At 42.0% G+C, this 72,089-nt stretch overlaps 1 protein-coding gene across 2 annotated transcripts; it reads right to left on the bottom strand.

The window, feature by feature from the left end:
- Positions 1–22,715: 22,715 nt before the first annotated feature.
- On the bottom strand, positions 22,716–61,108 carry LOC134353122 (tumor necrosis factor ligand superfamily member 13B-like). Of its 2 annotated transcripts, none has more exons than XM_063061053.1 (7): positions 60,812–61,108; positions 58,520–58,652; positions 52,128–52,184; positions 48,743–48,858; positions 45,875–46,025; positions 37,448–37,583; positions 22,716–23,090 (listed from the first exon to the last, which is right to left on the bottom strand). In XM_063061053.1, the coding sequence occupies exons 1-6, from the start codon at positions 61,055–61,057 to the stop codon at positions 37,468–37,470; spliced, it is 819 nt and encodes a 272-aa protein (XP_062917123.1). In that variant the 5' UTR covers positions 61,058–61,108; the 3' UTR covers positions 22,716–23,090; positions 37,448–37,467. The 2 variants fall into 2 exon arrangements, with proteins under 2 accessions (XP_062917123.1, XP_062917124.1); XM_063061054.1 differs by having other exon boundaries at positions 48,743–48,855.
- Between the last annotated feature and the right edge of the window lie 10,981 nt (positions 61,109–72,089).

Raw genomic sequence — 72,089 nt, 5'->3', positions numbered from 1 at the left:
ACAACCTCCTCCAGGTGACCCAGCCGGGGCTGATCGGACCCCAGCTTGTGTCCAGATGGCTAGCTTCTTATGACTCCATGGCTCCCCTCTTTTGAGCCACAGCCATCTTGAGGCCCTCTCTGCTGCATCGGTGGTACTGCGGATGGCTCTCCTCTTCCTCTCTCCCTCGATGCCCAAAATGCTGAAGGCTCTAACTAAAGAACGGGCTACGAATCCCCTACAACCAACCTCCACTGGGAGACACCTTGCTCTCCATCCAGCCTGCTGACAGTTGCTGACCAGTCCTGCGTATTTGGAGAGCTTCCTTTCAAAGGCCTCTTCCAAGCTATCTTCCCATGGGACTGTCAGCTCCAACAGCTCCACTTGCTTAGTCAACTCAGACACTGGGACAATGTCTGGTCGCAGGGTGGTGGCTGCGATATGGTTGGGGAACTTCACCTGCCCTTCGAGGTCCACCAATAGCTGCCAGTCCCTTGCAGAGGTCAGAATGCCTGCAGGTGTTCTTTTGGCAGGTATTGGCTGCTCCCCAGCTCTGACAAAGGCAATGGTCTGCTTGGAGGGTCGGGACCGAAACATACTGCTAGAAAGAATTATTACACATCCCAAGCAGGGAAGAACAATATAACTACTTTACACCACTGAGCTAGACTAAATTGGGCATATAGACTGGAGAATACTACAGCCTTTTAATGTATATTGCATACAGGGACAAACAACGAATAAATATCATCCATTGCAATGGGACTTGCTGAAAACTGTAAATGTTGTTGGGAGATGGCAGTCAGTGCAATGAAAGCTGTTATTCTGAAAACAAGAAAGGAGGTCATCCTGCAGGAAGAAGAAATAGCATCTGTTCTCAGCACTGCCTACTTTAATCAGGATTTGCTCAATGACCAACTTTATTCACCATATACCTTTACAAGTATTAGGAATTTGCAGTGGTATGTTGGTCAGCATGTGACATGCAACGGAAGACAACATTCAACAATTATATAGATAATAATATAAAAATAAAGTTAGAGATTAATGTACAAATATTGGAATAAAATCTGCATCAATACAAACTTACCAGTGTGCATTTACAATGTAAACAGCCTTATAAAATGTGTGTTTGGAGTGCAATGCAGTGGCAGGGGTAATAGAAGGGTTGGGGTAGCTAATTGGAATGGTTGATCAGATCAACTGTCTGGGGGAAGAAACTTTTAAGATGGCATGAAGTTTTTGTTTCAATAGCCCTTTTTACCTCGCACTTTCCAGAAGGGAGCTTTTGGAATGGGAAGTTTGTAAGGCGTGTAGTGTCAGTGGGAGCAGAGGGTAGTAGCTACTGGTCAATATTTCAAACTTCCAGTGTCTGTTCCATTTATTTTTATTTTCATTCACTGTTGGTTTCATGACAACTTTTCTTCCAAGAATGCCAACCTTGAATAAAGTCTCTTCTTCTGCCCGGTGGGATTTCCACCTGTACCTTTAGCTTGTGGTTTTTCATTCTCACCTCATATTTGATAAGGTGTTGCTTATGATATGCCCCATAGCAACTTCTCTTTCCATAGCAAACGCCTCCTACTCCAACACACTCAACAGGGCTTTCTACTCAAATTTCATCCATTGCCATTCAGTTCCACCTGTGTTTACAGGTATGTTCCGACTATTCAGATTCTCTCAAGTCATTCCTCTCATTGCATCCTGAGATCTATGCTTACTGGCATATATTGGCACACATATACCCTTGATCTCTTCTCTGCAATAACACTGGCTCAATCTGTCTCAAAAATATTGTGGTCCACAATTCCACTTTATTCTCTGTGCATTCACCACTGAGAGAAATGATGAAAATCCAGTGCACAGCTACGAAAGTAATTGAAAAAGCCAATGCAGTCTCTCGGAGGTGGGAATGGACTGCAAAAGTGAGGAAATAAATGTTAATTAGATCTCATCTGCAATGTAATGCTCAGTTCTTGTCACTACTCATTAGAAAAGATCTGTTGGCCTTGGAAGGCAAACTCACCAGATTGACATTAAGTTTTAAAAGGTTAAATTACATAAACTCATTCTTTGCTAAAAACTCTATATTATTGCAAACATTCCTCTATTCCAGCGGCCTAGACCTACCACAGAAACACAGGAGATTCTGGAGATGCCGGAAATCCAGAGCAACACACACCAAATGCTTGAGGAACTCAGCAAGTCAAGAAACATCTATGGGAAGGAATAAAGAGTTGATGTTTTGGGCCGAAACCCTTCATCAGCCCTGATCTTACTACCCTTATCTTTCATCTTAACTGGGACACGTTGGTCCTGAACTCTTATTGACTCCTTTTTAAATTATTCTCATTTATCAGCTAACACTCTAACCATAAACTCCTGCACCCAATCTCTGAATCAAGCCCACTCTTACACTATTGAAATCAGCCTTTCTCCAATTCATGACATCAAGTTGAGGTCCAACCTTATCCATTTCTATAACTACTGTGAAACTTACAAAATTATGGTCCCTGTGCCCAGTCTCAGTCATATTAAATGCAAAGGAATTTGATAGCTTATTCCTGTTCATGGATTTCTTGGGATCGTTGGGGATATAGACAGGGCAAATGCAAGCAGGCTTTTTCCAAGGAGGTTGTGTGGGATGGCAACCAGAGGTCATGCACTAAGGGTGAACAATGAACAGTTTAAGGGGAACATGAGGGGAAACTTCTTCACTCAGAGGGTCATCAGAGTGGAAACGAGCTGCCAGTACAAATGGCACAGGTGAGCTTGATTTCAATGTTTGGATAGGTACATGGATGGTAGGGGTATGGCAGGCTATGGTCCCGCTGGAGGTCGATGGGCGTAGGCAGTTTAAATGGTTTGGCATGGACTAGATGGGCTGAAGGGCCTGTTTTTGTGCTATACTTTTAAACGAGTCTGATTCTCCATTTTGCACGTAAGGTATTGGACATGTGTCAGAATAACTTTCAATAACAATTAATGCACCAACATCAGTGATACCACCGATTTGGCAACAGGCAGTTATTATTCATAAGTAAAATATAGCTCTGAATATGTCACCATGTCAAAAGAAATTACTGCAAAACAAAAGTGGATGCAAAATATAACAATGAGGAAGACAGAGAAAATAGAAGAACTCCCAAGGGAAGAGCAAAATGCAAAATATGGAGAATATGAACAGTCTGTACGATTGACATTTTAAAACATTAATCACTCACTGATCACTATGAGCTATTCAGCATTGAACTTTTGACATTATAAGCTTTATAACTGGGGCAGATAAACTTCCAATGATGATATAATTTGTGAAGTGATTTCAGTGACTGATGCTCCACGTTGATTCAATCAGAACACTTTGTACCTTACTGCTGTGCACTTTTCAGAAATCTGTTTCATAGAGACAGGCTCTCAGTCCCTTAACAGTTTAAAAAATATATATTCCATGAACATGCCATGTCTGATCAAGATCATGTTCAGAATACAATGCTCCCAAACTAACCTAGACAATAAAGAAGAACGATAGAGCTTCCATTGTTTCAGCAAGAGCTGACGGCGCAGCGCACTCCAAGTGCTGGAGGAACTCAGTAGGTCAGGAGATAGGTGGGGAGTAGATGGATGGGCTGGGGGGAGGAGTTGAACTGAGAATCTGGGAGGTGATTGGTGGACGAGGCCAAGGGCTGAAGAAGAAGGAAACTGATTGGATTGGAGAGCAGAATGTGGGAGACAGGGGAGGAGGAGGAGCACCAGAGGGAGGTGAGGAGAAGAGAAGGGGTAAGAGGGGAGTCAGAGTGGGGAATAGAATAAGAGAGAATGGGGAAGGGGAGTACCTGGTTTCACCCATCAAGCAGCTAGTACTCCTTCCCACCCTGTCCCCACCTTCTTATTCTGGCTTCTTCCCTCTTCCTTTCCAGTCCAGATGAAGGGTCTCAGTCCAAACCATTGACTGTTTATTCCTCTCCATAGTTGTAGTCTGACCTGCTGAGTTTCTTGAGCATTTGTGTGTTTTTCTAGATTTCCAGCATCTGCAGAATCTCGTGTTTATGATCAAGACTTAAGTTTAATTTTCCCTTCCCATTTTTCTCCCATTACTTGAGAAGCATTCTATGAACAGTGTTATGCTTCAAAGCAATCCACAGAGTTGTCATGCATATGAATATTTTCTAGCAGAAGTTAATGGATGGTAACCATGAATATAAATGTAGTTAAATTTCCTCTGCCTTGGTACAGACGTTACAGATGGTATTTTTGAAATTAGTTTTTGGGATGTAGACATCTTTGGCAACATCAATATTTATTAGATACCACTAGTTGTCTTAGAGGAGCTCGTGATAAGCCACCACCTTGAAATGTGATGAAGGTACGCCCATGATGCCATTGGTAGGGGATTCCAGGATTTAGATTCACTGACAGGGAAGGAAAAGAAATATACTATCAGATGATGCATGATTTCAGGAGGGCCTGGAGGTTACGGTGATACAGGAGACGGCAGAAGCTGGAATCCTAAACTCTTTGAGGAACTCAGTGGGTCAGGCAGCACCTGTGGAGGGATGTGGGCAGATTGAGACCCTTCATCTGGACTGAAAGAGTAGAGAAGAGAACACCAGTATAAAGAGGTGAGGGGAGGGCTTGGGGCAAGATCTGGCATGCAATTGAAAGGCAGATGGAGTTAGGTCAGGAAGGGAAGGGTGGAAGTTGCAACAGAGGCTGGGATTTGATAGTAACAAAGAGCAGCAGATGGTCAGAAAGGCTAAAACCAAATAGGGGAGGTGGTTAGCACTGCTCTAGTAAGTTGGAAATATTGGTTCTGAATGAATGGATGTTGCAATGATAGGAAATGATGGGAAGAGTGTTCTTAAGGGTCAAGAGGAGATGAATAGACTGGCGGTGAATGTATGGGAGCCATGTCCTTTTGGAGGGGGTTCTTGGAGATCCTCCAGGTCTACAGGCACTTCTGGCTGGAGGTAATCAAGAGAGTCTCTGTGAGGTGTTACAATATGTAACATGTCACAGTCCAAGAAGGCAAGTCTCTATCTTTATTCTGCCTGTAGGAAGGGTTCTCACTTTGAGTGTGGAGCTTAGGTGACCTCTTGAATGCGGCACTGGGCAGAAAGCCATGACAGATGGTAGAGATTAGCAGCAAACCATAAACACAAGAGATGCTGCAGATGCTGGAATTGCAGAGTAACGCACACAAAATGCAGGAGGAACTCTGCAGGTCAGGCTGCATCTACGGAGGGGAATAAACAGTCTGACTTCCAAGAGGACCAAAACCTTCCCGTGGTTTGGAGGCTTGCATGCTTCAATGATCCAGACAGCCATGTTGGCTGGAGTCAGCAGTTATGCTTTGGCATGGTAGGGTCACCCATGCCAAAAAGTTCAAAAGGTAGAGGACAGACTGACAGTGGTCCACCAGTCCTCCAGGTTCGGAGGTTCAGCTCGGGGCTAACAAACCTGACTGGTAAAACAATATTAATATGGAAACAGCAGTGAAGAATCCTTCTACATCTGAGTGTGATAGTATTCCTGAGTCTCCATCCAGAACTTGCATGACTGGCAGTAGTGAAAACCAAGAGGAAGCTACTGACACGATGAAGGAAGCCCTGAACACCACAAGAGATGGCAGAACTTGATTGCTGCCCTAAACACCAGCATTACAACAAGCGGTAAGTAAGTTTCAGGCCGTGACCCTTCATCAGGATTACACAGCAGCCTGCAACAGCTCTGAGGCTGGGACGCTGAGAATAACTGTAATATTAATCTCTACGGGCACACATGTGAGGTTGCATTTGAAATCACATGTGGCCAGAAATCTCGCTGAGGATAAAATTGCAGTTTGATTGTTAGAAATTAAATGGCACAGATTAAGGGTGAAGGATTAGAATGATCTGCTTTTTTCTATGAGTAAGGATAAAAATTAAATATTAGCTTTATTTGTCACATGTACATCAAAACATACAGTGAAATGCATCATTTGCATCGATGATCAAGACAGAAGTAAGACTGTGCTGGGGACAGCCTGCAAGCGTTGCCAACATAACATGGCCACAGCTTACGAATCCTAACCCGTAATGTGGGAGGAAACCAGAGCGCCCTGAGGAAATCCACACAGTCACGGGGAGAGCATACAAACTACTTACAGACAGCAGCGGGATTTGAACCCGTTCTTACAGCTCATGCTGTAAAGTGTAAAGCTAACCACTATGCTACCTGCCACCACGTAAATAAAAACTTCAAAATTTTCAGACTAGCAAGTATGAAAGTAATTCCAGAGGCAGATTATATACATTATTGTAATCATTTGAGGGGGATTTAGATCAGTAAAAAGTGGGACTTGTCCCACTCAGAAGTTACGAGTTGAATTTCCCGAAGGGTGCTAACAAACCCATCACCTGCAGAGTACCATTCATTTGGGTAACTGTGCAGCCAATTTACAGACCCCAGTTGACCATTGAAACTGATACTGTTAATTTAGCAGTTAAATAAACTGGGATGGAATATTATATTACTAATCTGTTTGTATCCAATTCTCTCTCACAGGGCAATCTTGAGACCGTTTAAGAAGCACAAGGGGAGGCTCCAGAGGAATATTTTCACTACTTTCTCTACTAATCAAAGATATTTGATGGCTAGGACTCGAATATGTAATCAGTTCACAATCCTCTCCATTTTAGGCAGTCAAAGGGCCAGGGGTTCTCTCACGTTGGTATTGATATCATGCTCTTTCCAAGAGACTCTGTGATCATACTTGAATCATTTCCTTTGTTCACTTGCTAATTTCTTGACATGACAACATCAGCATATGCTGTTTACTTCAGGAATCTAATAATGGGTAGTTGAAAAACCTGTCCTATCCATCCAAGCCAATCGAGCCTCAGCGCTGGGCATTTTCACCTGGTGGGAACACTGATGTTGGTTTTCTTATGTGTGAAATTCGGACATGTACTGCTTTGGTAAAGACCTCTAAATTCAAGTGCATGATACGCAAACCAATGTCTCCCTATCTCTTCCTTAGGCAGTCTCTCAGGATAGGGGGTGATTTGCTTCTACATTCAGTTTTGTGGGTACTCAGTTGAGAGCAAGGTGGGATTGACATGGGGTAGGATGTGCTTGATAGATGAGATCTGGTTCACTCCCATCATCTGTGCCAATCTTATTTAGTATGTGCTCCCATCATTTGAACTCAGTTCACAAGCCTTCCCAAGTAATCCTTTCCATTTTAGGTAATCAAGGAGCCAGGGATTCTCATGTGTCAGTGTGGTGAGACTTCGTTTCAAGAGGCTTTGAAAACATTCTTGAATCATTTCCTTTGTTCACTTACTAATTTCTTGCTGTGACCAAACTCAGCATAGACTGTCTTTTTCAGGAATTGAATGACGGGCGGGAGAAAGATATGCCCTGTCCACCGAAGCCAGCTGAGCCTCAGTTCAGGAGACGTTCACCTGGAGAAGATATTGATGTTCGTTTTCTTATCCTACCAATAGATTCGGAAAACATCATGGAGACATCAACGTCCTCTGCATCACTTGGCTAGGTAAGAAGTTAACTATCCAATACTTTGAGATGATGTAGTTAGACCATACTTGGAAATTCCAGAGGGCAGAAATAAATGCTGCCTGGGAGACCAAGGGTTTATGCCAAGCTTAAAATCTTCATCTACAAAATCCCTTTTTCTCAGATAAGACCACAAAACCATAAAATGTAAGAGCAGATTTAGGCCATTTGGCCCATCAAATCTGTTCCACTATTCGAACATGGCTGATTTATTATACCTCTTAACTCCATTCTCCTGCCTTCACCCTGCAGCATTAGGTACTTTTACTAATCAAGAACCTGTCAACCTCCATTAATATACCCAATGACTTGGCCTCTACAGCCATCCAATGAATTCTACAGATTCACCGCCTTCTGGCTAAAGAAATTCCTCCTCATCTCTGTTCTAAAGGGATATCCTTGTATTCTGAGGCTATGCCCTCTGTTCTAGACTCCCCCACTATTGGAAACATACTCTATTTTATCTAGCGCTTTCAATATTTGATAGCCTTCAATAAAATCCCTCCCCCACCTTTTCTTCTAAAATCAAAGATGCCAAAGGCTGTACTGTTGCGTTGATTATTTTAATCATCAATGTCCATCTTCATTGAGAGGTGGCTCCTGTGACAAGAGAAGTGATTCGCTGTTCCAATGTCATTGTCTTGGACCTTTGCTATTAGACGATGTTTTAGACCAGTTGAACATATAGCAGGAGTCTCCAACCTTTTTCGCACTGCGGACCAGTTTCATATTGACAATATTCTTGCGGACCGGCAGACCGGCAGGGGTGGGGGGGGTGGGTGGTGGTTGTAGGGTTGCCAACGAACAAGAGTAGCAGTCAAATATGTTGGGTCGACCCCGAGAAACACTACAATGACCATGAAGCCTTGCACGGGCACCAGTCCGCGTGCGTGATTTGTGTGTGTACGCTGCCAATTTTTTTCTACAAATCGTTTTTGGCAATTCTGTTCTGGGGGTGGTAATCACGAACACGATATAGGTGATAAGTGGCTAATACACTCGGTTTCATTTCTAAAAGGGTTTATCTAACGAATTTAATATTAAACATGCAGCGCATATTTTCCTCACATGAATATAGCGATAAGTCAATTATCAGGGGAGCTTGAAGCAAGTGTTGAAAGAACTTCCAGTAGAAGTGGTAGAGGCAAGTTCGGTATTATCATTTAAAGAAAAATTGGATAGGTATGTGGACAGGAAAGGAATGGAGGGTTATGGGCTGAGTGCAGGTTGGTGGGACTAGGTGAGAGTAGCATTCGGCACGGACTAGAAGGACAAAGATCGCCTGTTTCCGTGCTGTCATCGTTATATGGTTATATAAGTCAATAGCATCATAACATTTTAAGTAACGTTTGGATATTAAACACACAGCATAGATTTTTCCTGTATGAACATATAAAATTTTTGCAACACACCAATATTGCTGAATCAGTGGGAGCCCTGGGCTTGTTTTCCTGAAACAAGCCGGTGCCATCGAGGGGTGATGGGAGACAGCGATACTCGAAGGAGTGTCTTACTAACTCTTCCTTCAGTTAGTCCTGACGAAGGGTCGCGGCCTGAAACGTCGACTGTACCTCTTCCTAGAGATGCTGCCTGTCCTGCTGCGTTCACCAGCAACTTTGATGTGTGATACTTGAAGGAGCTTCCTTATGTCCAGTCTATTCCGCAATTTAGTTTTCGTTGCATTCATTGCAGAGCTATGTTGGAAATAGAAACAATGTTTTCAGTGCTTTCGTGGCTATCTCAGGATATTTAGCCTTGACTTTGATCCAGAATGCTGGCAGAGATGTTATGTCAAACACGCTTTTCAGCCCGTCGTCATTTGCAAGCTCGAGGAGTTGATCTGCTTCCCGCGCTGACATGGATGATGCATGTGTAATAGCCTCGTGTGTGTTCAAACTCAAAAGTGGGTGTGACAGGGAATGAGGAAGAGTGCAGCTGACTCCTATCGCCAAATTATATCGTTTCCTCGCGGCCCGGTAGCAAATGCTTTGCGGCCCGGTACCGGTCCGCGGCCCGGTAGTTGGGGACTGCTGATCTATAGGCAGTACGATGTCCTTATTCAAGAATTGTTGTTTGGACACTTTTCTTTAAAAGGTAGTTCCTTAGGCTTTTAAAAATTTGCTGTTGAAGATCCCAATGTATGTTCTCGTATCAATATCTGTTATCTGTGATATACAGTACATGTGTTGGAGGATTTTTATTTTTTTGTTCTTTTGTTGGAAGAATGTTTCTGCAGAATCACAATTAGAGATTTGACCTCAGAAATAAAGTCATGTGCTGAAATCTTAAAAAAGAGATCTTTTTTGACTGATGGACATAGTTTGAGAACAATAGAATGGTGTGGTGACTGGTGACTGGTGTATACTGCATTGTATTGGCATATATGACATCATGATAGTGATGCTACTTAATAATGCAAGAGGTCCCAATTAAAAATATTTTGAAAAACAGAAAAAACTCAGCAGATCTGTTTTTATTTCAAAGCTAAAGCATTAAATCTATTTACTTTTGTGATGGACAGTCACCTTCCAGAGCCTGAGAAGTCTATTGCTAATCTCTTCTTCCTAGCACTGCTGCATGACATTTCCAAAGGGTTAGAATTGTTGGTGATAAAGTTAAAATTTTGACAAATATTCTTTGCTCAGCCTTATATTGTAAACACAAACCAGTTCCCAGTTCTTAATATAACTTGCAAGTAATAATCAGTTTGAGGTTGAAGGCGCAGCTTTGCAAACTAAAATGACTAAGAAACTTGTCTCCACCAGGCAACACAAAGCAATGGAGTTATGTCAATTAGCACATCAACTATGGCTACAGGTTAGGATGTTTGTGTACTCAGTGGGTCAGAACTCGCAGCATTAATTGTAGATGTTGGGATCTCTGTTGCCAGAAACTTTTAAGACAATCTGTGTGAGTTACTTTGTCCCTGGAAAGGTTTCTGGGGAAAAAAAAAATCACATGCAGATGATGTCATCGAGTAAAAGTAGTATAAACATCAGAATGATGGAGGATTGTTTGGAATGACAAGGAGAACTGCAACTCATTGATATGTTCATCCAGTTTGTAAGAATTTTACCAGTGTTTGGATATCCTTTGTAGTTTGTAAATCTTTTATAAATTATAAATCCTCTAAGAGTGTTAAATGCATGTTAAGAATTACTTGCCTAAATTTATGCCTGTATTGTTAAATCTGAAATAATTGTGCTTAAACTATTTTGTTAGCTGAAAGTATCTCTGCCTTAGTCGGGAGTGGGATCCCACCACTCAAGGAGTGGGCATTGGCAACTAAACCTTGCTGCAGAGATGAGGCTGGGAAGTAAGCCTTGAAGAGTAGGTGAATAGAGCATAACCTCCATATCGTGAGGGTACTAGTAGATATCTATTGTATACTGGACAGGGTTTAAAATCTTCTTTTTAAGCCAGGGAACCTAATGCTATCATATTTCTTTCCCCAGAAGCTGGTTGGCCTGCCGAACATTTCAAGCATTTTATATTTTACTTCAGTGTTGTATCATAGAATATCTCAGCACAGGGAGGTACGTGCTTTGTGGCCTTAAGTAAGGGGAAGAGTTTCAGATCTTAGAACAGGACACAGTGTGGGAAATGATGGTGTAATGAATTAACATTTCATTTCTAACCTCGAGATTACTCATTCTGTCTAGACTGGGAAGTTAAAAGCTAATTATCCCTTCTGGTTGTAAAAACTCTTTGTGGAATACTCTAAGTACAGACAACGTACAGAAGATGGCACCACCTATAAAAATTTAAGAAATAACACCAAGTCTATGAATGTTGACACAGCAAGGAATAGACTTCTGCGATGAGACTGAAGAAAGTAGAGGAAGTTTTAACTTGTATCAGCCTTTTAGTCAAATAATTTTTGATGCTGGTAATGATTTTTAAAATAGTCGAAATCTTCTTGAATTCATAGAGATATCCTCTATCAAAATGTTTGATGATAATATACCATGGAATAATTTTTTTCTGTTCATTCTTTGGTGGCCTTGACAATACACAGCAATTCTCATCCACTAACTAGTCATCTTTGCTTATACTGACTGGTAATGAGTTGCAGGAAATGATATTTATTTAAAACTTTGAGAATAATTTCACCTAAAAATGTTGTAGGAGCTCAGAAGGTCAGGCAGCATTCATTTATGTGGAAAGGAATAAACTCTTCATTTCATAGAAAATAGGTGCAGGAGTAGGCCATTCAGCCCTTCGAGCCTGCACCGCCATTTATTATGATCATGGCTGATCATCCAACTCAGAACCCTGCCCCAGCCTTCCCTCCATACCCCCTGACCCCCGTAGCCACAAGGGCCATATCTAACTCCCTCTTAAACACAGCCAATGAACTGGCCTCAACTGTTTCCTGTGGCAGAGAATTCCACAGATTCACCACTCACTGTGTGAAGAAGTTTTTCCTAATCTCGGTCCTAAAAGGCTTCCCCTCTATCCTCAAACTGTGGCCCCTCGTTCTGGATTTCCCCAACATCGGGAACAATCTTCCTGCATCTAGCCTGTCCAATCCCTTTAGGATTTTATACGTTTCAATCAGATCTCCCCTCAATCTTCTAAATTCCAACGAGTACAAGCCCAGTTCATCCAGTCTTTCTTCATATGAAAGTCCTGCCATCCCAGGAATCAATCTGGTGAACCTTCTTTGTACTCCCTCTATGGCAAGGATGTCTTTCCTCAGATTAGGGGACCAAAACTGCACACAATACTCCAGGTGTGGTCTCACCAAGGCCTTGTACAACTGCAGTAGTACCTCCCTGCTCCTGTACTCGAATCCTCTCGCTATAAATGCCAGCATACCATTCGCCTTTTTCACCGCCTGCTGTACCTGCATGCCCACTTTCAATGACTGGTGTATAATGACACCCAGGTCTCGTTGCACCTCCCCTTTTCCTAATCGGTCACCATTCAGATAATAATCTGTTTTCCTATTTTTGCCACCAAAGTGGATAACTTCACATTTATCCACATTAAATTGCATCTGCCATGAATTTGCCCACTCACCCAACCTATCCAAGTCACCCTGCATCCTCTTAGCATCCTCCTCACAGCTAACACTGCCACCCAGCTTCGTGTCATCCGCAAACTTGGAGATGCTGCATTTAATTCCCTCATCCAAGTCATTAATATATATTGTAAACAACTGGGGTCCCAGCACTGAGCCTTGCGGTACCCCACTAGTCACCGCCTGCCATTCTGAAAAGGTCCCGTTTATTCCCACTCTTTGCTTCCTGTCTGCTAACCAATTCTCCACCCACACCAATACCTTACCCCCAATACCGTGTGCTTTAAGTTTGCACACTAATCTCCTGTGTGGGACCTTGTCAAAAGCCTTTTGAAAATCCAAATATACCACATCCACTGGTTCTCCCCTATCCACTCTACTAGTTACATCCTCAAAAAATTCTATGAGATTCGTCAGACATGATTTTCCTTTCACAAATCCATGCTGACTTTGTCCGATGATTTCGGTGCTTTCCAAATGTGCTGTTATCACATCCTTGATAACTGACTCCAGCAGCTTCCCCACCACCGACGTCAGCCCAAAACATTAACTGTTTATTCTTTTCCATAGATGCTGCCTGACCTGCTGGGTTCCTCCAACATTTTGTGTGTGTTACCCTGGATTTCCAGCAGAATCTCTTGAGTTCAGAATATTTTCACCCCGTTTGGAGGTGGTATTCCTCCCTAAAATCTTTCCCTGAAGGTGTAACCTCTATTTATACCATAGGGTGCATGATGAACATGAATATCAATGGTTAATTTTGTTTTAAAATCTGCTTTATGGAAAAAGTGTACACACAACTTGGTCTCTACTAATGCATCTCCCTCAGACATAGGCTCATGACAGCTTGCAGTATGAAGCATCAGGGTTTTGAATCCATGTCCTATCAGCAATTTGATGTGGTAAATTAATTTGCCAACCTGTTCCACCATCTGTCAGTCTAATATTCAAATCCTTGGCTGGATCATATTGCCAGTCTAATATGGTCCCCCAATATTATGGCAATCATGCTGTAACCTAATGATATCAGTAACTTCTCATTTACTTTGTCTTCTTTTTCAGTGTTGCCAACAATTTGTTTTACAATATTCAGATTCAGTTTTATTTATCACATGTATGTCGAAACATACAGTGAAATGTGTCATTTGTGTTAGCAACCAGCACACCTAAGGTTGTGCCGGGGAAGTCCACAATTGTCACCATACACTCCAGCACCACCACAGCATGCACACAAAATTCTGCAGAGCAACATGGAACGCAGCAAAACAAAACAAAACAAGCAACAAAGCTTCCTCCCACCACCCATCCATGCACATACACGGTCCTCTAACACCAAAACAGGCTCTCCTGATTGGCCTCCAGCAGACTTGTGGCTTCACAGACTCTGGGCCCCAACTATAATGGATTTTCCCTTTCACCTATATTCATCCATTTGAATCAAAATGCCTTGGAACCTAAGCTTTTTGCTTGACTGCACTTTGTGGCCGTAGTCCTACAGTTCAAAGTTCCCCGTGTCCTGGATAAGCCAGGAAGTGTTTTCAGTTTTAATCCTTTAAACCTTGAGAAGGGGAGAATGCAGAAAAGAGATAGCCATGTGAAAGGAAACATCACACTTGGACAAATTCCCAATAAAGGTAAACAAGTGCATTGATGCAGATCTAGGGTTAACCCTGATATTTTATGTGAGCATTGATATTTTCCCTAGTCACTACAGGCAACTTAGTTTTAGAGTGATCCTTCCAAATTGAATTAACAGTGCACTTTTGATTGCATCTCCAATTACTTTGTGTGTTTTTGCAACTGTATGTGTGGTCCACATTCAGTGAAAACAGATAAATCACTCATGTCTGGTTTAGCTTTGCTCAAATCCTGTGTGTGTCCAAATAACAGCTGAATATTCATTCCTAGTTTAAACCACACGGTCCATGTACATTTCTGTGTCAGTTCCTGTAAACATCAGAAACATGTGAGAGTTCACTCATGTCTAGTATTTATATGGTTTGTAAATGCATTAGTTTCTATTCTTGTAGATGCAACATACGCTCCACTTATAAATAGCAAGTTAGTCAGTGCTGAGATCAGTAACTCCACCAAGCAAGTTCCTCAGGGCTGCTACGTTTGAAAACATGCTTTGAATTTGCTTTGAGGTTCTGTTCATCAGCCAATGTAATACTGTTTACATTGGACCCAATTTTTAAGCTATTATTTGATTAGTCTAAGTTATGTGTCTCCTCTAGAAACATTTTAGTGAAAAGAATTTTTTGCAATCAAGCTAAAACTTAGTAAATCTGTTAATTACTAATGACTTGATGTATTAATAAGCCCAGGCCAATACGCACACGAATCAACTGTTCAGTGTGTGATTAGAGTCACATCAAGTGTAAGGGTATTGCAGAGAATGCTTCTTCCAGTTTTATGACAGCTGTTATTGGTGCAGCGCAAACAAAAGACAATCTGCAGATGCTGGAAAGCCAAGCAACACACAAAATGCTGGAGTCACTGTAAGAAGGTGGGGGGAGGGAAGGAAGGGGTACAAGATGGTAGGTGATAGGTGAAACTGGGAGAGGGGGAGGAAGTGCTGGGAAGTTGATCTGTGAAAGAGGTAAAGGGCTGGAGAAGGGGGAATCTGATAGGAGAGGACAGAAGACCGTGGAAGAAAGGGAAGGGGGAAGAGCACCAGAGGGAGGCGATGGGCAGGTAAGGAGATAAAGTGAGAGAGGGAAATAGGAATGGGGAATGGTGAAGGCAATTACTGTAAGTTTGAGAAATCGATGTTCATGCCATCGGTTTGGAGGCTACCGAAACATAATATAGGGTGATGCTCCTCCGGTCTGAGTATGGCCTCATCGCAGTTGTAGAGGAGGCCATGGACTGACATGTCATATAGCAGAGAAAGCTTCTTCCAGTTAATATACACAGAATTAAAGATCTCGGTCTGAATTTTGGTAATGTCGATATTAAGATGGAGGAGGTGTTTGGTCTCTTGAAGAACGCAAAGGTGTGTGATTCCCCTGGGCCTGATAAAATCTCTTTCAGGATACATAGAGAGGGAAATCGCTGGGGTTTTGACTGAAAATTTTGTACCCATGAAAACATAAGGTATTGGAGCAGAATTAGGCCATTTGACCCATCCAATCCTCTCTGCCATTTCATCAGGGCTGGTTTATTATCCATCACACCCCATTCTGCTGTCTCCTCCTCATAACCTTTATCGCCCTTAATCTATTCAGCCACCGGCATGGTTCCAGAAGACTGGAGAATAATCAATATGATTCCTTTGTTTAAGAAAGACTTGGACAAACCAAGTAATTATAGGCTGGTGGAACTTGCTTCAGTGGTAAGGAAATTTTTAGAGGAGATTCTTAGGGACAGTACTTGCTCAGACAGAGAAATAACCTACAATATATAGAACCTTGTAAAATAAATCTTATGACTGCTGCATCACCTAGGAGGTATTGTAGGCAAAAGTGTTCATGATATCCTCTGAAAAGGGGAAGTAAAAAGGCATGTTGTAATAGATGTTGAAAAACTTGCGAGAGCTAGTATGTCCAGATTTGTGGAATATTCAGAGTTCTATCTTTTGCCAGTCTCACTATGAATTCTGTCTGACTTGGTTGTATATTATTCCTGCATCTACACAATAATATATAGACCAAGTAAGACTATAAGATATAGGAGCAGAATTATTTGGCCCATTGAGTCTGCTCCACCATTTCATCATGGCTGATCCATTTTTCCTCTCAGCCCCAATCTCCTGCCTTCAACCCACACCCCTTCATGCCCTGACCAATCAAGAATCTATCAACCTCTGCCTTAAATATACATAAAGGCCTGGTCTCCACAGCTGCCAGTGGCAAAGAATTCCACAGATTCATCACTCTCTGACTAAAGAAATTTCCTCATCTCCATTCTAAAAGGACGCCCCTCTATTTTGAGGCTGTGTCCTCTGGTCTTAGACACTTCCACCAAAGGAAACATCCTCTCCACATCCACTCTATCAAGGCCTTTCACCATTCGATAGGTAAATAGGAATTTATCTTAAAAAGTTGGAATTATTGGTCTTTTTCACAGTTCAAGAGATTTGTTACTTATTAAGGTAGAAGAGGTGAAAAGAAAAAAATACACTTTTTTTTTGGAAGGAGCAGTATCAGAGAAAATACTTTGTCACCTTCCTTCTCTACATGCATTACTGAAATGAGACTTCCCTTGCAAGACAAAGGTCAGGAAATAGGCTTTTGTAGAGTGGTGTAGCCTCAGTGAAATCTCTCAAAAGTATTAAAAATAACTTCCTATTGTAGTTTCACTGGCACTAAAGGACTTGGAGGTTTTACAAGAGGAAACTGTAGAGCTGGCCGATTTTCTCATCAGGAAGTGCAAAGGAAGTTATTAATGATACCTTTCTGTTCCTGCTGAAATTGACAAGATGCCTTGTGCATTGGATCAGTCTCCACTATAATTTTACACAAAAAGGATCTAAATATAATCCTGGCGGAGGTTAAGAATTCCGACGTATTTACCTTTTTCATCCAAAAATCCCACATGCATGCCAGAAATAGGCGAGTGGCTCATTATTAAATGCAAATCAGGCTTCTTTGATCTAATTAGATTCCCAATGTAATTTCAACCATCTCAGTCAGTCAGATGTCCACCTAGTGGTGAACCCAGTAATTGATTAAACTGACAGATACAACTTAAAGCTACTGTATATTTAAAGGGGCACTTGTCTGCAGGCAGTTAAGATTATAACAATTTGTGTGTGATTTTCTAAGCAGTTATGAATTTGCTGATGTTTCGATGCCTACTATGCATTCGCAAATGTTATTTTTGGCCTTTTACTTATGATGGAAGACGACCAAGTAGCAGGTAGACGGGTAGGAACTTGGATCCCCAAGGAAATTACAGTGTCACAATAACATTACAAGTGCACAGAAATACAAATATTAGAAGAGACATAAGAAAGAATAAAAAATAAGTTACCTCAAACAGTCTAACAGGAGGGGTCATCACTTTCCCGGCTGAAGGTTGACTCATTATAGAGCCTAATGGCTGAGGATAGGGATGACCTCATGTAGTGCTCTTTGGAGCAGTGCAGTTGTATTCGTCTATTACTAAAAGTGCTCCTTCGTTCAGTCAAGGTGACATGCAGAGGCTGAGAAACATTGTCCAGAACTGTCAGGTCTTTATGTCAGGTCCTTTGTTCTACCACAGTCTCCGGTGTGTCCAGTTTGATTCCTATAACAGAGCCAGCCTTTCTAATCAGTTTACTGAGCCTGTTGGCATCACCCATGCCTTTGCCCCAACACACCACTGCATAGAAGATTGTACTGGCATCAACAGATTGGTAGAACATTTGAAGGAGAGGACTGCATACTCCAAAGGGCCCCAGTCTCCTCAGGACGTAGGAGCGATTCTGGCCCTTCTTGTACACAGACTCTGTGTTGGTGCTTCACTCTAGTCTGTCATCCAGGTGAATCCCCAGGTACTTGCAGATCCTCACCATCAATGGTACCAGGGAGCAGTGCAGGCTTAGTCTTTCTAAAGTCCTTCACCATCTCATCTGTCTTACAGATGTTGAGCTGCAGATGATTCATCTTGCACCATTTGACCAAGTCCTCCACCAGGGACCTGTATTCATCCTCCCGTCTTCCCTTTATACACCCAACTATCGCTGAGTCATCAGGGAATATCTGCAGATTACTCAGTGTTGTATCTAAAGTCCGAGGTACACAGGGTAAACAGGAAGGGAGTCAATACAGTCTCCTGTGTGGCCCCAGTGCTGTTTATAGCCCTGTCGGACACACAGCTGTGAAGCCGCACAAACTGTGGTCTGTCAGTCAGGTAGTCGATTATCCAGGATACAATGGAAGTGCTAATCTGCATTGAACGGAGCTTTTCCCCCAGCAATGAGGGCAGTATGGTATTGAAAGTACCTGAGAAATCAAAAACATGATCCTCACAGTGCTGCCCTGCTTATCCAAATGGGAGTACGCTCTGTTCAGCAGGTAGGTTGCAGCAACTTGAGTTGTGAACTGCAGCTCACCGTCCTTAGAACTGTTCCATTCATTTACTTGTACTATTGCAATGGGAAACTCTGGTTTAGAGGACAGTCTGTTACTGATCTACACTCATTGCTCACATTATTAAGACCTCCTGTACCTAAAGTGGCCACTGAATGTACGTGGTTGCCTTCTGTTGCCGTAGCCCATCAACTTCAAAGTTCTACATGTTGTACATTCAGAGATACTCTTCTGCACATTACTGTTGTAATGCATGGCTGCTTGGGTTACTGTCTACTTCCTGTCAACTTGAAACAGCCTGGCCATTCTCCTCTGATCTCTCTCAGTAACAGGGTGCTTTCACCCACAGAACTACTGTTCCCTGGATGTTTTCTGATATTTGGACCATCTCTGTAAACTCTAAAGACCATTGTGAATGAAAATCCCTGGAGATCAGCAGTTTCTGAGATACTCAAACCACCCCATCTGACACCAACAATAATTCCATGGTCAAAGCGCTTAGATGACATTTTTTTTTCTACTCTGATGTTTGATCTGAGCAACAACTCAGCTTCTTGATCATGGCTACATGCTCTTATGCATTGAGTTACTGCCACATGATTGGCTGGTTAGATATTTGTGTTAAAGAGCAGGTGTTCAGATGTAGGTAATAAAGTAGACACTGAGTGTGTTTTTTTAATTTTCTAATGGAATCTGCTGTCTGATGACACATTTATGTACTTTGCCATTGCCTCTACTCCTATCTTCTTTGGCTCAGATTCCCTCCAAGATTTTAGCAGCTGTCATCCACCCCACCAAGTTTGCAGTACATAGATGCTTCAAGCTAAGATTGAAATTTACTTATCATGTATACATCGAAATGTACAGTGAACTGCATCATTTGCACTAACAACCAACACACCCAAGGTTGCGCTGGGGGCAGCCGGTAAGTGCTGTCACACATTCCAGTTGGAACATAGCATGCCCGCAACAATCGGACCTCATTCCTCCTACCCACACAAAATACAACTCCAGAACCCATTGGCAACTCACTGATCTAGCGGGGAGAGGTGGCATTGGTCTACCAACCCAACATCCAGTGTACAGGCTTAGATCCGGAGCAGAGGCTTAGACTCTGGCCCGACAGCTAATTCCTCTCACTACCCGGACAATAAACCCTATTCTGACCCCAACTCCCTTCTCCATCCCCTAAACCATCCCTGCAAAAAACAAAAGTACAGTATTGTGCAAAGGCTTAGGCAGATATGCTGAAGTCTTTTGCATAGAACTGTATTTGTGAACCTGGAGTGGAGAGCGAGTTTGTAAATCTGGTGGGAGCAAAGGATGTTTGGAATGGCGAGGGTGGAGTGCTGTGAGAGGGATGTGGAACAGGTGGAAGAAAAGGAGTGCCAGGTGTTGGGGGGGGGGGTCACACAGGTGTAGACTCACCCAGTCCTGAGATACCAGGGAAGGTAATCTGATTCCATACAATTAGTTTATTGATCATTACAGAATGTCTCTCTGGTGCTTCCCACTCCCTCCCCTCTCCCTCTTCCTTCCCATTCTCCCAAACATGATTTCCCCTCTCCCTGTCCCCTTCCCACTCCCAGTTCACAATAGAGACACATATTAGCATCAGGATTATCATCACTCAGATATGTCATGAAATGTTATTTTTGCAGCAATACGTTGCAATACATAAAATTACCATAGTACTGTGCAAAAGCCTTAGGCACCCTAGCTATATATATGTGTCCAAAACGTTTGCACAGTACTGTAAATCCGAGCCGTGACCTTGATGCAGACTGTAGCTCAGCAACATTTTGGAAACCATAACAACGATATTCTCTGTGTCCTTTCCATATCTATCCCATTTTCAGGTAGACAACTTGGCCACATGAATTGGACCAAAGGCATCGTTTCTATGCTGTATTGCTCTCTAAGTCACTGTATCCATTGCACTTTACTTATACAACTCTGCTGGACGGGCTTCAACCTGAAATATTACCTCTGCCTCCCCTTTTCCAGAAGCTGGCAAAGCTGAGTTGGTTCCAACGTGTTTTGTTTCCATTTCAGGTCGCCAATGTTCTCCTTGTTTATGCCTAACCATTGCAATGGCTTGCTTTAGACAAGTAATTGAAACGAGAGGGCATAGCCATTGGCATGCATGATAGCTTTTCTTCTGAATTCCTTTTTCTGAAAACTCCTCAGGAGCCACAATAGCAGGGTAGCGGTTAGTGTCATTCTTTACAGTGTCAGCTGTAAGATTGGGGTTCAGTCCCCAGTCTGTAAGGACTTTGTACGTTCTACCTGTGACTGCATGGGTTTCCTCCAGGTGCTCCTGTTTCCTCCCACATTCCAAAAAGACATATGACTTAGGCATGCTATGTTGGTGCCAGCAACATGGTGACACTTTCGGGCTCCTCTTTCTGTGTTAGTTGTTGATACAAATGATGTATTTTACTGTGTTTCAATGAACAAAAGTAATCTTTGTATTTAATCTTTAATTTTACTCGATAGTAATAGTTCCTAAAACTTTGAGTGGGGCTAGATAATTCGGTAGATTATTGGAAATATTGGATATCATGGAGCGAAATGTTTGTACTGGTCAGCTCAAAGTGACAGGACTTGAGGAATCTTCAAGCCTGTATTATCTCGGAGATCAAACCACAGAAATGGCTGGTGAAGGTAGGTCAAGAAATTAGTTTATCGAGCAATGCTCAGTGGGATCATTGCGTTTTGTCCTGTGTCAGAGTCACAAAGTTTTATTTATGGATGTAGAAGTACGAACTCCAGTGGGCCTCAGGCACTGCTGAACCAGCATTGCACACCTTCCTTCACACTTTGCAACACACGCAAAAGAAAATATCTGCATCCAGCTAGATGAAGAACAAGCAAGGGCTGGCTTAGAACATAGAATAGTACAGCACAGTACAGGCCCTTCGGCCCACAATATTGTGCCCACCCTCAAACCCTGCCTCCCATATAACCCCCTACCTTAAATTCCTCCATATACCTGTCTAGTAGTCTCTTAAATTTCACTTGTGTACCTGCCTCCATCACTGACTCAGGCAGTGCATTCCACACACCAACCACTCTGAGTAAAAAACCTTCCTCTAATATCCCCCTTGAACTTCCCACCCCTTACCTTAAAGCCAAGTCCTCTTGTATTGAGCAGTGGTGCCCTGGGGAAGAGGCGCTGGCTATCCACTCTATCTATTCCTCTTATTATCTTGTACACCTCTATCATGTCTCCTCTCATCCTCCTTCTCTCCAAAGAGTAAAGCCCTAGCTCCCTTAATCTCCGATCATAATCTATACTCTAAACCAGGCAGCATCCTGGTAAATCTCCTCTGTACCCTTTCCAGTGCTTCCACATCCTTCCTATAGTGAGGCAACCAGAACTGGACACAGTACTCCAAGTGTGGCCTAACCAGAGTTTTATAGAGCTGCATCATAACCTCGCGACTCTTAAACTCTATCCCTCGATTTATGAAAGCTAACACCCCATAAGCTTTCTTAACTACCCTGTCCACCTGTGAGGCAACTTTCAGGGGTCTTCCTGTAGACCTATTTTCCAAAAATCACAGTGGGAATGACAGATATGTTATGATTTTTATTTTGGGATGAAGGTGCATGGCCGTTCTAACATTTATCATCGGTCCTAATCGCTCTTGAGGAGGCAATATTGAGCCACATTTGTGAACAAATGCAGTTCAAGATGATTAGCATGCTCCTCAGAGTGCCCATTCAACTGATCTAACTCTGTCATAAAGATGGCATATAGCCTATTTACACACGTATTACTGGCTTTCCTGGCACAGCACCACTTACAATTTACAGTAACTATCATGACCTCCCATCACATTTGTCTTGGCCGATCACTAGTGATTTCTTTGGATTGCCTTCAAATTCCCATTCTCATTTTAAACCCCCCACAGTGCGACAGTGATTTGAAACCAGCGGTACCATTTGGATATTCTCTTTTCTAACCCTTAAACACTATGATTCCATCAGCCTGTGTAGGAAGTGTCATGCAAGGAATCATCCATAACCTATAAGATAGTTGCTATTTTTTGTTTGTGAGTTTCTGCAATTTTGTGAGTTATGCCTGGGTGGTTTCAAGTTACAGAAATTTACAAGAAATTGCTTGGCAGGTGATAAAGCAATTTTTATTGAATTCAAATTTTGCATTTAACCAACTTCAGTAATTGCACTAACCATATACTTCACCGACACTCTTTGCTCCTCTGCTAAAGCTGTTGTTCCATCTTCTTCATTTCCTTCATGTCATCATCAGTGTCTGCTTTGATGGTCAAGGAGATTCCATGAACTGGAACTAATTCATTCCATTTCAAAAGTCTCTAGGCCATATATTTTGGGGTACATCTTCCAGTTTCTGTATGAACCTTATTCCTTTCTTATATCCATTACTTTAGACGTACAGAAGTGAATGTTGTTATGCAGAACTTATGACTTGATGTCAGTGTAATCCTAGTGCAGAAGATCAAAGAATTGTAGATGCTGGAAATCTGAAATAAAAGCAGAAAGTTTTGAAAGCGTTCCGCAGGTCGGGCAGCATTGTGGAAAAAGAAACAGGTAACACCTCTGCTCTGGGACCCTTACCAAAACAGAGCAGTGTCTCCAAAGATCTAAACATTTCAAAGCAACACACACAAAATGTTGGAGGAACTCAGCAGGTCATGCAGCGTCTATGGAAATGAATAAACCGTTGACATTTCAGGCCAAGACCCTTCTTCAGGACTGGAGAGGAAGGGGGAAGATGTCAGAATAAAAAGATGGGGGAGTGGGAGGAGGATAGCCAGCAGAATTTCTCGTGTTTTAAATATTTCAATGTATCCAGCAATCAGAAGGGTTGGGGTGGATTTTGCATATTACCCTGTTACATTACAGAATAAATGCAAGTTATGTAAATAAATAGCCTGTTGTGTTACTGCCATCTGTTGGTAGCACCAGGAATTAAATATTAATCGTTAACGCTGAGCAAGAAGCTCAAAACTGCAGTGATGGTTAATTGGAGGGGCTGAACACTGTTCAGTTAAAAAGCAGAGTCTACGATACATTTATGACGTATATCACAGATCTGCCATTCTTGTAAGTGTGCTGGCACGTGTGCGTTGAACACAGTGCAAAAGAGACAAGGTTGTGATGCTAAATCAGTTTGCCACACTAACAGATGTCAGCACTACCATTTGGACTTGAATGCTTTATCCAGTTCAGTCGCTAACAAAACACACAGTGTCACAAGTCTAATTTAATGGACCACCCATGACCTACAGGTTAGTTACTGTTCCTGTTTTTCTTTTGAGGTTCTATTTTTTAAATTTTGATTAGAAGGCCATAAGACTATTCAGACTAAGATCATAAGATTATAAAAATTTAAGCTCATAAGATTAATTAGGCTACTCAGCCCATTGAGTTTGCTCTACCATTCCATCGTGACTGGTGGAGATGTTTTAAATTACAGAAATTGACAGAGAATGGTGTGACTGATGCTAGAACATCTTTGATGACTTCAGGCTTTGGCATAAACTATTTGATCCCATACATTGTTAAAATTTCCTTTGGAAGACGGCACAATTGGGAGAATTAGCGCAGGGGGGTGTAGAAGAAAAGAATGGTGAATCCGGGAGGAGAAGTGGTTCTACCAGAGGCAATCACTCCCTAGTCCTTGGACAAGAATTCTGCTTATGGGTCCTCAAAAAGCAATGATACGTGGGACAATTCTGCTTCAAAACCCTCGTCTCACTCAAACTCCCATCGCAGGCAAAGCTCTCCTCGGTACTGAGCACACTTACATGGAGCACTGCCACAAGACAGCAGCATCCGTCATCAAGGACCCCACTGGCCAGGCCGTGCTCTCTTCTCACGGCTACCATCAGGTAGGAGGTAAGTCCCATTCCACCAGGTTCAGGAGTTATCAGCCTACAACCAGCAGGTATCTGAACCAGCTTGGATAACTTCACTCACCTCACTGGGAACTGATTCTACCACCTATGGGCTCACTTTCAAGGATTCTATCACACGTGTTCCCAGTATTTTTGTATTTGCAATTTGTCTTCTTCTGTATATTGTTTGTTTCTCAGTCTTTGTTTATATATAGTTTTTCAAAATTTCTATTGCATTTTATCATTTTTCCTGTAGATGCCTCCAAGAAAATGAATCTCAAACTAGGTATATGGTAACATAAACATACCTTGATAATAAATTTGACTTTCACTTCCATTTGTTGTAATTTTAGGTGCGTGGTCACCGGGGGGCAGACAACGAGGGAGTTGCTTGGCCTCGGTCAGAGCAAGGACCAGGCCTCGCACTGCGGTGTCACCTGTCCGCAGCCGCCAGAGCGGTGCCAGGCGTTGGAGTCGGTCACTCCACTAGAGTGCCAGAGGCGGTGCAGTGCACCCTACATGCTGGAGTCAGTGTTTGCCTGGCAGAAAACAAGCTGCATTGTGTTCAGTTGCAGACTGCTGCAACGTCCGTAGGACTCGGGGACTTGGACTATTTTTTTTTTGTGTGACTGTATTTTACCGCTATCTTATAAATGTTTTGCAGCTTGGACCCGGAATAACACTGTTTTGTTTGGCTATATTCATGGGTAATTACGTGTGGTTGAATGACAATTAAACTTGAATCTGAACTTGAGAAGGCCAAGATCCCATAAAGAGCCGCTATCAAGGTGATTGCGGCAATGAAGTTTTATCTTTCTGGCTGTCTCTAGGCTGAAATTGCAGTTATTTGCAACACTGTACAGGTTAACATCTCATGTTGTAAGGGAGAGGTTACCAAAGCTCCCTATTCTGAAAAAGCTGTCCATAATTTATTGCTGTCAGGCAGAGAAAGCACCCTGGATGACGAAGATTCTAAGACATAGTTCACTGCACACACCTCATTTTGCTTGTCCTGCATATCAGCTCTGTCTTATTCCATAAACAAAGAGGATTTCCCTCAACATCTAGTGGCCGTGTTGTCAGTCCGTGTAGGTTATTGTAGCAGTGACAGTCTATTTTCCAATCTGTATTTCAACAAACTTCAGGCAACTGTGTGAAAAGCACTGGCCACCGATGTCTTTGGTACATAAGCAGGCGCACAAGAATAGAGACACTAGTGCCGTATGGAATATGACGACAGTCACTGTGTCTGCTCCTTGGGCTGTCCCTGTATTTCCCCACAGAGCAGGTGTCAGAGTAGCAGAGCATGTGTCAAGATTCCTGGTGGTCCACTGCCTGCTCGATAGGTTTATACAGCCCTCACCACTAACTATGTACTAAATAGGACCATAAGGTATAGGAGCAGAATTAGGCCATTTAGCCCATCGAGTCTGCTCTGCCATTTCCATAAGACCAAAGATATAGGAGCAGAACCATAGAACTATAGAACATTACAGCACAGAAACAGGCCTTTTGGCCCTTCTTGGCTGTGCTGAACCATTTTTCTGCCTCGTCCCACTGACCTGCACCTGGACCATATCCCTCCATACACCTCTCATCCATTCGCCTGTCCAAGTTTTTCTTAAATGTTAAAAGTGAGCCCGCATTTACCACTTCATATGGCAGCTCATTCCACACTCCCACCACTCTCTGTGTGAAGAAGCCCCCCCCCAATGTTCCCTTTAAACTTTTCCCCCTTCACCCTTAACCCATTCGGCCCATCGAGTCTGCTCTGCCATTCAATCATGGGCTGATCCAATTCTTCCAGTCATCCCCACTCCCCTGCCTTCTCCCCATACCCTTTGACACCCTGGCTAATCAAGAACCTATCTATCTCTGCCTTAAATACACCCAATAACTTGGCCTCCACAGCCGCTCGTGGCAACAAACTCCACAGATTTACCACCCTCTGACTAAAGTAATTTCTCCGCACCTCTGTTCTAAAAGGGATGTCCTTCAATCCTGAAATTTATTCCTGGAATCATTCTTGTGAATATTCTCTGAACCCTCTCCAATGTCAGTATATCCTCTCTAAAATAAGGAGCCTAAAACTGCACACAATACTCCAAGTGTGGTCTCACGAGTGCCCCCTTGTCCTAGAATCCCCTACCATGGGAAATAATTTTGCCATATCTAATCTGTTCTGGCCTTTTAACATTCGAAATATTTCTATGAGATCCCCCCTCGTTCTCCTGAACTCCAGGGAATACAGCCCAAGAGCTGCCAGACGTTCCTCATACAGTAACCCTTTTATTCCTGGAATCATTCTTGTGAATATTCTCTGAACCCTCTCCAATGTCAGTATATCCTCTCTAAAATAAGGAGCCTAAAACTGCACACAATACTCCAAGTGTGGTCTCACGAGTGCCCCATAGAGCCTCAGCATCACATCCCTGCTCTTATATTCTATACCTCTGGAAATGAATGCCATCATTGCATTCGCCTTCTTCACAACTGACTCAACCTGGAGGTTAACCTTTAGGGTTGTCACAAAGGTGGGGGCATTGGGGGCAAGGGTGGACCCAAATGCAAGACACATCTTGTGAGGTTACTTAGATTGAGTTTATTGTTCGATACCAGGAGAGCAAGGCAGGAGCAGGAAATAGCGAACTGGACAAGGACTCAGGACTATGACTAGGCTGGGACCAAGGGTCTGGGCTTGGACTCGGAATCGGCTCCCAGAACTAGAGGAGACATGAAGAGGCTAGGGTATGGACTCCGAGCTCGAGACTGGGCAAGGACCCAGTATCTGGGTCTTGTCTCGGGCTCGGACCCCAGAACCAGGCACGGACATGACATGGGCTAGGGAGAGGAGGAACATGGGAACACAGAGCCTCGGTCTCAGGAGAGCAGGTACATGGAACCATGGACACATACACAGAACACCGAGTCGGGACCCCTCCTTGGGTACAGGACATAGGGCCAGGACTCACACACAGAACAGAGAGCTGGGACCCCTTCTTGGGTACAGGACATAGGGCCAGGACTCGCACAAAGAACAGAGAGCCGGGACCCCTCCTCGGGTACAGGACATAGGGCTGGGACTCATGACCCTTTGCAGGGCAACGGCAAGTCGGCCTGACTTACCCCACGGAGGCGAGGACAAGACAAGACAGAACATGACCCCCCGTGGGGCAACGGCAAGACGGCCAGACTTACCCCACGGAGGCGAGGACAAGACAAGACAAGACCAACATGAATGAACACCAGATAGTACCTATCTAGCTCCGGCGATGGAACTAGACCGAAGTGCAGGTGGGGGCTGCAGACGAGGGCTAGAGGCGAGAGGGGCAGAGAAGGGATTCACACAAGGGGGTAGGACAGGAATCACAGACCACCAGGGCCAGGACTTGACTCAGAACTGGGAAGCCGCCAGGGCCAGGACTTAACTTGGAGCCTCCGGGTAGTGGCGAGCTCTGGACTCGGCCCGGGAACAGTAGACAGCGGTTCTTGATTCCCTCTGGCGGGTTACCTGACGGACCCACCTTGATGAGGAAACTTTGCAGGCTCACTTCGGCGAGGTAACTGGACAGGGTTGCTCCGGTGAGGAAAGGCGAATTACTGGCGCTCGCTTTGGGTGGAGACTAGGCTTGCTCCGGCCAGATGACATTGGCACGCCGTGACTTTGCAGACGGTCCTGTGCCGAACGGCTGAAAGCCGGAGACTATAAACTACCGGTTCAGCCAAGCATTAATTGCCTCTAATCACCAAAGTCGAGGGATACGGGAAAACAGGGAATCAATGGTCCGGATCATAACATAAACAAGGTAAATTTAAAGGGACCCCGATCCAGACCACGACAAGGGTATCTTGCACAAGGACTCCCAAGTCCCTTTGCATCTCTGCATTTCACCATGACTGATCCATTTTCCCTCTCAGGCCCAGTCTCCTGCCTTCTCCCTGTATCCCTTCATGCCCTGGTCAATCAAGAATCTATTAATCTCTACCTCAAATATACATAAATACTTGGCCTCCACATCTACCTGTGGCAACGAATTCCACAAATTCACCACTTTCTGGCTGAAGAAATTCCTCCTCAACTTCATTCTAAAAGGATGCCCCTCTATTCTGAGGCTGTGTCCTTTGGTCTTACACACTCCCATCATAGGAAACATCCTCTCTACATCCACTCTATCAAGGCCTTTCACCATTCGATAAGTTTCAATTAGGTTACCCCTCATTCTTCTGAATCCCAGTGAATACAGGCCCAAAGCCATCAAATGCTTTTTCATACGACAAGCTGTTCAATCCTGGAATCATTTTTGTGAGCCTCCTTTGAACTCTCTCCAGTTTCAGCACATCCTTTCTAAGATAAGGTGCCCAGACCTGCTCACAATACTCCAAGTGAGGCACCACCACTGCTTTATTACATTACATTACATCCTTGCTTTTATATTCCAGTCCTCTTGAAATGAAGACTAACATCACATTTGCCTTCCTCACCACAGACTCAACGTGTAAATTAATCTTTAGGGAATCCTTCAAAGGACTCCCAAGTCCCTTTGCAACTCAGATTTTTACATTTTCTCTCCATTTAGAAAACAGTCAACCTTTTCATTTCTTCTACCAAAGTGCATGACCATACACTACCCGACACTATATTATGTCTGCCGCTTCTTTGTCCATTTTCCTAATCTGTCTGAGTCCTTCTGTAGACTGTCTACTTCCTCAAAACTTCCTAGCCCTTCACCTATCTTCGTATCGTCTGCAAACTTTGCAAAAAAAGCCATCAATTCATCATCCAAACCATTAACATATAATGTAAAAAGTATCAGTCCCAACACAGACCCCTGTGGAACACCACTAGTCACCAGCAGCCAACCAGAAAGGTCTCCCTTTATTCCCACTCTTTGCTTACTGCCAATCAGCCACTGCTTTGTCCATGCTAGAATCTTTCCTGTAATACCATGGGCTTGTAGTTTGTTAAACAGCCTCATGTGTGGCACCTTGTCAAAGGCCTTCTGAAAATCCAAATACACAACATCCACCAATTCTCTTTTGTCTATCCTGATTGTTACTTCTTCAAAGAATTCCAACAGATTTGTCCCGTAAGATTTTCCCTTAAGGATTTTCCCATGCTGACTACAGCCTGTTTTATCATGTGCCTCCAAGTACCCTGAGACCTCATACTTAAGAATCTACTCCAACATCTTCCCAACCACTGAGGTCAGACTAACTGGCCTATAATTTCATGTTTCTGCTCCTCTCTCCCTTCTTGAAGAGTGGAGTGACACCTGCAATTTTCCAGTCTTCTGGGACCATTCAAGAATCTGGTGATTCTGAAATATCATTGCTAACGTCTCCACAATCTCTTCAGCCACCTCTTTCAGAACCATGTGGTGTACACCATCTGCTCCAGGTGACTTATCTACCTTCAGAGCTTAGGTGAATTGAATTGAAGGATATGGTTGTTGAAGGAAGCCAGAATAGGTGGGCGGGAAGAGTTGATTCAGCAGTGTATCTCAAGAACTAAAAAAGTAACTTAGTTGGGTCTACATGACTGACATCTTCCATTGATGCATTCCCCTGTGTATCTTGTCTCCAGTGTACCCACACAGGGCTCCTCCAATGGCTGCCATGTGATGCAGACTGGGAGATCGTTTCGCTGAACACCTACGCTCTGTCCGCCAGAGAAAGCAGGATCTCCCAGTGGCCACACATTTTAATTCCACGTCCCATTCCCATTCTAATACGTCTATTCACAGCCTCCTCTACTGTAAAGATGAAGCCACACTCAGGTTGGAGGAACAACACGTTATATTCCGTATGGGTAGCCTCCAACCTGATGGCATGAACATTGCCTTCTCAAACTTCCACTAATGCCCCACCTCCCCCTCGTACCCCATCCGTTATTTATTTATATACACACATTCTTTTTCTCACTCTCCTTTTTCTCCCTCTGTCCCTCTCACTATACCCCTTGCCCATCCTCTGGATTTTTTTCTTTCTCCGTAGGCCTCCTGTCCCATGATCCTCTCATATCCCTTTTGCCAATCACCTGTCCAGCTCTTGGCTCCATCCCTCCCCCTCCTGTCTTCTCCTATCATTTTGGATCTCCCCCTCCCCCTCCCTCTTTCGAATCTCTTACTAGCTTTTCTTTCAGTTAGTCCTGACGAAGGGTCTCGGCCCGAACCGTCGACTGTACCTCTTCCTAGAGATGCTGCCTGGCCTGCTGCGTTCACCAGCAACTTTTATGTGTGTTGCTTGCCATGTGCCTGATGACTTACTTTCTTTAGTAGTTTATTTTCCCTCTTAACCTCATTTTCCCGTCTTCAAAGATAATGGGGGCAGAAGGCTGGAGAATGGGATTGAGCGGGAAAATAAATCACCCATCATCAAATGGCTGAGTAGACTCAATGGGCCAAATGGCTTAATTCTGCTCCGATGTCTTATGGCCAAATGCGAAAGGTCGCAGGTAGCTTTGGAGAATGACCACAAGCAGTCAGGGGCTGGAGGGCCAGGCTGCAAACTAGAGTAGTTCACCATAGTCTGTCACTGTATATGTTTTGTCATCAGCCATGAGAGCAGCAATCTGTGCTCGCGTAACAGCAATCTGACTTTGTCCTGGCAATACACAACGGCTGCATGTAGTACGGTACTGGAAGCTGCAATGTTACCCATCAGAGTCTAGGGCATGCATGGTATTGTAGTGGTCACCGTACCATCGACCCGAGTTCAATTCCCACTGCTGTCTGTAAGGAGTTTGTACGTTCTCCCCGTGACCGCATGGGTTTCCTCCGGGTGCTCTGGTTTCCCCCCCACAGTCCAAATACGTACCGATTGGTAGGTTAATTGGTCACTGTAAACTGTCCCGTGATTAGGCTAGGGTTAAGTCAGGGGTAACTGAGTGGCGCAGCTCGAAGGGCCAGAAGGCATGATTCCGCTCTGTACCTCAAGAAATAAAAAAGTAACATCGTTGGGTCCACAGGACTGAAAATGGACTTGCACTTGGAAAAAACATAGAACTTTAGAACACTATACAAGGCCTTCAGCCTACACGCTGTGCAGACCTTTCGACCTACTCTAAGATCAATCTAATCCTTCTCTCCTACGTCACCCTCTATTTTTCTGACATCCATATGCTTCTCAAATGCCACTGGGCCTAGTGTATCGGCCTTTACCACCATCCTTTGCAGGGTATTCCTAGTACTTAACACTCTGTACATAAAGAACTTACCTCTGACATCCCCTTATACTTCTTTCAACCACACCCCCTGGTACTGTATTAGCCATTTCCACCCTGGGAAAAAGTCTTTGACTATCCACTCTTGTCATCTTATACACCTCTATCAAGTCATTTCTCATCCTCCTTCGGTCCAAAGTGAAAAGCCCTAGCTCACTCAACCTATCCTCATAAGACATGCTCTGTAATCCAAGCAGCATCCTGGTCAATCTCCTCTGTACGCTCTAAAACTTCTACATTCTTCCTATAATAGAAGTGAGCAGAATATTCTGAGTGTGGCCTAACCAGGGTTTTATAAAGCTGCAACATTACTTGCTGCTCTTGAACTCAGGAAAAGCTGGGCTTACAATTGCCAATTGTGCTGGACCTCTTCTTGCTCCTGGACATGCTGCTCAATACACCAGGAAATTTATCTAAAGCTACCTTTTTGACTGGTCTACGTAATCATCCAAACCTCACTTAAATCCCCTGCTAACAAACTTGCACTCCAAAAACTGCTGCTCATGTTATTCCTTCTCTTTGATACTTCTGTATGCCACTTGTGCCAAGAGTCTCACCACATATAGATCCTATCTCTACACAAATCCTTGAAATGGGAGCACCTAGTATGCAGGCTGTGAGTGTGAAAGCCAATGATAGCAACACAGAACTGAGTGAGAGATTGAATTCTCATACGTAACCCTACCGAGACAATGGGGGCAATGAGGACAGCTTGAAAGTGAACCAGTCAGATGGATAAGTGAACAAATCACATTGGTATACTGAGAGCTTAGGTGAATTGAATTGAAGGATATAGTTGTGAAGGAAGACAGAATAGATGGAAAAGATTAATGGTCTGAAGAGATGTATTTTGGAAAATTTTAAGAACTGAAGAGGGTAAAGAAAATTATATTTGCACAGAGTCCGGTTAAATGAAAGAGAGAGAAGAGGTGTATTCAATAGTTAGAGCACTACGCACATCTATTCTGTGCAAATTCATTATTCTACATAATCCCATTGCGTACTGAACTTCCTATGATTCAGAACATTTGCAAAGACAGGTGTGAAAAAAGGGCCCGAAGGATCACTGGGGACCTGAGTCACCCCAACCACAATCTATTCCAGCTGCTACCATCCGAGAAATGGTACTGCAGCATAAAAGCCAGGACCAACAGGCTCCGGGACAGCTTCTTCCACCAGGCCATCAGACTGATTAACTCACGCTGATTTGAGCGTATTTCTATGTTACATTGACTGCTCTATTTATTGTAAATTATTATAAATTACTATGATTGCACATTGCACATTTAGACGGAGACGTGACGTAAAGATTTTTACTCCTCATGTTTGTGAAGGATGTAAGAAATCAAGTCAATTCAATTCAATCAACCTGCACCCGGACCATAGCCCTCCATACCCCTCTCATCCATGTATCTCACTTACCAAATTTCTCTTATATGCTGAAATTGAACCCGCATCCACCACTTCTGCTGGCTGCTCATTCTCACCACTCTCTGAGCAAAGAAGTTCCTCCTCAGGTTCCCCTTAAATATTTCATCTTTTACAGTTAACCCACACCTCTGGTTCTAGACTCACACGACCTCAGTGGAAAAAGCCTGGTTGAATTTTACCCCTCATAATTTTGTATACCTCGATCAAAACCCCCCTCATTCTCCTGCACTCCGGGGAATGAAGCCCTAACCTGTTCACCTTCCTCTATAACTCAGGTCCTCAAGTCCTAGCAACGTCCTTGAAAATTTTCTCTGTACTCTTTCTATCTTATTGATATCATTCCTGTGGGTAGGTGAGCAAAATTGCCCGCAATACTCCAAATTAGGCCTCACCAACGTCTTGTACCGGGGGGGGGGGGGGAATCTTCAACATAACATCCTAACTCCTGCACACAATATTTTGATTTATGAAGTATTGTGAACAGTATTGAGTTAATGCAGTAGGTTGTTCAAGGGTGAGGTACATTTTGATGGACATCAAAATTCTAGTCATGAAATCATTTAGCTTCTCTGAAGAGGTGGATAAGAAAAGGAGTTCCCACCCTGTTAAATTTATAATACGTACTACCTTTAAATCCAGGGGATTGATGACAAAAGTGGAGTTACAAGGTTCTGATCAAATGGGACATATGTTAACTTGTTCTGCTCCAATAAAGCATAACAAAAACTATTAGAATATAATGATGTTCTATGTAAACCCACAGATAAAAATAGATCTTTCTATTTAGTTTTTTGACAGTAAATCATGTGAGGACTGTGCCAGTATGTGAGTGCAATGCTGCGTGAGTCATGATACAGCACAGGACTGCCTTACTGGTTGGTCTAATACAAAATGAATGTTATTTTAAGATAAGCCCAAGAGATTCTGCAGATGCTGGAAATCCTGAGGAACACACACAAAGTGCTGGAGGAACTCAGCAGGTCAAGCAGCATCTGTAGAGAGGAAGAAAGGGCTGATGTTTCAGGCCGAGACCTTTAATCAAGGGGAAGATTTATTCTGGATTCTTCCCCTTCCTTTCCAGTCCTGATGAAGGATCTTGGCTGAAACATTGGCTCTTTATTCCTCTCCATAGATGTTGCCTGACCTGCTGAATTCTTCCTGCATTTTATGTGTGTTATCGTAAGATGCAGTTATTAACCCTTTGCCAGAATTTGTTTTGATAATGGATTACTCTTGAAACAGTTTCAGATACTGAAAGCTCACAGGATCCTCATCATTTTCTATTTTAACAGCTTCAGTGCCATTTTTATTCATTAGAGATCAGTATCAGTCATGGCTCATTTGGAAATGTGAGTTCAAAATTCTATGCTGATGATATCGAAGTTGAAACTTCCTCAGATAGACGGCAAAGTAAAGATGGTGAAGAAGGGTTTCGGCCCGAAACGTCAACTGTTTCTCCATTTCCATAGATGCTGCCTGCCCCGCTGAGTTCCTCCAGCAGTGTGTGCGTGTGTGGCTTAAGATAAGGATCGATTATGGTTTTCTAATTATAAATGAAAACGAACTTTCTTATGTATATAAGAGGCACAGTTATACAAATGTAAGCATCCAGAATTTACTTGGGTGACTTCATGTGATCTGTTCACTCTGCTTCCTAGTATTTGTCAATGGACTGTTAATGCTTAGGATATTACATGCAAGCATCCTGCTTCAGTTCCCCTTCTGCAGACGTGTTCAGTTGCTGACACTAAGAATCAGAATCAGGTTTATTCTCACTGAAATGTTGTGAAATGTGTTGCTCTGCGGCAGCCGTAGGTTGCAATACGAACTACCGAGCCCTCCGTTGGTCTGGGTCAATCACGGACATTGTGATATACAAACCAGGGCGGTGCGACATGGAGAGCAAGCTGTTGTCCATGCAGCAGGCTCCCCACCTTCACGCAGCTGAGGAATGGCAGAGGAAAAAAAAATGCATTTTGGCACCAGCAGCATCGCAGGAATTGCTAGTCAGCATTGCACTCAATGTGGGATTATCTTCCAGGCTCCAGCTCCAGATTTTTTCCTCGGGGGTTTAATCCTGAAGCCTTCCTGATGAGTGGGTATAGCCACAAGGCAACAGAGGTTTGAGATCAGAGTTTTCCTTCTCCTTGATGAGCTGCCAACCATGGCTGATGAGCCCCATCTGCCAAAAACAACTGGTTTTAAGGTGCCCCTTCTCCTGTCAGTAGAAATGGTTTCACCAGGCTTAGTAGCTAAGCCACACGTGAAGACCAGGAGCTGGACACGGTTTCAGAATCTATTTGAGATGCACGAGATTGGGAGCATTTAATAGGCAGTAGAAGATTATCCTCTCTACCTCTCCTGACTATGACAACTTTAAGGAACCAGCAATACTTAAAATACAATAAGAAATATATGCATTAAAAAATTAAATAAGTAGTGCAAAATTACTGAGATAGCATTTAAGAATCATTCAGAAATCTGATGGCACAGGGGAAGAAGCTGTTTCCAAAACATTGACTGTATCTTTTCAGGGTCCTGTACGCCATCTTTGATGATAGCAATGAGAAGAGAGCATGTCCTGGGTTGTGAGGATACTCATCCTTTTGAGGCATTGCCTCTTGAAGATATCTCAATGGTGGGCATGCTAGTGCCCATGATGGACCTGGCTGGGTTTACAACCCTCTGCAGCTTTTTATGATCCTGTGCAGTGGCCCCTCCATGCCAAAAGGTAATGCAAACAGTTAGAATGCTAACCATGGTACTAAGAACCCAAGATGTGGTTATTGACATGGAATGTCGGGTGAAAATACCAGTGGTATCATGGCACATCAATATATATGACTAAAGCAACATACGACTAAATGGGACCATAAGACCATGAGACATTGGAGCAGAGTTAGACCATTCAGCACAAGTCAGCTCTGCATTCCATCATGGCTGATTTATTATTGCTCTCAATCCAATTCTCCTGCCATCTCCCCTTAATCTTTGACACCCTTACTAATTAAGAAAGCATCAAACTTCACTTTAAGCAGGGGTTCCCAACCTTCTTTACGTCATGGACCAATACCATTAAGCAAGTGGTCCATGGACCCCAGGCTAGAACCCTTGGTTCTAAGTATACCCAAGCACTTGGCCTCCAAAGCCTTCTGCGGCAATGAATTCCACAGATTCACCACTCTGGCTGAGAAATTCCTCCTCATCAAAAGTGAGGGAGGGAGAGAGAGTGAGAGAAATGGTTAAGGAATGATTTCCCATCTGAACGGCCTGCGATTCATGACAGGGCCACCAGAACTTTTGATGGAGGTTAAAGTGGGAAAATAAATTGTCAAAAAATTAGAAGCAAGAAGCTCATAAACGAGTGCTTCAGATAAATAATGGAAGTTTAAAACCAACCAGTATAGTGGATGTGCAAGAAGACACCTATAGTAATGGAACAGGATTAAATAAATAAGCCTTTCAACTACCTCAAAGGATAGTCAGTGGCTTGGTGACAGTTTCGAGTGAAAGCAGAAAACAATAGAGAAAATCTATGTTCATCAATACTAAAATACTCAATCATGTTAATAAAGTGTATCAAAATGCAGTCATGTCATACATATTTTTCAGCATTCTGATTCAGGTACTCAATAACTTTACTGAGAGCATTGAATTTACATGTCAAAAAAGAGCCACTGCAACTCTCAGCCAGAACGTCCACCAGTAGCTCCTTAAAGATCAGGATAACTGGTTACACAGCACAATGGATAACTCCCAGGATCATTCACCAGAAATCTATTGGGCAATTCATTACTACACTGCAGTCCTGACAATATAAATATTTAGAAAAAATGCTGGCACTAGAAGGTTATATTTACAAAATTAAGTAAAAAATGAAAATAGAAAACACAAGAGATTCTACAGATGCTGGGAATCTTGAGCAATACATAGAAAATACTAGAGGAACTCAACAAGTCAGACAGCATCTATCTATGGAGGAGAATAAACAGCTGACATTTCAGGCCGAGACCTGCAACAGGAAGAGACCAAAAGCAAGAAAAAGAAATTGTGGGAGAGGTGATGGAGTACAAAACTGGAGATATTTGCTGCAAATTATTCAAGTGAACAAGGTGGTGCACGAAATTACACCCAAAACTAAAATTGGTGAAGCGTAGTTCAGTCAGTGAGTGGCAATTGAAGATCTTGGCACCACAGATAACTCACATGCTGTGGTGACACTGGAGAAATTTACCCCCTTGTTTAAGTTGTTTGTGTCCTTTAATCAAAATATGGAGACTCAGAGAGCTGAAACCTCAAGAAACGTTACTGTAATTTTGACACTCACTGTGCTCTTTATCGGTTGATTCATAAAAGCTGTATGACACCAAAGAATGTTGAATCCTTCTCCATGGATATCTGAGCATGTGGACGGGATGGTAATACAAGCTCCAGCTCATCTCCTTTATCAAGCTTCACAATTCCTAAACCAGAGTGACTGAGTTAACAATGAATGAAATAAAAACAGAAAATAATCAAACACACAGCAAAGCAAGCGGCACGGGCGGAGAAAGAAACAAGCAGCATTCCAGGTTGATATCTTTTCCTTGGAACTAGGGACATTTCAAAATTATATTTTAAGTCACAGAGAAGAGGAGGGCTGAGGAGAATCAGTGATGGGGCGAGGGTGGTTGGAGATCTGAACAACACAAGTAGTAATGAAACCATAAGACATAGGAGCAGAAATAGATCATTCAACCCACTGAGTCTGCTTTGCCATTCCATCACCGCTGATTTATTATCCCTCCTAACCCCATTCTCCTGCCTTCTCTCTATATACCTGACTAATCAAGAACTTATCAACCTTTGCTTTAAATGCACTCAATAGCTTGGCCTCCACGGTCATCCGTGGCAATGAGTTTCACAGATAAGGATATTCCTCCTCATCTCTCATCTAAATGGACGTACCTCTATTCTGAGGCTGTCCCCCCGGTCTTAGACTCCCCCCACTATAGAAACAACCTCCCTATATCCACTCTATCTAGGCCCTTCAATCATTAGGAAAACATACTGACTTTGGCCTATTTTATCATGTGCCTCAAAGTACTCTGAAACCTTATCCTTAATAATGGACTCCAACATTTTCCCAACCACTGAAGTCAGGCCTGTAATTTCTTTCTTCTGCCTCTCTCCCTTCTTGAAGAGTGAAGTGACATTTGCCATTTTCCAGTCTTATAGAACATGGAACATAGAATAGTACAGCACGGTATAGGCCCCTCGGCCCACAATGTTGTGCCAACCATTAAACCCTGCCTCCCATATAACCCCCCCACCTTAAATTCCTCCATATACCTGTCTAGTAGTCTCTTAAATTTCATGAGTGTATCTGCCTCCACCACTGACACAGGCAGTGCATTCCACGCACCAACCACTCTCTGAGTAAAAAACCTTCCTCTAATATCCCCCTTGAACTTCCCATCCTTTACCTTAAAGCCATGTCCTCTTGTACTGAGCAGTGGTGACCTGGGGAAGAGCCGCTGGCTGTCCACTCTATCTATTCCTCTTAACATCTTGTATACCTCTATCATGTCTCCTCTCATCCTCCTTCTCTCCAAAGAGTAAAGCCCTAGCTCCCTTAATCTCTGATCATAATCCATACTTTCTAAACCAGGCAGCATCCTGGTAAATCTCCTCTGTACCCTTTCCAATGCTTCCACATCCTTCCCATAGTGAGGCAACCAGAACTGGACACAGTACTCCAAGTGTGACCTAACCAGAGTTTTATAGAGCTGCATCATTACCTCTCAACTCTTAAACTCTATCCCTCAACTAATGAAAGCTAACACCCCATAAGCTTTCTTAACTACCCTATCTACCTGTGAGGCAACTTTCAGGGATCTGTGGACATGCACCCCCAGATCCCTCTGCTCCTCCACACTACCAAGTATCCTGCCATTTATTTTGTACTTTGCCTTGGAGTTTGTTCTTCCAAAATGTACCACCTTACACTTCTCTGGGTTGAACTCCATCTGCCACTTCTGCATCCTATCAATGTTTCTCTGCAATCTTCTACAATCCTCTACACTATCCACAACACCACCAACCTTTGTGTCATCTGCAAACTTGCCAACCCACCCTTCTACCCCCACATCCAGGTCGTTAATAAAAATCACGAGAAGTAGAGGTCCTAGAACCGATCCTTGTGGGACACCACTAGTCACAACCCTCCAATCCACCACGACCCTGTGCTTTCTGCAGGCAAGTCAATTCTGAATCCACCAGGCCAAACTTCCCTGGATCCCATGCCTTCTGACTTTCTGAATAAGCCTACTGTGTGGAACCTTGTCATGGTTCTTCTTCTGAAACCATTCCAAAATCTAGTGATTCTTGAAAGATCATTCCTAATACCCTCACAATTTCTTCAGCCACCTCTTTCAGAACTCTGGGTGTAGTCCTTTTGGTCCATATAACCTATCTACCTACAGGCCTTTCAGGTCCCCAGGCACCTTCTCCTTGGTAATTGCAACTACTCTCACTTCTACCCCTTGACACTATTGAATTTCTGGCATGCTGCAACAGTCTTTCGTAGTGAAGACCGTCACAAAATGTTTATGAAATTTGGCCACCATTTCTTTGTTCACCATTACCATCTCTCCAGCATCATTTTCCAGTGGTCCAATATCTACTCTCGCTTCTCTTTTACTATTTATATATCTGAACAAGAATTTTTGCATCCTCTTTTTTTTATATTATTGGCTAGCTCACCATCTTATTTCATTTTTTTGTCTGTCCATATGGTTTTTTTAGTTGCCGCCTATTGGTTTTCAAAAGCTTCCCAATCCTCTAACTTCCCATATATTTTTGCCACATTACATGACTTCCCTTTTCCTTTTAATCTGCCTTTGACTTCCTTTGTTAGCCATGGTTGCCACATCCTCCCTTTAGAATATTTCTTCATCTTTGAAATGTATCTATCCTGTGTCTTGTAAATTGCCCCCAGAGACTCCAGACATTGCTGTTCACTGCTATTGCCCCCTTCCAATTAACCTTGGCCATTAATTTTTTTCCTCTCCCATGCTGTTGTAATTCTCTTTATCCACTGTAATACTGATACATCTGCTGTTACCTTCTCCCTCTCAAACTGCAGGGTGAATTCTCTCATATTGTGATCATTGTCTCTTAAGGGTTCCTTTACTATAAGCTCCCTAATCAAATCTGGTTTATTACACAACCCCCAATCCAGAATTGCCTTTCCCCAAGTGGGTTCAACCACAAGCTTCTCTAAAAACCCATCACATAGACATTCTATAAATATCCTCTCTTATCATCCAACACCAACCTGATTTTTCCAATCTACCTTCATATTAAGATCCCCTATAACTCTGGTATTATGCCCTTTTTACATGCCTTTTATATCTCCTGGTGTAATTTGTATCCCACATGCAGGCTATTGTTTGGAAATTCCCCCCATCAGGATCTTCTTACCCTTGCAGTTTCTTAATTCTATCCACAAGGATTCTAAATCTTCGAATCCCATGTCATTTCTTTCTAAGGATTTGATTTAATTTTTTACCAATAGAGCCTCCCCACCCCCTCTACCTACTGACCTGTACTTTCAATACAATGTGTATCCTTGGATGTTAAGTTCCCAGCTATAATCTTATTTCAATCATGATTCAATGATCCCCCACAATGTCATACCTGGCAATCTAACTCTAATGGAACCTTATTCCATATACTGCATGTATTCATTTATAACACCTTCTGTCCAGTATTCATCACTCACTTTGATTTTGTCCCCATGTTACACTTTAACTTATCCCACTAACTGCAATTTTGCCCTATCATCTGCCTGTCCTTCTTCAGTCTCATTACAAACTGCATCTACTTATATATCAACTGCCCCCATCTTCACCCTATCACTCTGGTTCCCATTACCCCACTAAATTAGCTTAAACCATCCTCAATAGCTCTAGCAAACCTGCCTGCAAGGATATTTGTCCCCCTCGGGTTCAGATGTAACCCATCATTTTTTTACAGGTCATACCTTTGCCCAGAAGAGATCACAATGATCCACAAATCTGAAACCCTGCCCTCTGCACCAAATCCTCAGCCATGCTTTCATCTACCAAAACATCCCATTCTTACTTTCTTTAGTACATGTCAGAGGCAGCAATCCAGAGATGTCCTGCTTTTCAGTTTCCTACCTAATCCCTATATTCTCTTTTCTGGCCCTCCTTCCTTGTCCTACTTATGTCGTTGGTATACCATGACTTCCAACTGTCCCCTATCACTGCTGCACTGCTCTTCTCTCCCCTTCCCTTCTGAGCCACAAAGCCAAACTCAGTGCCAGAGACCAGACCACTGTGGCTTTCCCCTGGTAGGTCATCGCCCACCTACACCAACAGATTCCAAATACTTATTATTGAGGGGAACGAATACAGGGGCACTTGGTACCAGTTGCCTATTCCCCTTTCCTCTCCTGATAGTCACCAGGTATGTACCTCCTGTAACTTAGAAATGACCATCTCCCTGTAACTCCTGTATATCACCTCATTTTCCCATATGAGCTGAAGGTTCTTTAACATGGTCTCTAAGGAGCTGCAGGTTGATACACTTCGGGCAGATGTAGTTATCAGGGATTCTTAGGTATGCCTGAGTCCTCACATCTCACACAAAGAACATACCACTAACTCTGGGCCCATTCTCAGTGCACTAGCTATGTACTAATATACAAAGGAAAAGGAAAAATAACTCAGTAGAACCTTTCTTAGAACCGCCACGTGCTTGCCCAAGTCTATTGAGCTAAAGCCTCCCACTCTAAATCTGGCCCACTCCAACAATGGCCATTCCACTTACACATCCATTCTTTTTATTGGCTCAAATAAAACTCACTGCCAATGGCCCTTCTTCTCTAATAGCTCCCGCCCTGCCAGAATGTTAGTTGCTCACTCACTACTGAGGTTGGCTAAGAGTCAGTAGTGAAGGCATGTTAACCTAGTAACTGTGTCATCACTTGTGTGTATCATTGACATTCCACTATGTTCAAAGAAAAGACAAGGTCAGATTTACTCAGCAGGTCAGTCAGCATCTGTAGCAACATTATGGGTCACCAGAATTGGTCAGTGCTGATATGAACTGAAAGGCTGGTTATCTGAAATTACTGATTAGCTAGTTTCTCCTCAAGGCCCCACAGCAGTAACCTTCGTAATTGCTAGCTCTATTTTTATCTTTACTTTCTGCCTTTTGTCTACCACCACTCAAAAAACCGCATTGTTATGTTTTATAACTCCAGGATATAAAACTGATTAAAAAAGAACACGAGAGCCCAGGATAATGTGGACACTTTATTTTTACTTTAGTGAGGTGTGCACTTATGATGTGGTGCCGTGATGACGTATATCATTCATGTAATACCCATATATAATTCACAATGAACCATCCAAAAAAAAAACAAAAATTCTCAATCAAAAAACGCATGCACAACACCAATGGGGATGGGGGAGGTTCCCGAGGATTGGAGGGTTGCAGATGTTGTTCCTTTATTCAAGAAAGGGAGTTGAGATAGCCCAGGAAATTATAGACCAGTGAGTCTTAGTTCAGTGGTTGGTAAGTTGATGGAAAAGATCCTGAGAGGCAGGATTTGTGAACATTTGGAGAGGTATAATATGATTAAGAATAGTCAGCATGGCTTTGTCAAGGGCAGGTCATGCCTTACGAGCCTGATTGCATTTCTTGAGGATGTGACGAAACACATTGATGAGGATAGAGCAGTAGATGTAGTGTATATGGATTTCAGCAAGGCATTTGATAAGGTACCCCATCGGAGGCTTATTGAGAAAGTAAGGAGGCATGGGATCCAAGGGGAAATTGCTTTGTGGATCCAGAACTGGCTTGCCCATAGAAGGCAAAGAGTGGTTGTAGATGGGTCATATTCTGCATGGACGTCGGTGACCAGTGGTGTGCCTCAGGGATCTGTTCTGGGACCCTTACTCTTGGTGATTTTTATAAATGACCTGGATGAGGAAGTGGAGGGATGGTTTAGTAAATTTGCTGATGACACAAAGGTTGGGGGTGTTTCGGATAGTGTGGAGGGCTATCAGAGGTTACAGCGGGACATTGATAGGATGCAAAACTGGGCTGAGAAGTGGCAGATGGAGTTCAACCCAGATAAGTGTGAAGTGGTTCATTCTGGTAGGTCAAATATGATGGCAGAATATAGTATTAATGGTAACACTCTTGGCAGTGTGGAGGATCAGAGGGATCCATAGGACACTCAAAGCAGCTGCACAGGTTGACTCTGTGGTTAAGAAGGCATACAGCGTATTGGCCTTCATTAATCGTGGAATTGAATTTAGGAGCCCAGAGGTAATGTTGCAGCTATATAGCACCCTGGTCAGACCCCACTTAGAGGGTTAAATTCCCACTGCTGCTCGTAAGGAGTTTGTATGTTCTCCCTCTGACTGTGGGTGCTTTGTTTCCTTTAATATTCCAGAGATGTACAGTTAGGCTTAGTGAGTTCTGGGCATGTTATTTTGGGCGGCATGGTAGTGTAGTGGTTAGCACATCGCGTTACGGTGCCAGCGACTGGGGTTCAATTCCCAACATTGCCTGTATGTTCTCCCAGTGACTGCATTAGTTTCTTCCCACAGTCCAAAGACATATGGTTAGTGGGTTAATTGCTCATTGTAAATTGTCTTGTGATTAGGCCAGGGTTAAATAGGTGGGTGGCTATTTGGCGCAGCTCGTTAGGGCGGAAGTGCCTATTCTGCGTGGTATCTCTAAATAATAAAAAATAGATAATATATATTAATTTTCCCTATTTGCAGCAGAAATATACTGCCCCTAATCTTCAAAATCAAGTGAAATAACTTATTTTCCACATCAAATCTCACCTGCCATGTTTCAGCCCGTACACTAAACCCCTTTAGACTCTTTGAGTCTTGTTTTGCCCACATATTATAGATAGAGAGATGGATATTTTATTAATCCCAAAGCAAATTAGAGTGTCACAGTAGCATTCCACGTGCACAGATTTACAAATACTGGAAGAGAAGTAAGAAAGAATAGAAATATAAGTTACTTAAAAATAAGATGTACAAGATCTACAAGTCAAAGATTACAAGATCTCAAAGGTGGGGTAGTGCAAGAATTACCATAATGTTAAACAGTAATGTGTGCACATTCACACCATCCAAGTAAGAAGTGATGGTATCATTATTGTATTATTGGAAATTTTTACCGCTGTCTTTTTATCTAAGTTCATCATGTAGATTTTAATCTGTGGAGCCCCTGAGTTGATTCCTATGGCTTTACTGGTAACAGGCAGCCATTAAAATAGACCCAATTACTGCCTCTGTTTTCTGTTCCTTCACCAACCAAAATGCATGAATAGAGTACACTGATCATACATGGTTGTAAAGATCAACTGAAGCAGATTTTTGGTAAGTTTAATTTTGCACGAATACTGCATGAATTATGGTCTGCAATTGAACAAGAGGGTGAAATGTTTTATATATATATATATATATAGATGTCAGAATAACTTGCTTATTGGAATCTGTTAGAGAATTTAAACTATTAAGATACAGAAACAATTTGTGCAGTTTGTTTATTTTAAGGGACTACACATTGCAACTGTTATTCATTTTAAAGATAGGAAAATTAAAATAATTTTATGAATCAATACCCTATGGGACAGACTCCTCATCCACCAGATCCAACATACAATTCAATGGACAACCCTACTGCATTCAAATCCAGATTAAAGAGATACAGGATCCTGTTCAACTCGTCCAATTTTGTAGAAATATGTGTAGCTTCTCCACATTCCCAAACTATGATCTGGCTCTTCCAAAAACTCAGATAAGACATATTTTCCTTCTCAGATTCAAACCAATGCCTATTATTCTCACTCAGTTCACATTGGCTTTGCAGGCTTCTGCAGACCCATGCAAACTTCATTACCTTCATATTCAGATCCAGATTCCGATCGTAACATGACGGGAAAGACTTAATGAGCTGAATAGCTGAATTTTTCCTCCATGTCTTACAGTCTTATGGTCTTCTCTTCCATCTCAACCACACCCCCACCCCCTTCTCCAGGCACCTTCTCTTCCATTCATAGGAGATACATCACCAGTCTGTTTACCATCACCTTCCTACAATCTGTAGACTCAAACAGTCCTTCCAGGTGAAGTAGTGATTCATTTAAACATACACTTCAGTGTACTTTTTGAATCTCATAATTTTTCCCCTTTAATATTTGGAAATCTACCAAATGCAGAATAGGCTACTGATTTAAAGCATTTAAAACATGCCTTTCTTTTCTCACTTTACTGTGGGATGAAATCCTTCCAATCTCTGATGTTACACACGTAGAAGTTGCTGGTGAACGCAGCAGGCCAGGCAGCATCTCTAGGAAGAGGTACAGTCAACGTCTCGGGCCGAAACGTTGGCTATACCTCTTCCTAGAGATGCTGCCTGGCCTGCTGCGTTCACCAGCAACTTTGATGTGTTTTGCTTGAAATTCCAGTATCTGCAGATTTCCTTGTGTTTAAATCTCTAATGTTAACTTTTTTTCTCTCTCCATGGGACATTATGGAGCTGCATCCAAAGGTGTTACTGATCATTCAGAGCAACTATAAAAGGGGTTTTAATCTGATTTCAATTTCTTAATTCAGATTAGTATATGACCTCACTGAGGAGTTTTTATTTGACATTCCAAAGAATGATATAGATATACAGTAGACATTTTGTATAGCCATGAACTTACCAGCAGTGAAACAGCTATTACTGGATGTGTTGTTTGGCATGTTTTGTATGCACCGAAATAAGGTAATCATATGCTTTTCATTCCCAGTCACATTAATCTTCTTTCTCCGTACAACATGACCCATAACCATGCAGTTATCATAGTACAGAACCTGCAAAATGAACAATCAATAAACAAATATGATCTGAAATCAATTAAATGATTTATTGTGAATTTTTTTAAAAAGCTGCTAATGCTGGAAAGCTGGGAAAAAAATAGAAAATACTGCAATCACTCACCAAGTCAGGCAGTATCTGTAGAAACAGAAAGAGAGTTAACATTTCAGGTCAAAGACCCTCATCAGCACTGTGAAAGAGAGGAAATGTGTCAGTTTTCAATTTCCTGCAACTTAGAACTGTCTTGTTTTCCTTCTTTCTCAGTTCTAATGAAAGGACATTGTCCTAAAATGATCACTCTGTTTCTCTTTCCACAGATGCTACCTGACCTGCTGACTTTTCTATTAGTTTCTGTTTTTATTTGAGCATTATTTAATTGAAATAACAAACCTAAGGATTTTCAAATACAGTGGTAGATTAGAACAAGTAAAATATATAGAGCAATGTGCACAAAAATGCTGGAGGAGCTCAGCAGATGAGGCAGCACCTATAAAACTGTCAACCTTTCAGTCCAGCCACAATGAAGGGTCTCAGCCTGAAACATCGACTGTTTATTCCCCTCCATAGATGCTGCCTGACCTGCCAAGTTCCTCCAGCATTTTGTGTGCATTGTTCTGGATTTCTAGCATCTGCAGAATCTCTTGTGTTTATAATGTCATTATGTCTGTTTAGGTACAGGAACTATCCATAACTGTTAAGATTGCTTAAGCAATGCTGTGATATATTGAAGATTAAACTGTTGGATAACGTCTCCAACAGAATTGACACGTAACAAAATTAGGATTTATGTTTCTTTTTTGCTGGCTTGTGGCACTGCTGATGCCTGTGTTTCGAGGTCATGTTTGCTAATTAGCTCTCTTTGGATTGTAACTAATTACAACAAATGGGATTAGTAGTAGAGCTACTAGGACTTGACGTTTCAATCCCTATGATAAGTCGGCACTCTCGATGTTGGCAGTGGGTTTGGAGTGGTGACAAGGAGGGAGGGTAGGTATGTCATCGGGGTCATCAGGTGGGCACCCTCCTTTTTTGACGTCTCGTTGATAAGCCCACGACGTCTCCAGAGGGCTCAACGGTTCTACCTGGTGTCCCAGATACACCCCCCTCAGTCCCATACCCTCCTGTCTTCATCTTGCAGCCCAGTTGTTGTCTTTCCTTTTAATCCAAATCCAATTGCTGCTGAGTAGTAGGTGGTTAAGAATTGGCAATGCAGCTATGTGTTGTTCATTAGAATTGGACTAGTCAATAAAATGCAAGCATGTTAAAGTTAATCTGAGTAATTATACTGAGGTTAGGGCTTGTCAGTTATTATATATTTGAAGCTGGAAGTTCCTAACAGGTAAGTAGTTCCTGTTAGGAACTTGCAAGTTTTGGAATAGCTGGAAAGCAGTCTTGCTTAGAGTAATAGTTTGTGAGTTACTTATTCGAGTTAGTAGGGCTGGGCTTGCTTTTCTATTTTGGACTTACAGTATATTTTTCTTGCTAAAGATAAAAATTGTCATTTAAAGTTTCTGGTAATTGGCATTGCAGAGTATAGTGCATCCAGGTTAACTTAAAATCAAGCCATGCTCAGATGAAAATATCTTCATACAAGTGCTCCCATAAGCTGCTGCTTTTGTGTTTTGTATCTTTTCCCTGAGTAAGTTAATTTTTGCTGTAATACATTGTTCTGAGGCATGGCATTTTATGCTATTTAAAAATGAAAGGTGAACTCTGTGTCCTGGATATGGTCACTGTTCTTTTTTTGATGCTGTAACTTTGATCTTGCCTACAGACTCCATCTCCCTATCTTGCTGGCAGAGCCATTTTGCTTTTTATCCCAATCTTTTGTGTTGGTCCATCTGTCGACACCAACCTTGCTCACCTTAGTGACCCAGACCTGATTCTCAGCGTACCTCAAAAGTCTCATTGCTCATTTTGCTAGTTTTGCTCGTTTTACCTCTCTTTGTCGTCCGCCTGAGTTCCTCAGTCCTGGACGACACAACAGAAACTTTAAACTCCCTCTCCCACAAAATGCCGGAGGAACTCAACAGGTCAGACAGCATCTATGGAATTGAATAAACTGTCAACATTTTGGGCTGAGACCCTTCATCAGGACTAGAAAGAAAGGGTGAAGAAGCTTGAATAAGAAAGATCATGGCTTCTTCCCCCTTTATTTCTAGTCCTGAAGAAGGATCTCAGCCCAGAATCTCAACTCTTCATTCTGCTTCTCAGATGCTACCTGACCTGCTGAGTTCCTCCAGAATGTTGTATGTGTTACTCTGGATTTTTGGCATCTGCAGGATCACTCGTGTTCATAACTCTCTCTTCCTCTGTCTCCAGCCTCAATCACCCAAAAGTCAATCGTATATTTATCCCACATTTTCATAACCAGCATACAGAAATAATGAGAAAATACATCCATTAGTCATGTGTCTTTCCTTCTCAGTAATTCATGGGTTTTTGGACATTGATTGCACTATTGTCTAATTCCTAGTGTTTCTATCATCACCTTGGAGGGAATTGCCTCTAGATCTCTAGTCTGCTCATGGAAATATGCCAGAGAAGTGTGTGTAAATGCCCAAACCACACATGTTCTTCTGACTTGTAAGTGGCAGGCAAAGAGAGCTTCTAGAATGCATCATTTTAATGCTCTATATATAGTTAAAAATCTTACCTTTCCAATCTATCCCCATCAGCAACCCCACTCTTGCCATTGTTACATTAGATTTACCTGACTGTACACAGTATAAAAGCCTTCTTCTTTCACAAGTATATTATCGAATTTTTTTGCCAAAGCCTCTCCCTTCTGAGAAGCCACAGTCCAAGGAATAAAAGTTGAATCACCTGCTGATATAATGTTAAAAGGCATTGAGGAAGGAATCCAATTAAACAAGTTCATTACAACAGTTGTGAGGATGATACAGGTTATTGTATATATTGGTTGGGTTAATTAAGCAGCAAAGTGGACAAAATTGAGTACACATACATTTTCAAAAAATTACTTTTATTCACAGACCATAAGACTTTGAAGAATTATGTCATTTGGCCCATCAGTTCTGCTCTGCCATTCAATCATGGCTGATTTATTTTCCCTCTCCATCTCATTCTCCTGCCTTCTCCCCGTAACCTTTGATCCCCTAACTAACCAAGAACCTATCAACCTCCGCTTTAAGCAACACACACAAAATGCTGGTGGAATGCAGCAGGCCAGGCAGCATCTATAGGAAGTACAGTCGACGTTTCGGGCCGAGACCCTTCGTCAGGACTAATTGAAAGAAGAGATGGTAAGAGATTTGAAAGTGGGAGGGGGAGGGGGAGATTCGAAATGATAGGAGAAGACAGGAGGGGGAGGGATGGAGCTAAGAGCTGGAAAGTTGATTGGCAAAAGGGATACGAGGCTGGAGAAGGGAGAGGATCATGGGACGGGAGGCCTAGGGAGAGAGAAAGGGGGAGGGGAGCACCAGAGGAAGATATAGTGAGAGGGACAGAGGGAGAAAAAACGAGAGAAAGAAATGGGAAAAAATAAATAATAAGTAAATAAATAAACAAACAAACAAACAAATAAATAAGGGATGGGGTAAGAAGGGGAGGGGGAGCTTTAAATTAAATTAAGTTAAACCTCTGCTTCAAATTACGTTTGTATTGGTGTTCATTTAAATATTTTAGTTTACTTGACTACAGTAATTAGCCTTTGAAAATGTGTATTACTGTCCATTTTATTATTTTTCACTTAATTTTTGTGTAAGGATTTCAGGTGCAGTTTATGAATAAAAAATTCAAAACTATAGAGCATGTGCTGTAACGAGAGGGTGGACAAACTTGGGCTGTTTTCTCCGGAGCGACTGAGGCAGAGGGGAGATCTGATAGAGGTTAATAAGATGGAGTAGATGGGCAATATCTTTTCCCCAGGGTTGAATTGTCTCGTACCAGAGGGCATGCATTGAAGGTGAGAGGGGGTAATTTCTAAGAAGATGTGAGGGACAAGTTTTTTACACTGAGGGTGCTAGAATGCCTGGGGTGGTGCTAGAGTGGTAGTGGCAGAAACATTAGAGGTGTTTAGACAGGCACATGACTGGGAGGATTGGATGTCATGCAGACAAAAGTGGTTAGTTTAGTTGGACATTTGATTATTAGTTTAGTTGGTTCAGCAAAACAATGTGAGCCCAAGACTTCCTGCACCGCACTATTCCACATTCTATGTTGTAAAAACACAAACATGATTTCTGCCAGAAACCTCACCTGACTAATTAGAGGAAGACCGGTGGGATATAAGTGTAGAAAAGCAACAACCTTTACAAATTACCTGCTCTTCTCCATCCATGTGTTTGGTTAGCACATTTTAGAATAAATACATAGTTTTCAGACTGTACAGTTTTGTAACTTATTCCACTGGGTATTTAATTAACAAACAGATTTGTCATTAAAAGCTTAAGCTAATTGAAGATAAAATATATTTATAGCACACCACGCAATAAACCTATTTTATTACAGTGCCATTGACCTCAGTTAAATTCTGCCACTGTGTGTAAGGAGCTTGGATATTCTCCCTATGGCCATGTGGATCTCTTCCTGGTGCTCAGTGTTTCCTCTTACATTCTAAAGACGTACGTGTCAGGGTTAGTGAGTTGTGGGCATGTTATATTTGTGCCGGAACCATGGTAACACCTGCAGACTACCCAGAACAATCCTTGCTTATTTCATTTGATGCAAATGATACATTTCATTGTGTGCTTTGATATTCTGATGTACGTGTGACAAATAATGCTAGTCTATAAAAAGGAACTTGTCATTGTTTAAGAAGAACTTTGTTTCATTGTCATTGGGATCAGTTTCACAGAATATTTTGAAGATTAAATTGGCAAGTAGAGCCCTTACTGTAAGTGTCACTTAGCGGTAGAGTTTAGACACTAAAGGAAGGTTTTTCTTTCATTGGCCATGGGACACATGTTTAAAGCTTGAAAAGTCTACCCTATTGCAAGTGTTTGACTTCCGAAGGGCAGAGATAAGTTTAATTCTCTTATCCTTTGCATCATAGTCATAGTCATAATAATAGTCATACTTTACTGATCCCAAGGGAAATTTGGTTTCGTTACAGTTGCACCAACCAAGAATGTGATATTGATGTTTTTATTGGACCCTTGACTGATTCCTTTTAAAATGAAAACCAAGGTTGAATGGTTGTAGGAGAAGCAAGATGAAATACTTTGAAACCATAAGACTGTAAGATATAGGAGCAAAATTAAGTCATTTGGCCCATCAGGTCTGCTCCAACATTTCATTATGACTGATCCATTTTCCCTTTAAGCCTGAATCTCCTACCTGTTCCTTGTATTCCTTCATGCCCTGACTAATCAAGAATCTATCAACCTCTGCCTTAAATATACCCAATGACTTGGCCTCCACAGTCACCTGTGGCAATGAATTCCACAGATTCACCTCTCTCTGGTAAAAAAAATCTTCCTAATTTCCATTCTAAAAGGACACCCCTCTATTCTGAGTCTGCGTCTACTTTGGTTTTAGACTCCCCCAATACAGTTTGATAGTGACTAAGAAGCTTTATTCTGAGATTATATTCACTTGGGACCTTCAGCTAAGAGAAGAGCTCAGCTGGTATCTTTCACCAAAATTCACTTGACCACCTAAAGACACCGTTTATTATAACTCTCTGCCTCTGTAATCCATCCCTAAACTAAGCAGTTTTTTCATTTTCTTTCACCTGCAAAACAAATGTAATTAACTTTGGTGTTCATTTTCTCACTTGTAGCATTATCAAATATCTTGGGCATTTAAAAACTACTACCAAGATTCAGCCCTTCAATCAAACGTACCTTGTTTCAAATCAATTTTGTTTACCCCGCTCCAGTTAAAAATATTCAGTGGGATTTCTGGTGGAAAACATGCATTTGTAGCAGGTAAACAGTATTTGACAAGATATAGTAAATGAAACGGAGTGAAAGAAGTTACTCAAGTGAAAGAAACACCAAACGGGTGTGTGTAGGTAGTTGGTCATATTCCAAAACCCTAAAGGAAATGGTGTAAAAAATAACAGAAGCTTTGTACATTAATTTTCAACATTCTACATACGTACAGCACAGCATCTGGCCTTCCTAAATTACCTTGCTGAATCGTGCTTCTTTCAGTGTCAGGCATCAGTTGCAGGAAAGACAGCTGTTCTGCAAAGAAAAGAAATTTAATTGTTAGTTTTATATTAATTACAATTACAATCACACTCCTTAAGTTTTTAGTTTCCCTTTTAGTATCTCACAATGAGGTAATCGTTTTCTCTATGTCTGAAACTTGGAATCCAAAACATAGCTTGAATAAACTTCCTCAATATAGTCTACTAAGAATTAAAGGTTTTAGAAGAAACTGAGACCCTTGTGGAAGTTGAATTGATAGTCTGGGGCGAGGCCTTTGAAGTGAGAATGCTGGAGAAACCTCTGCCTACTATGACCCACATAGACTGCAGCAGTGTGTATTCAAGCCAAATGAGTGAGACCTCGGCGTGAAACTTTTCCAGAAAGGTCTTCCTAAAACATAGTTGCCCTTTACACAATAGGGGGTGCCAGAGGCAGATGAGATAACAGATGGATGTGAAACATGCCCAACAACTAAGGCTCTATTGTCTTTCCTAACTTCAAAATATCATCGGCTGTCCATTTGAAGTTTCCATTGACTTTAACACCTCTATTGTAAATGGCAATTGATCTTGTGAGTAAGGAATTCAAAGATATGTAATTTCCAATACTCAATATCCGAAAATGATGGGCGAGTTCTGTATAAAAATAGCAGTTTTCTGTCGGACCTCAGAACAGTGTACACGACAGAGGCCTTGCCTTTTATCTTGTGCACAAGTAAAATAAAAAGGGATTTTCCCCACGTTTTCTTGCTTAGTAGGGGTTTTTTTATTATCACCAAAAATTTTTCAAACTTTCAAATAATGTTTTTTTTTCTTGAGACATTGTAAATGTTGCTTACTCCGATTAACTTGTGTTAATTTTGGATAATAATAATAATAAAAAGATTCAAAAAGAAAAGAAAGAAAGGAAGAAAAGGAATGCTTAATTCATAAGAGTGCATCTGTTCTGGGCCCAGTTATTTTAGTTAGTTTATTTTATTTTCAGCAATGACAGTTACTTTGACACCCTCAGGTCCTTACCATGAAATAAATCCTCGAGGCAGGCTATAACTCCATTTCAGTACAACGTTTGTCTGTTTTGAAAAGCAAAAAAGAAGTTGTCCCTCTTCCCCTTTCTTCTTGGTGGACGTATTCCCTTCCCTCCGAACAGCTTTGTCTCTGAAGACAAAAGCAACTGCAGACACTATAATAAGACCATATGACAAAAAAGCAGAATTTGGCCCATCACATCTACTCTCCATTCCATCATGGTTGATTTATTTTCTCTGTCAAGTTCATTCTCCTGCCTTTTCTCTGTAACCTTTGACCCCTTGATGCCCTTAAACTGTAATCCAGAACAAAAACCAGAATCTGGAAAAACTCAAAGCGCCTGCTGAACCCAACGAGTTCTTCTAGCATCCTGTTCTTTGCCAGCACCTTTCACCACAAGTGCACTTGACCATCTGGAAGCACTATTTATTGTAACTCTCTACCTCTGTAATCCCTTCCTAAACCCAGCAGATTTTCATTTCCTTCACCCTGCAAAACAAATCTAACCAACTTGAGTCAATTTTTCTACTTGTAGCGTTGATTCAGATTCCTATTTGGATTTATTTATCACATGCACGTACATCAAAACATACAGTGAAATGTGTCACGCGCTGGGGGCAGCCACACGCTCTGGCACCAACGTTGCGTGTCCACAATGCTCGACAGAACACGAAAGCTGCAAAGCCACAGCAGCAAAACAAGGCCTGCTCCTCTCTCTCACCAACACCCACCAACCCATGCACAGGCACAGACCTCTAACCGCCAGGACAAGCCATCGTTGGCCTCCAGGCAGGCTTGTAGATTTGCAGACACTGGGCCCTGACTTCCCCAGTGATTCACAGAGATTCAAGTGCCTAGAACTACGGGTTTTTTGGGTGCCACCTAAACACATTGATTACATTTTTGTGCCAAGACATTGCCTCTCCATTCAAGAGGTACCACTCTGGCTTTCTAAATCCAAGTTTCATACATAATTTCCTTTCATCAGTCATTAACAGCTAACAATATGTCATAATGATGTGCTGCAGTGGGTTGGTCCCCAATGTTCATCGGAAATAGGCATGGCGTTTTCACTGGAATTTAAATTCTTGAAATTCTTTGGAAATAAGCTGTTCTGGTGAATCTGGTCACCAACAGTAAACAAAGTTGTCCTTCTGCCCTTTTAGCCTGCAGTGGAATATATTTCCTTCCCTTCAAACAGCTGTCACTGCAGACAAAAGAAGCTGAAGATGCTGTAATCTGGAACAAAATCCAGAATCTGGAAAAACTCAAGCACCTGCACAAAGACAAGCAGGGCTAGTAGCAACTTGACGGCCTGATTTACATTGCACCTGATCTCGTCGTGCAGTTAAACCAATGGAAAATAAAACAGGCCATGATGTAACAAAGACCACTGCTCTTCCATCAGTCTCAGAATCAGGTTTATGTCATGAAATTTGTTGTTTTGTGGCAGCAATACATTAAAAAGAAGTGCAATCTACTCAGGAATAGTGATGGCCATTTAAACAGCTTATAGAAGAAACAGGCTCCAAGAACATGCCCATAGTCATCAATGGAAGGAATATGCATGTGAGTATGAGGAGAACCTGTAACATTTGCAGTGATCTTCAGGTTTATGAATGATCCATCTCATTTCCCTGCTTAATGTCCCGCCATTGCAGAAGGCGGACTTCAATCAGTTCAATTCCCTCTATATAAAGAAACTGCTGTGAGCCCCAGATGCAGTGAGTGTAATGGGATTCATCAAAATTCTGCTGTAGACATGATACAGAGCTGGCCCACACCTCCAACCATGTTGTTCCAGTGCAGGCGCAGCCCTGATGTCTACCCAACAACGTGAAGAAATGACCCCCACCAGAAAAAACTCCACAGTTCAGGAAATTGTAGCTCAGTCAGTTTCTCCCAACGTGATGGAAGGTACTACTGCCCAGTGACTCTTCCCCACCTCGTCCCAAGTGGGCATTTTTAAGAAATGCGGGGCAATGACCATCTCTACTGAGAGAGGGTCTAACCAAACACCCTTGACATTCATTATTAGTATCCTGGATGCATGGGACTGGATGTGCAACTTGACCAATCATGCATAGTTGGTCAGCGAATGGTTATTCTGTGGCCTATAGCTCACTCCCAATACCCGCAAAGGATTTCTGTCATCTACAAGGAACATTTGTATTCATCTAGGTAAATGGAATGCTCTCCATTTACCCAGATAAATACAGCTCCGATAACACAAAGCTCCGCACAATCCAGGATCAGGTAATGGATTAATTGATCCCATCACCCTGACCTCTCCCTCTCACCTCTACCATGGCACAATGGCTACCATGTACGTCTTCTGTAAAATGCACGGCATTTACTTGCCTTGACTACTCTTACACCCCATCCCAGACGTATAGATTTGACCACTTACACAGACAAGGATAGTGGGTGCAGGGAACACTCACTCCAACATAAGATCCCATTGGGAAATACAGTATATCACTGGTCTCATTTGCTACAGGTTCTAGTTCCAGAAACACACTAGCCAACAACCTTCAAGGAGTACCAAAAGGACCACAGTAGTTCAAGATGACAAATTACCACCAACTTTCCAAGAATAATTAGGGACAAACATTATGTGCTTGACTGAACATCAATATCCATTTCTCATAAATGAATATGAATACATAACCACCATTCAATAAGATAATATATGATCCTGAATTTCAAATCAGTTTTTTTTGCCTGATCTATGTACTTTATTTATTGGGATACATTGCAAATAGACCCTTCCAGCCCTTCGAGCCACATCACCCAGCAATCCCCCGATTTAACCCTAGCCGAATCACAGGACAATTTTACAATGACCAATTAACCAAAGGTGGCACATCTTTGGACCGTGGGAGGAAACCAGAGCACCCAGAGGAAACCCCCACGATCATGAGGAGAACGTACAAACACCTTCCCAGGCAGCGTCAGGAATTGAACCTGGGTCACTGGAACTGTAAAGCATTGTACTGACCACTACACTTATGTACCACCCTTATGATTAACAACCCTGATCTATGCTTCAAATATACTGTATCCAATACTGAGCATTTATAACCATCTAAAGCAGAGCATTTCAAACATTTACAACTCTGTCTAAAGAAAAGTTCTCCTCATCTCAGTTGTAAACTTATAATTATTATCTCAAGACTATGTTGTCAATTTTATTATCAATTATTATTTCAATTACTACCTCAAGACTATATCTCTAAGTTTAGTTATCTGTTCTTATCAGAAACTGCTCAGCCTTGATGAAATCTCTCTTGATTGGTCTATATGTCATGATGTGCGCTACCAATATTGGAATCCAAGTGTGAAGGAAATTTATACCCTGATGTAGAGTCAGTGACAAGAGTTTATTCTTCATAATTCCAAAAGAATGTTGGTGGCTTGGCTGAGCGACACCGCCAGAAATCGCATTCTCAAAACTAGGACCCCATGATTAGCACTAATCAGGCGTCTGTTTAATTAATGCAAGTGACATGGAATTGCTGAGCCTATCAAAATAAACTTAACAAGTTTAGACAGAAAGCACAGCAGACCGCATTACAAGGAGCAAATCCCTTGAGAAAAACAGAAGGAACCCTAAACGATTAATGACTCTCGTTAAACAACAATTAATCAGTTCAGGTGCTCTAAAAACCTTGGAGCAATGCTCTCTGGCACCACACACAGCCCTGAAGAACTCATTACAGTACACTGCAGTGAAAATAGGTCAAATTTCCCAATTTCCCAATTTCCCTTCCTGAGAAAAATGTCCCCTTTTCCAAGAATCAGTCCCATAAATTTGCCTTGTGTTGATTCCAACTCTGTCCTTGAGTCCATAGCCTCAGAATGCCCACAGTAATTTACTAACTTGCATAGGCACAACAGAACATTCTTAATTCTGTACTCCAATCCCTTGTAACAAAGAATTACTCTTCAATTAGTTGCTTTAATTAATTTATATCCCTGCATTTTCACTTTTTGTCAGAATTAACACACTTGATTCTCTGTACATAAATACTTGCCAGTTCCTCACAACGTATATGCAGTAAAAATTCCTTTCTATTCTTTCACCCAGACACACAAACTCGCATTTCCCTCAATGTACTCCATCTGCCACCTCCTCTCCTGTCACATAAAGTGAATCATTTTTTAATAGACTTTTTGGTTTAGAAATTCATTTTAATGCTCTTAAAGCAACATCACCCTAATGCTGTTTGCATGATTTACGTTATGATAAAGGCGTTCACATGCAAACTTACAGAACAACATTGTCAGATTTTCCTGCATTATGACATGCTGATATCGACATGTCAGTTTTAGTATGACAATAGCTGTTGATTAAATTGCAGGTTCTTAGGAATTATTAGAGCTGGTATGATCTCTACAGCCAGGTCCTTAATGGGCATACAGTAATATAAGATGTATTCTTTCAGGTACAATGGAGCTGGAATGCTCTCGGATAGCAGAGGATCTGGGGAGACTAATGAAGAATGGTGCCTGGAGGAAGCATGTTCTATGTGAGAGAGGGTTATAGAACATAGAATGTAGAATAGGACCAGGCCTTTCAGCCCTCAATGTTTGTTCTGACCATGATGTCAGTTCAATCTGCACATCTGCCAGCAATGAGGTCTATATCCTTCTATTCCCTGCCTTTGTGTGTGCCTATCTAAATATCTCTTAAACTTTGCTATCATGTGCTATGCTTCCATCATCTACCTTGACAGAGTATTCCTGACACCTATAATTCTATCAAAAAAACTTACCACATAAATCTCCTTTGAAGTTTCCCTCATTCACCTTAAACCTCTGCCCTCTATATTTTGACATTTCCACCATGGGAAGTTGAAGTTGAATGCTTTGTAGGAAGTTGTGAGGAAATTCATTGTAAGGAGTAACACTACATGGAAAGCAAGCTACAAAATATCTAAACACAAAATAATCTGCAGATGCTGGGGTCAAAGCAACACTCACAACACGCTGGAGGAAATAAGCAGGTCGGGCAGCATCCGTGGAGAAGATTGGTCGACGTTTTGGGCCAGAACCCTTCGTCAGGACTGTAGGGGGAAGGGGCAAAGGCCCTATAAAGAAGATGAGGGAGGGTGGGAAGGAGAAGGCTGGTAGGTTCCAGGTGAAAAACCAGTAAGGGGAAAGATAAAGGGGTGGGGGAAGGGAGGCAGGGAGGTGATAGGCAGGAAAGGTGAAGAAAGAATAGGGGAAAACACAATGGGTAGTGGAAGGAGGTGGAACCAAGAGGGAGGTGGTAGGCAGCTGGGGGAGGGGGCAGAGTGACATAGGGATAGGGGAATTGTAAAGTCATTTGCTTACTTTCACAAGGTCTTGTATCTCTCCTTCTTCTAAGACTTGTGGTTTCATGGCTGTTGTCATTCAGTGTGGTTAACTGTTCTCTTATTTGGAATCGGGCATTATTGTCATTTTTTAGATTTTCAGGCAGATCTTCCTGAGGAGAATTGTGAACAAAACATAAATAGAAAAAATTCAGTGGTTGCTTTTCCTCTCCCCTGAGTCCATAGATTGGAAAGCAGCCATCCATCATCATTCCTCATCCATGAAAATATACATTGATTATTGACATGAGATTTTACTGTGGGAGACATGAAAGTCTGATCAACACTTTTGGACAGAAAGTCTATTCCAGTCATTGCCAGAAAAGTTAGGCAAGAACTCTACCATCTCTATATTTACGTTAGCTGATATAAATTGGTGCTTACCAACTGTTACCCAATTTTTCTGTGCATTGAGTCTATCTGCTTCCGTTAGGTTGAAGGGTCAGGTATCAAGTTTCTTGAGGCCCTTGACTCAGTAAGTTATGGTGTGTCCATGATCTCACTGGTAAGCATTGCTCTTCCTCCCCTCCCATCAATACACCAATCCCAGAGACACCCAAACTCTTTAAGGCTACAAGGCTCCTCAGCACTGCTAGCATCTCTGCCTTGGCAGTTCCCTCAGGGGTGTGAGCAGCGGTTTGGTGAAAGAAAGTAAATTTCTGGCCACAACCAATCTAATGGCCTTTGGAAATCTCAGATAATCAGGAGGACCTGGTCTCTATTTCTTCTTGTCTCTGACGATCAGAGATATTTAGAAACAGAATATTAAAATTTTGAAACATTAAAAATTTTCAATACAAATTAAAGTCAAAATTCACTTTAAAACACATTTTGCTGATGTGAAGCAATTAAAACATTAATATTAAATTTCTTGATGACACTATGACTCCAAAATACCAAGAACAGTTACCTTTACTTGTCTTTTAGATGAGTGTCAGTTATCCCATTCAGATGGTTAAGGCCATGCTAGATGCACCAGCTTTGACTAGTATGAAGCTGAGGGATGGGATACAAAGGGTATCCAGCTGGGTGAGTTATGGAACAAATATGAAATCCGAGGCTGAGCGCAAAGTTACTTGTGCCCTGATCCTAACTCTGTCACAGTCCATCATTACGTCCTTCAGTGAACATGACAGAGGTATAGAATGTGCTGACTTTGTGTACTGCAGCTAGTCAGCAAGTGGCTCCCCTTGGAAAGATTAGCCTGACAATCCACACAGCCTGGCTCACATCACCTCAGTTCCACTCAGCTATCTGTCAGAAAGAGTCTGACCCTTTCAGAATGGGATAGCCAAAGGCTTCTTTTGCAGGGCTGAAATGGCTAACACGAGGGCACATAGTTTTAAGGTGCTTGGAAGTAGGCACAAGGGGGATTTTCACACAGAGAGTGCTGGGTGCATGGAATCCACTGCCAGCGACGATGATAGAGGCGGATACAATAGGGTCTTTTAAGATAGGTACATGGAGCTTAGAAAAATAGAGGGCTGAGCAGTAGGGAAATTCTAGGCAGTTTCTAGAGTAGGTTACATGGTGGGCACAACGTTGTGAGCTGCAGGGTCTGTAATGTGCTGTAGATTTCTATGTCCTATGATCGCCTACGATCCTTACTCGTGCAGGCTTTACCAATGCTCCTCTTCAGCTATCTGCTGAAAGGTAGAGGGGAAAGGTGATCTCTCTGTATTTGCAGTTTATATTTATGGAGGAGTCTGAAGAAATAACAAGGGAGAAACCCGTGGGCATTGAGAAACACTTTCTAATGTTCTATTACACTATCTAGTCAGTATAGAGAAGCACTGTTAATGGGTTACAAAGTATGGGAAGCAAATATTTGGAAAATAGTACAGAAACATACCATTGGAATTTATGTCATACCCTATAGTTAGAGCAAATAGAATAAATACATATATAGGGCAATAGGAAGAAGTTACACACACAAAGAGCTGGAGGAACTCAGCAGGTCAGGCAGAATCTATGGAAATGAATAAGTAGTCAACGTTTCAAGCCGAGATCCTTCTTCAGGACAGAGAAGGAAGGGGGAAGATGCCAGGAAAAAATTGATGCTTTTAAGTATTTTCTATCTGCTCAGAAGTCACATTAATGTAATAATCCTGTTGCATTATTCAGCATAAAATTGTTGTCTTCTATTGTCAGCTGTCACTTGCTCGATATTATTATGCTTTACTCCCATTCACCATGACAGAAGATCACATTTAGAATTTACTCCAGTAAATGGAAAAAAAATCCAAGAGATTTTGCGGAAATATTTCCTTACCATTTCCTTTTCATGCAGCATTGAGCTATCCTCAACATTAACTCTGGTCCTCTTGTTAAAAACATGAAGCTGTTTATGGACATTCGCCAGTTCGTTTCGTAGATCAGTTATTTGCTGCATCAGTATTACCAGCAGTGTCAAACAACATAACACAGCCAAGAAGAGGATAACAACAGTTAAAACAAACCCTCTCATGATAGATCTGGTCCTTGATTCCGGTAAATTATTCCAGTATTTGGGTCGCATTGTAACTTAATTAGTTTTTCTTTCTTAGTTCCAGTCACTCTGATACAATTCTTTTACTCAACAGAGGAAGTTCGTATGATAGAAGGCGTTATTTTGCAATGAGAACAGGAAATCATATTTCATGGGAATATTTGCATAATTGAATTGTTTAAAAGGGCCTTATCATCTGCTATTCTGAAGTTGCAAAATGAAACAGATATGAATTTGCTCAAAAGTACAAATTCCTAATTAAATGCACTAAATGTAATGTATGTTTCTTACATTTGTTTTCTATGTAGCTGAATGAATTAAAAAGCCCATATGTTATACCTTCATGGTTATTAACATAATGACTTATGTTTGTTTATAAACTGGTTGATAGATTGAGCCAGAACTTTCGGAAAGTTACACCAAGCTTTGAAAAGTGGTGCCCAACATTTTAAAATATTTATTCTTGGAATTTAGATGTATCTGGGAAAACTGCTATTTACCAGCTGTACATGCCCCTCTGAAGCTGATTGTGAATATTCTTCTTGAATCACAAAATCCTTGCAGCTCCCAGAATTAGGAGCCTTGGAAAAAGCTCTGAGAATGACACAAATAATTCTAATTTAAACAATACTCAATTTCTGAGGGCTTTGGAGCAGCAGAGACTTAGTGGAGACTTAGCGGTAAGTCTTGAATTATAAATCCTGTCACTCGATACCATCAATGTAACAGAGATTGAGAAACACCACAGGGCATGGATTTAAACTCTGTGGTGAAGTAACAGTTTAGATTACGCTGTTCTTCTTAACCCAGAGAGTACAGAGTCTCTGGAATGTTTATACTGCAGCTAAGATGTTGCTGACTCTGTATTCCAGGGGCAGCTATGTATCCATATTAGGAGAGAAGTTGATTCACACAGAAGGAAGTTTATCTTCCAGGTTGGTTTCAATCATATGAAAGAGGCAGAGAGAAGAGTATGTATTCTTTCTTATTCTTTGGAAGGGTGGGAGAAGGAAGATTTAAGCTTGATGATCAAGCCATCATACAGTGTAGAAAGTCCAAGGACTCGTATTTAAGGAATAGCATGATGTTACAGCCTGTAGAGTGGCTGCTCAGTTTCAGCAGCTAGGTTCAAGCTTGCCCTCTTGCAAGACCTATGTGGAGTCTATGTGCTCTCACTGTGACTGTGACGTTAGGGTTAGCATTGGAGTTCTGGTTTCCTTCCTCATCATGTTTAAAGTTCAAAGTAAATTTATTATCGAAGTACATATACACTCACTGGCTACTTTATTAGGTACAGTTGTTTGATAATGCAACTATCTAATTAGCCAATCGTATGGCAGTGACTTACAGCATAAAAGCATGCAGACATGGTCAAGAGGTTCAGTTGTTGTTCAGACCAAACATCAGAATGGGGAAGAAATGTGACCTAAGTGCCTTTGATCATGGAATGCATATTGGTGTCAGATGGGGTGGTTTGAGTATCTGAGAACTGCTGATCTCCTGGGATTTTCATATACAACAGTCTCTAGAGTTTCCAGAGAATGCTGTGAAAAACAAAAAAAAAATCCAGTGAGCGGCAGTTCTGTGGGCAAACATACCTTGTTAATGAGAGAGAACTGAAGAGAATGGCCGGACTGGTTCAAGCTGACAGGAAAGCGACAGTAACTCAAATAGCCAGGTATTACAACAGTGGTTTGCAAAAAGAGCATCAATCCTTGAAGTGGATAGGCTACAGCAGCAGGAGACCAGACTAGGTTCCACTCCTGTACCTATTAAAATGGCCATTGTGTGTATATCATCATATACTACCCTAAGATCCATTTTCTTGCAGACATCCACAAGTAGGACAGAGAAATGCAATAGAATCAATGAAAAGCTACACACAAAAAAATGATTTCAAACAACCAATGTGCAAAAGACAAACTGTGCAAATATTAAAAAAATACCAAATAGATAACTAACAAATAATACTGAGAACATGAATTGTAGAGTCCATCAAAGTAGGTCCATAGATTGTGGAATCAGTTTGGTGTAGATGTGAATGAAATTATCTATGTTGGTTCAAGAGCTTGATGGTTGAAGGGTAATAACTGTTCCTGGACCTGGTGATGTGGGGCCTAAGGCTCCTGTAGCTTCCTCTCGATGACAGCAGTGAGGAGCGAGCACAGCCTGGAAGGTGGGGGTCCCTGATGTTGCTTTCTTGTGGCAGAACTCTGTGTGGATGTGCTCAATGGTGGCGAGGGCATTGCCTGTGATGGACGGGGCTGTATCCACTACCTCTTGTAGGCTTTTCCATTCATGGGTATTGGTGTTTCCATACCAGGCCGTGATGCAGCCAATCAGGATACTTTCTGCTGTGCACCTATAAACGTTTCTCAAAGTTTTAGATGATATGCCAAATCTGTGCAAACTTCAAGAAAGTAGTGGCACTTTTGTGCCTTCATTGTAATAGCACTTACACACCGGACCCAGGACAAATCCTCTGAAATGAGAACACCAAGAAGTTTAAAATTACTGGCCCTCTGCACCTCCGATCCTCTGAGGCTTTCCGTTGGCTCTCCCTTCTGAAGGATGCTGTCATGTCGGCCGAAGAAACTGAAATCACAGGATTGCCAGGGGCTGTGAGGCTTCCTGAAGGTGCATTCATGTTCTGTTGTCAGTCAAAGCAAGCATAAAGGGCATTACGCTCACCTGGGAGTGAAACTTTGTTGTCACATGTGTCGCTTGGTTTTACTTTGTAAGGGTGGTACACATTAACTGGCCCCTGGTGTGGTAGAATCTGGACAGAGTTGTGGAAAAAACTGAGAAGAATAAAATGAGATTTGCCTAGCATTAAAGCATGGGTGCTTGATGATCACTGTGGACCTGGAAAGATTTGCCACTTCGATACGTTAATTGTGAGGACTCTGACAGAGAACTGTGAAAGGATGGCATTACGTCTCCAAGTGTGGATGGTAGCTGAGGGGAAGGACCTCAAAAGTTACATTTGAAACTACTAATTCTCGGTTAAATATCCAGACTCCGGATCACTAAGTATGTGTGTGTCACAAACCTAAAGTGCAGAATCGGAAAAGGAAAGTAAGAAAGGCATCCTTTATCCCCACACGAAGTCACCATTAAGTGTACAAAGATGAGGGATCGTTCCTGTCTGACATCCTGCTCCAACACTAGTTTGCTTGCAAAGTCAAAGTCAAGTCTATATGCACAGGCGCAATGAAAAATTGAACTACAGCAGCATCACAGGTAACACGACGTCACATAAGCACCATTCACAAGAGAAACAAAATTCAAACATAAACGCAATTTTTACATGAAAGAACACAGTCAGAACAAAGGTTAATCAAGAAAATCAGCCCCAGGATCACCAGCCAACCAAGATTGTAAGTAAACTCTCCTGAATTGTACCACACTATTCTTCTCCACCTTTTCTCTCCGCACTCTCCCCCATTTTCTGCTGCTGTACAACTCAACACAATGTCCGCACCCACTGGAGTCATAGATGATAAACCATTTGCATTAATTTAATGGCTTTAACATTGTAAACTGTCCCGAAGTGTTACTTGCTAAAATGCACCAGGCTTTCCCTTCTTACAGTGGTTACAATATTAGGGGTTAGTCTGGATCAGCTTCTGATCTGTGCTGATGGACACCTGCCAGGGAGATGCCATTGAGTCAGGGGGAATTAGGTTGCTTTCTCTTGCTGGAGTTGGTCACCTGCCCACTGCTAATGTTATAGAAGGCTGAGGCGACCCAAGTTGCCGAATGTATTTGAAAAGGAATGCGACGGATTTCTGAACACAATGAGCATCAAGAGATATCTGGAAAGAGTGGGAATATGATATTGAGCGCAATCAGCCACCATCACTTTGAATTGCAGACACAGGAGACTACAGATACTGGATTCTGGATCAACAAATATATTGCTGGAGGTACTAAGCAGGTGGAGCAGTGGAGGAAAAGAAATTACCAACATTTCACGACTACTGCTCAAAATATTGACAATGTCTTTCACCCACAGAGTGCTGCACGACCCACTGCGTTCATCCAGTGGATTGCTCATTCCTTTGAATACAGAGCAGGTGCAAAAGGCTAATTGGCTCATTCTGCTCCTATTTTTCAATGATTTTCTCTTTCCGCTTGTTACTTGAAAATCTGGCCAAGTGGTGCCATAACAACAATCACTTACTTGTTGTCAGCAAGACCAAGGAGCTGATTATTGACTTCAGGAGGGGGAAACCAGAGGTCCATGAGCCAGTCCTCGTGAGAGGATCAGAAGTGGAGAGGATCAGCAACTGTAAATTCCTCAGTGTTATTATTTCAGAGGACCTGTCCTGGGCCCGGCACGAAAGTGCAATTATGAAGGATGTGCAGCAATACCTCTACTTCCTTAGGAGTTTGCAAAGATTCAACATGACATCAACAACTTTAACAAACTTCTATAGATGTGTAGTGGAGAGTATTACAGCCTGGTATGGAAACACCAATGCTTTTCGAATGGAAAATCCTACAAAAAGTAATGGATACCATCCAATCCATCTGGGATAAAGCCCTCTCCACCATTGAGCACATCTGCACGAAACACTGTCGTAGGAAAGCAGCATTCATCATCAGGAACCCCCTCCACCCAGGTCATGCTCTCTTCTCACTGCTGCCATTAGGAAGGTACAGGATCCTCAGAACTCACACCACCAGGTTCAGGAACACTTATTATCCATCAGCTATCAGGCGCTTGAACCAAAGGGGATATCCTCACTCAACTTCACTTGCCCAGTCATTGAAATGTTCCCACAACCAATGGACTCACTATCAAGGACCCTTCTTCTCATCTTCTCAATAATTATTGTTTATTTGTTCATTTATTATTATTAATTTCTTTTTGTATTTGCACAGTTTGCTTTTTGCACACTGGTTGAATCCCCAAGTTGGTGTGGTCTTTCATTGATTCTGTTATGGCTTTTATTCTATGGATTTATTGGGTATGGCTTCAAAACAATGAATCTCAGAGTTTTGTACAGTGACATATATGTACTTTGATAATAAATTGACTTTAAACTTAGAACTTTGAGCTTAGCACAACCCTGAATGTTGCTTGCCAATTCAAAACATGGGAATGAGGAGGAGGAATAGGATTTTCAGCAACTCTGGTCAGCTCAGTTGTCCATAGGATAATGGTTCATTCCTTAACCTCAGAGCTGCTTTCTTCCATGAACTGAACACGTTTGATCATTTAATACTTGAAAGTCAATTTGATCTGCCTTGAATATACTCAGGAGCTCCACAAATACCCAAAGATTTCACTTTCTCCTTCATCTTGTCTCATTCCCTGAACCCATATGCCTCAGACAGGAGAAATATCCCTGTCCTAGCTGCCATGGTAGCATAGCTGTTGGCATAACACTATTGTAGCTGGGAGCATTGGAGTTCAGAGTTCAATCCCAGCATCCTCTGCAAGGAGTCTGTAAGTTCTCCCTGTGGAATGCATGGGTTCACTCTGGGTGTTCTGGGTTCCTCCCACATTCCAAAGACATACAGGTTAGTAGGTAAATAGGTTATTGTAAATTGTCCCATGATTAGATTAGCGTTAAACCAGGGGGTTGTCGGGGTTGCTGGGTCAGAAGGGCCTGTTCCATTCTGTATCTCTAAAATAAAATAAATACATTATCTACCTTGTTAAACCCTGTAAGAATCTTACACATTTCAACAAGATCACCTCCCATGTTTTCTAAACTCACAAGGGTATAGAATTAGGCTATTCAGCCCATTGAGTCTACTTCTCTATTCCAGCATGGCTGATTTATTATTCCTCTCAACCCCATTCTCCTGCCTTCTCCCCATAACTCTTAATGCCCTTACTAGTCAAGATCCTTTCAACCTCCACTTTGCATATACTATACCCAAATACTTGACCTCCACAGCCGTCCATGGCAATGAATTCCAAAGATTCACCATCCTCTGGTCAAATGAATTCCCTTTCATCCCTGTTCTAAAAGCAGTTCTTTCTATTCTGAATCTGTGCCCTCTGGTCCTAGACATTCAGCCGCTCCCCCATGGGAAACATCCTCTCCATCTGCACTCTGTCCAGGCTTTTTAATATTTGGTAGGTTTCTATATGCTCTCCCCTAATTCTTATAAACTCCAACAAGTACAGGCTCAAAGCCACCAAATGCTCCTCAAACATTAACCCTTTCTTTCCTGAGATCATTCTCATGAATCTCCTCTGAACTCTCTCCAATACTAACACTTTGTTTCTTAGCAAACAACAGGAATTCTGCAGATGCTGGAAATTCAAGCAACACACATCAAAGTTGCTGGTGAACGCAGCAGGCCAGGCAGCATCTCTAGGAAGAGGTACAATCGACGTTTCAGGCCGGGGCCCAAAACTGCTCACAGTACTCCAAGTACAGTCTGACCAATGCCTTATGAAGCCTCAGCATTACTCTTGTTTTATATTCTGCTTCTTTTGTAATGAATGTCAGCATTGGATTTGCCTTCCTTAAATTTGCTGTACTCTGCAAACATATAAAGTATATATGAATCAGGAGTAGGAACTGTGATATTTTGAACCTGCTTTGTCATTCAGCAATACAATTACTTATCCTCTACTTCAGAACAACCTTCCTGTACTACACCACCATTCAAAAATCCTTTGATCTCCATTCTCAGAGAACACAACTATTGAACATAAGCAGGGTTCAAGAACCTATGACATGAGTGCACAAGGTGGCATGGAAAAAACTTGTTGGTGCACATTATTCAGTGCCACCCCTCAATTCTTTAAAAAGATACACAATGTTCTAAGTTCAAAGTTCATTGATGTTTTACAACCTGAGAGCAATAAGAACAGTGAGATATCTTCACAGGAAACAGCTCATGTTGGCTTGGCACCAGCTAGATGGTTATGAGAATACATAATGTTGAATGATATATTTTAAAATCCTTGCAAACCTAGTAGTAGAGAATTTGGAGTAGACTTACTGATGAAACTCGGGCTACTTGTTACAGCTCTAAAATCAACCAAATGCAAGCTGGATATAAAATATTTGTCATCATTGGTGCAGCAACAAAAGTCTTACAGATTAAAGTGTCTATTTTTCTTTCTTTGATATTTTTATAAAACTCACAATTTCACACTCATGTTTCTTTTGTTATATATGAGGTACAATGACAATACTATTCAGAAATTATGTTATTTTCCAGTTGGCCTTTTTGAAAGATTAGTATCAATAATTTTTGAACTGGTTTTCTAAAATACTTTATTTATTTCAATGTGTCTGTTCTATACATATATAGAGCTAGCGTGCCTCAGATTTTTGCACAGTACTGTACATTATGTCTTTTCAGTTTCCAAATACCACTTAATACTACTGAGCTAATACAAAGTTAAGTGGGCCAGGCAGCATCTCTAGGAAGAGGTGCTGCCTGGCCTGCTGCGTTCACCAGCAACTTTTATGTGTGTTGCTTGAATTTCCAGCATCTGCAGAATTCCTGTTGTTTACAAAGTTAAGTCCTGTTTCACAACCACCTTCATATTTTAACCAGTATACGGTACTGTACAGAAGTCTTAGGCATTCTTGTAATATATGTGTGTGCCTAAGACTTTTGCACTTTACGATACTTTTATTGGTAGTAAAACAATAAAACAGTAAATACATGTAAATAAGCTCAGGACTCATTCGTTTTCCTTTAAAAATCCATAATTATTGTTACAAATTCAAAATTGCCATGGAACATGATATAACTTTGCAGAAGATTATGGTCAGTTCATCCCTGCCCTAGAGAATTTCAAAAATTCGCTCCTCACTAAGTCAAGAAATTTCTCCCTGTTTTGGTCCCAAGTGGCTGAATGTTTATTCTGAAACCGTGCCAAGTCCTAGACTCCTCAAACAGGCGAACTTCCTCCATGTTTCTCACTGTTGAGGCATTTGAGAACTTGTAAAGTCCAACGAGATTCCCTTGCTAGTGGTAGGGTCTTTGTGAGTACTGAGGAACCTTGGAATACAAAACTCATAGATCATTGAATGTGGTAATGTGGTTAGGATGGTATAAGATATAGTTGCTTTCATTGATCAGGTCATCATATACAAAAGTAGGAAGGATATAAAACCTTGGTCAGACCTAAAGCTCTAATACTGATTGCTATGCTATGGAAAGGATGTGAAAGCATTTGGAGAGGCGCTGAGGAGATTCACCAGGATGTTGCCTGGGATGGAGCACTTTTCTTATAAGGGGAGACTGAGGAATCTGTTCTCCCTGGAGGGAAGAAGAGAGAGAGAGCATGATTGAAGTATATAAAATTCTATGGGGTATACATAGAGTAAACTGCAGAACACTTTTCCCCATATCAGAGGTAGATAAAACTAGAAAATGTAGACTCAGGGCAGAGGGAAAGAGATTTAGTGGATAAATAAGAGACATCCTCATCACTCAGAAACTATTCTACTGTTTCAAACTTTACTTCAGTCTCTTCCTTGGATTTCCATTAAGTTTCACAGGTTACAATAACAGCAGAATACTAAAACTGTGAAGGGCCGCTGTCCATCACACTTCTCCTGTGCCTCTTATCATCATCATCTTTGTGGATCTGCCTCCTCAGTCCAGGAACTAACTTATTGCAACCAAGGACATCTGATTTTACATGAGTTGGAATTTGGGGAGTTGTTCAATTTCACTGAAATGCAGCCTGGACCTTAAAATGAGGCTGTTTAGTTGCTGTTAGAATGGGCACCTCACACATTCAGCACGCTACGCAAAAGTTAAAATCTACCTGAGTATTAACAATCTTTCAGTCATATATCTACTGAAAAGGATAGTCACTTAAATGACAAATATTAATTGGTAGCTGATAAGTCTGTGATATTAATAGTTAATAATAGTAGTGTTGAATAAGAGACAGTTACCAAGTATCACACATCAAAGTTGCTGGTGAACACAGCAGGCCAGGTAGCATCTCTAGGAAGAGGTACAGTCGATGTTTCGGGCCGAGACTCTTCGTCAGGACTGACTGAAAGAAGAGATAGTAAGAGATTTGAAAGTGGGAGGGGGAGGGGAGATCCAAAATGATAGGAGAAGACAGGAGGAGGAGGGATGGGGCCAAGATCGGGACACTTGGTTGGCAGGTGTTTTACTGAACACCTATGCTCTGTCTGCCAGAGAAAGCAGGATCTCCCAGTGGCCACACATTTTAATTCCACGTCCCATTCCCATTCTGATAGATCTGTCCATGGCCTCCTCTACTGTAAAGATGAAGCCACACTCAGGTTGGAGGAACAACACCTTATATTCAGTCCAGGTAGCCTCCAACCTGATGGCATGAACATTGACTTCTCAAACTTCCGCTAATGTCCCACCTCCCCCTTGTACCCCATCCGTTATTTATTTATATACACACATTCTTTTTTTCTCTCTCTCCTTTTTCTCCCTCTGTCCATCTCACTATACTCCTTGCCCATCCTCTGGGTTTTTTCCCCTCCTCCCCCTTTTCTTTCTCCCTGGGCATCCTGCCCCATGATCCTCTCATGTCCCTTTTGTCAATCACCTGTCCAGCTCTTGGCTCCATCCCTCCCCCTCCTGTCTTCTCCTATCATTTTGGATCTTCCCCTCCCCCTCCCACTTTCAAATCTCTTACTAGCTCTTCTTTCAGTTAGTCCTAACGAAAGGTCTCGGTCTGAAACGTTGACTGTACCTCTTCATAGAGATGCTGCCTGGCCTGCTGCGTTCACCAGCAACTTTGTTGTGTGTTGCTTGAATTTCCAGCATCCGCAGAATTCCTCGTGTTTACAGTTACCAAGTATGTTTCATTTCTAAATATTTTCTGAATGAGGAAATGAAACCATCTGTGAGTGTCTTTCTGTGGTAATTTTCATCTTCCCGTCACTCATTTGGCCAGTTGCTTACTTCTCAAGTTCAATGCAAAAGATAAGAGAAATTGGAAGTTCTCAATCTCCACTGCTCTGGAAGATCTCAATCAAGTTTTGCATTAACTTGTTGTCCAACTATTCAAATCGTGAGTAAATGGCTTCACTAAAAAGCTGTCACTTTAATACAGATTTAAAATAAATTATTTAGAACAATTAGCTTTGATAATTGATCATCTTTTTCTCTGAAAAAATGCACTTTATAGGACTGGTGCTGGAGCTCAATGAGAGACAGTTCAGAGTGGGAATAGGAGAGAGAATTATAGTGATAGACAATTCATCCTCAGAGTCAACTTTGTGGAATGAATGGAGATTATTTCACAGAGCTGTCACCCAATCTGCGCTAGGTTTCTAGCATAGAGACCACAAAGCAATCTATCCTGTTCCGTACCCATGAATGTAATGCTCTAAAATGAAATTTTGCTTCACCTGCAAGGAACATTTTGGGCTGCTGGATGATGGCAAACAGGATGTTAAAGGGCACGAGAAGGAAAGGGTTTGGTGGCTCTGGGCCTGGACATACCGGAGTTTAGAAAAATGATTGGGATCCCACTGAAACCTACCTAATATTTAAAGACCCAGAGTGGACATGGAGAAAATGTTTCCAGTAGTCAAGAGAGTCTAGGACCAGAGGGCACAGCCTCATAATATAAAGGCATCCATTTAGAAGAGATGAGGGGAATTTCTTCAGCCAGCAGGTGGTGAACGCATGGAATTCATTGCCACAGACAGCTGTGGAGGCCAAGTCGAGTATATTTAAAGCGCAGGGTGATAGCTATTTAATTAATAAAGGAGTCAAAGGTTATGAGGAGACAGGTAAATGGGGTTGAGAGGGTAAATAAATTATGATATTGGAAGAAAAGGAAGAATGATGAAAATATCATGGAAGGACAGAGTAACAAATGGGGAAGTATTGCGACAAGCCAGAATAAGAAGAGAGCTGATATCATCAATCAGGAAATGGCAGCTGGAATTACTGGGACATGCACTGAGGAAAAAGAAGCTGGAATATCTTGCAGTGACAGGGAAAATTGATGGAAGAAAAAGTTGCAGTCAGCAGCGCGACACTCATGATGGGTTGGATGGGCAAAAGTTTTTGAGAGCTTATTAGAACTCAGATTAAAGGCAGATGGAAGACCATGATCCCT

The sequence above is a fragment of the Mobula hypostoma genome, chromosome 10, assembly GCF_963921235.1.
Source record: "Mobula hypostoma chromosome 10, sMobHyp1.1, whole genome shotgun sequence".
NCBI classification, from domain to species: Eukaryota; Metazoa; Chordata; class Chondrichthyes; order Myliobatiformes; family Myliobatidae; genus Mobula; species Mobula hypostoma.
This window is presented reverse-complemented; position numbering and strand designations above follow the sequence as displayed.

Excerpts from the sequence above, each read along its gene's own strand:
- LOC134353122 (XM_063061053.1), bottom strand. The coding sequence starts at position 61,057 with ATGCGACCCAAATACTGGAATAATTTACCGGAATCAAGGACCAGATCT. Across the intron at positions 58,653-60,811 it reads TGCTGCATGAAAAGGAAATG|GAAGATCTGCCTGAAAATCT; the intron begins GTAAGGAAATAT and ends AATTCTCCTCAG. Across the intron at positions 48,859-52,127 it reads AAGAAGCACGATTCAGCAAG|CAGGTGATTCAACTTTTATT; the intron begins GTAATTTAGGAA and ends ACATTATATCAG.